This window comes from Puntigrus tetrazona, chromosome 5, assembly GCF_018831695.1.
Source record: "Puntigrus tetrazona isolate hp1 chromosome 5, ASM1883169v1, whole genome shotgun sequence".
Taxonomy (NCBI): domain Eukaryota; kingdom Metazoa; phylum Chordata; class Actinopteri; order Cypriniformes; family Cyprinidae; genus Puntigrus; species Puntigrus tetrazona.
In genome coordinates, this window is record NC_056703.1 from 27,852,005 (window position 1) to 27,923,118 (window position 71,114).

Genomic DNA, 71,114 nt, shown 5'->3' on the forward strand with positions numbered 1-71,114 from the left:
AAATATGTATAAAAAGAAGTGTGCAAAGTAAGATATAAAAAATAAAATAAAGTATAGAATATAAATATAAAGTATAAGATAAGATATAAAGTGTAAAGTGTAAAGTGGCTGTGCAAATGTCCAGTGCAAAGTGACTAGTGCAATTGACCAAATGTAAGTGGCGAGTATCTGGGGAAAGAGAGGGTGAACATGGGAATCCCGGTAATTAGGTGCTGGGTGTTCTCTGGTTCAGACTCCGAATGGCCTGCGGGAAGAAGCTCCTCCTCATTCTCTCTGTGTTTGCCTTCAGGGAACGAAAGCGCTTTCCTGAACGCAGCAGAGAAAAGAGTCCATTGTTGGGATGGCTGAGGTCTTCCACGATCTTCCTGGCTCTGGTACAGCACCGCTTGTTGTAGATGTGCTGCAGCACAGGGAGCTCAGTGCGGATGGTGCGCTCAGCTGACCGCACCACCTTCTGAAGAGCTCGCCTGTCCTGCATGGTGCTGTTTCCAAACCAGGAGGTGATGTTTCCCGTCAGGACACTCTCGATGGTGCAGGTGTAAAAGTTCCTGAGCACCTGAGATGGGAGTCTGAAGTCCCTTAAGCGCCTCAGATGGTATAGACGCTGCCGGGCCTTCTTCACCAGGGTGTTGATGTGACAGGACCAAGACAGGTCCTGCGTGATGTGAACACCCAGGTACCGGAAACTGTCCACTCTCTCCACTGGGGTCCCATCGATCATGATGGGATGGTAAGAGCGCACCTGCTTCGTGCTGAAGTCCACTATTAACTCCTTTGTTTTGCTGACGTTCAGGAGCAGATTGCTCTCCTGACACCATCTCTTCAGGTTGTTGATCTCCTGAAGGTAGGCCATCTCATCGTTGTTGGAGATCAGGCCCACAACGACAGTGTCGTCAGCAAATTTAACGATGGTGGTGGAGTTTGTAGTGGCCACACAGTCATGTGTGTATAGCGGGTACAGCAGGGGTCTCAAGACACAACCCTGAGGGGCTCCAGTGCTGAGAGTGAGGGAGGATGAGGTGTGTTTTCCCATCCGTACGGCTTGTGGTCTGTCAGTTAGGAAGTTGGTGATCCAGTGACGCAGGGATGGGCTGAGTCCCAGGACCTCCAACTTCGAGGTGAGCGTGGAGGGAACTATGGTGTTGAACGCTGAACTATAGTCCACGAACAGCATTTTCACATAGTTCCCTTTCCTAAAATCCAGGTGGCTTGTGGTTGTGTGGAGGAGGTGTGTGATGGCATCCTCCGTAGACCGGTTTTGGCGGTAGGCAAACTGTAGTGGGTCCAGTGTGTCCGGTAGTGATGCGGTGATGAAGTCTCTGACGAGTCTCTCGAAGCACTTCATCACTACAGACGCCAGAGCTACAGGGCGGTAATCATTAAGGCAAGATGGTTGAGGTTTCTTCGGCACAGGAACAATTATGGACTGTTTGAAACACGAGGGGACTGTAGACTGTTTCAGGGAGAGATTAAATATCTCAGTGAACACCAGTGCTAGCTGGTCAGCACAGGCTCTCAGAACCCGACCTGTGATGCCGTCAGGTCCTGCTGCCTTCCTGGTGTTCACTCTCCTGAATGCCCTCCTTACGTCGTGCTCCGAAATGGTGAACGCGATTTCCTCTCCGGCTCTCTCGGCGTGCATGCTGTTCATCATACCGCTAGCGGCGCTAACGTGATTAGCGTGATTAGCTGCAGCCTTGAAACGAGCATAAAAGTTATTTAGCTCGTCTGCCAGAGAAGCATCTGCGCTGTCCACTCTGGAGGTTGGTGTTTTATAGTCCGTGATGTTTCTCAGTCCCTGCCAAAGGGTCCTAGAGTCACTGTGTTGAAACTGTGACTCAAGTTTCCTCCCGTAGCGCCTCTTTGCCTCCTTTACCGCTCTGCGCACGCTGTACGACGCAGCCTTGTATTCGGTCATATCCCCGGTGACAATCCCCGTGTTATAGGCTGCGGAGTTGGATCTCAGAGAGTCGCGGATAGTTTTGTCTACCCACGGCTTCTGGTTGGGAAACGTCCTGATGACGGTTTTCTCTACCGTGTCATCCGCTAGTTTCCCGATGAATCCCACCACCGCTTCCGTGAACACAGTGACGTCCTCGGAGCTACACCTGAACATGGCCCAGTCTGCGTCATCCAAAGCGTCCTGCAGAGCGGCCACCGAATGGTCAGACCAGCGTGACACCTCCCTCTGTACCGGGGCTTCCTGTTTCAGCCTCTGTTTGTAAACAGGTACGAGGAAAATGGCAGCATGGTCCGATGTACCAAACGGTGGGCATGATTTTGCCTTGTAGCTCTCTATGAAGGGTGTGTAGCAGTGATCCAGTGTCCTTTCGCCCCTGGTTGGGCAGGTGATGTGCTAGTGAAAGTTCGGCAGTGCGCGCTTGAGGTTTGCACTGTTAAAATCCCCCAGCACAATGAGTGCGGCGTCCCGGTGCTGTGACTGGTGTGTTGTGAGGTGGTCGTGTAAGTCCCATATTGCAGTGTCCGTGTCCGCTTGAGGTGGAATGTAAATGGCACTGACTATGACCGAGCTGAATTCCCGTGGAAGATAGAAAGGGCGACATTTGATGGTCAGAAGTTCCAGGTTTGGTGTGCAGGAGCGTGAGAGAGGAACAACACTCGTGCTGTCGCACCAGCGGTTGTTCACCATCAGACACACTCCACCTCCCCGTGTCTTCCCCAACTCCATTGTTCTGTCCATGCGGTAAACAGAGAAAAACTCGGCCGGTTGTATGGCGTGGTCCGGTACCGCTGGGTTCAGCCATGTCTCGGTGAAGCAGAGGAGGTTGCAGTCCCGAATGTCTCTCTGGAACTTGATCCTTGCCCTGAGGTCATCGAGCTTGTTTTCCAGAGACTGGACGTTGGCTAACAGAACACTAGGTAGGGGAGCGCGGTGTGAGCGTGCCCTCAACCTGTTCCTGACGCCGGCTCGTTTCCCTCGTGGACGCCTGTGTGGGTCGCGTCCTTTTGTCTTCGACAGGATCTCGCTCGGCCAACTTGGGTCAACTTTTTTGGGTCAACTTTTCATGGGTCAACATTTTTGGCTTCAACTTTTGATTATTTGACAAACTTCTTGTGTGAGTAAACATACTTGCCAGTTATTTCAAAGGAGCATAAGAATCCAATCTAGTAATGTAGTCAAAACTTAAAGAAAAACTTCATGAGAGCATGATGGCAAGAATGAAATAAAAACTGAAATACTAAAGACCAATTAGCAATAACAATGTGTTACCAATGTGCAGATAAGTCAGTATGTTGAAACACAATAAGACTGCAAGACCTTTGACCTTACACAATTTTTCAGTGTTAGAGTCCTTCAAAGTAAAAACACTGGAGGCACAGCATCGACAACAAATAAGCAGATTCAGATTCAGTAGTAAATCAGTCAAAGAATACAAGTATTCCAGACTTCCCTCAGCCCCTTTTAAGTTCACTAACTGGTGTGCAATGTACCTTAGAGTCATGCTAGAGCAATCCTCATCCTCAGAAACGTGCCATATCCTGATTACAACATTAGCTGGGTCAACTCCACCAGAGGAAGTCCAAAGATAGTAAAAACAGTAGTCGAATGAAGATATGATCCCACAATGCAGCCGTAAAACAGCTCCAGTAGCTCTTTATAGTCATTAAAGTAAATGATAAAACTTTATATGAAGCCTGTCTTTATAATACATTATAAAGGATTCTTATAAAGTTCTACTCGGCCATCATACAATCCATCCTCTGCACTTCCATAACTGTCTGGTTCAGCTCAGCTACCAACTATGACCTCAGAAGACTACAGAGGGTAGTCAGGACTTCTGAGAGAATCATTGGTACAACCCTCCCCCCTCTCCAAGAACTGTACCTATCCACATTAAACAAAAGGGTTAAGAAAATCACTCTGGACCCCTCACATCCAGCACACTCCATCTTTGAACTGTTGCCGTCTGGTCGCCGCTACAGAGCACTGAGTACCAGGACAGCCAGGAACAGTTTCTTCCCCCAGGCAGTCCATGTCATGAACACTTAAGGACACTTATTTATTTAACATACAGATTTGCACACAACACTGCACAAAAATAATTCCTGTTACACTTGAATGTTTATAGTATATATTTTTATTTTTTTTTTCTATTTTTATTTTTGCTGTGTTGCACATTTTATATTTTGTATATTGTACATAATTCTCTTCATATCTGTCTTGTCTTGTTATCGTATTGCACTGTAGAGTTTTTGTCACTAAAACAAATTCCTCGTATGTGCCAACATACCTGGCAATAAAGTGATTCTGATTCTGATTCTGATTAAGGCATTATAATGAATGCATAATGCAGTATAAATATCTTTATAATATGTTGTATCATCTCATGAATATTCACAAAAACAGCTGATATAATATTTACTTATTTGTAAGAGTGTAATAATTTATAATGAACACAATTCATCCACTTAAGTATTGTCACACCCTTGGACTGTTTTCTGTGTGTTTTCATGTGCTCTGTGTGACCTAGTGTTCTGTACCTTGTTTAATTGTCATTATGTTCAGGTGTGTGCTATTACTGTCTTCATCTTTCCCTTACAAGTTTGATCCCATTGAGGGTCAGTTTGTCCGGTCTCGTCTATACTATGTCTATGTATGCTGTGCTTGATACCCTTCTGTCTGGAAATGCCTTACTGTGGATTTATTAACAGACAGTCAATTGTAAGCTGTGCTCTTCGTGTGGTCCTTCCCACACCACAACGTGACAAGAATATTTCTCATAATTATAATGCAAGTCTCATATCTTGCCGTTTTACTTATGTTACTAAAAGCATAAAATATCACTTAATAATAATGCTGCAAGAATACATTTTTGTTCTCAAACAGCCATAAGATCAGATCAGATCATATGAATGTGTAATATGATACATTTGCTTTTGTTGGATACTTTTTTTAGCTTCTTTTTAAGAAGAGACCAGGAGATTCTTGGTAAAGCAGGAGTTCGTTTTTATTTCGTTGCTGTAGTCATCTGCAAGAAGTCTTCAAAAAATCTCCAAGAAAATCTTCAAGAAATCTCCAAGAAAAACAATCTAACTAAAACATGCTAGTTTGAAGTTTATATGTCTCAAGGGGGAGGAGTACATAGAGTTGAAGACCAGTAAAACAAAAGTATGCAAATGTAGAACAGGAACTTAGCCCAGAACAGGAACTTTCCCGATCCTTGATCTATTTAGCATCCAAGTGTCATTCAAATGCATAGGTGTTATAGAGCCTGAAACAAAAGTCACAGTTGTACCTTAGCATTAGCATTCACACTTGACTTGGGACACCTACCAGATGTTCAAGAACTGAAAGACAAAAGATAACAGTCTCAGGGCTTGGGCTTCCTGCTCTTAGAATGTAAATTCCAATACATATTCAGCTTATACTATTACATTGGAATCTGTGTTTAAGCTTTTATGAATTTGTAATACAACACTTTGAACATTTTTATATATAATATCAGTTTTATTATTTTGGTGGTACTCTTTAGACAGCTTTTCAGCATCATGTCAACTAGCCTTCATTAGTGCATTAGTAGTATATCTGCTAACACTTTTATTTTGATAGTTCTTCAACAAACATACTGAGTATAGGATACTTTGCAAGTATATGAACATTCCACCTACTACAATCTACTAATACTCTCAGCTTTATATTCAGCTTAAAGTATTAGTTAGCTCATAGTAGCCTCACAAGAAACACTCAAATAACACTCAGCAACTAAACACTCACAAGATGTTGGAAGTGTAATGAGGATGCTGATGGTGGCTGTGAATCTATGTGCGGAGGTTTATTGGGACAATCCAAAAGAGAATAGTCAAATACAACAAGCAGAGGTTAGTTAACAGTCAGGCAGTCAGATTCGGCAAACAAGTTCAAGGGATTTCCAAATGGCAAAGAAAGTAAAGCAGGCAATGGGTCGTGACACAAACGTCAATCCAAACAGGTTACCAGAACGCAGGGATGATTCGAAGAGACAATGGTCAGAGTAAACAGGCAAGGTCATACACACGTTAGAAGTCAGAATAATCATGAGAGCCGCTTTATAAGGCAGTGAAACTGGCAATACTTCACAATGACTGAAACAGGTGCTCTGTCTTTATGCTGGGCAAACAGGAAATGAGCACAGAGGGAGTGGAGACGAGTCAGTAGTCAGGTGAGGGCTCCCTCTACTGGCATGGCATTACAGGAAGCTACTGTGCAGATATTAAATAAACAATATCATGATATTATATAGTCTATTCAATTAAATTGAAACTTCTGGTGTCTGTTGTCCCATGATTTCCAGTTCAGCTGCTGATTCTGAAAGTTAAAGCAAGAGACACTGTTGTTTGCTCAGCCAACAAGAGGATAATAAGAGACACTCTACACCAATCAGCATCCAGAGTTTGGACCTAAGAAACAATATCAGAAACTTCAACACAACTCCGACTGAAGCGGAGTGAACCCAAGCAAACAGGTAAGAGAGGCTCCTTCATTCAGATCATTAGAACTGTGTTTTACAGTCAGCATCAGCAAACGTTTGATCATAAGTCTCGTTCAGATTTTATCCTGCTTGTTCTGTCTGTCTCTGTGTGTGTGTGTGTGTGTGTGTGTGTGTGTGTGTGAGGGAGAGAGAAAGAGAGAGAGAGACTTGTCTTGATTGATGTTCTAGAAGTGTTTAGAGCTTCAAAGGAGGACTTTGTTTTTGTGACATGATTAACTTGTGTAGAAACCAGCATGAACTGAACCCCGTCTGAAACCAATCTGTGCGTCTTACTCTTTCTGGCTGTGTAGTGTGTCGTGAACGTGTGTTATCCAGGCAGTATTTGACACACAGTATTTCTCCTGAACAGAAAGAGGAAGTGCTGCTGGTGTCCTGTGTTTCTCAGTGCAGCTGAATAAAGGAAGTGTAACGTGTGTCTCCAGTGGCCATGGACAAACCGGTGTGTTTGATTGACACTGCGTCTGACGGGAAGCTGTGTGTGCAGCAGTCAGCGTTGCAGGTTCTGGAGCAGATCCAGCAGCCCGTGGTGGTGGTGGCCGTGGTGGGTCTCTACCGCACCGGGAAGTCCTACCTGATGAACCGACTGGCCGGGAAACAAACAGGTGAGCGGCACGGACGCTCCTGCGCTTCAGATGAGTGTGTGTGAGTCACTGTGGACTTTCTGCTGTGTGTGTTATCAGGGTTTGCTCTGGGCAGCACCATCGAGTCCAAGACCAAGGGCATCTGGATGTGGTGTGTGCCTCACCCTACTAAAGCAGAAACTACTCTGGTGCTGCTGGACACCGAGGGACTCGGGGACGTGGACAAGGTGAGGTCGCAAATTGAACAAATTACTAGTGCCGCAGGGTCTCATAACACTTTCATGTATAGCAAAGATAACCCTAATAGGTGACCTATTATGCCTCTTTTTACAAGATTTAAAATTTGTCTTTGATGTCCACAGAGTGTTTATATGAAGTGCATGGGCTTCACATATAGACCCTTGTCCAACAGCTTATCAAAATTCTTGGCCCAAGCCCTTCTTTTTCCCACTTCTCTTAAAAGAGCTTGTACTATTGTTTCAGCTATTAAAGTGCTTCAGTTTTCTATATCATGGCATTATATTTTCTATGGTTTTTCAATGCCAATGACAGAATCATGTGATGAGTGTTGTCTGAGGACCTGAAGACCACAAGCATCCAACAAAAGGTCTTCAGCCTTATCCCTATTCCACAATGTTTTGACACAGAGCCTTTTAATCTTTTTGGAGAACATTGGCTCATCTTTACACTCTGCCTCTCTAAGACATTTATTTTATAGCTAATCATTTTACAGACCTGATGTCAATAAACCGAATTAGTTGTTAGATGTTTGCCCAGCTGAATCTTTTAAAAATGTATTGCTTTTTATCCCTTTGTTGTGCCAAGTCCAACTGCAAAAAGAAAGCTGCTATTTTTCATTCTCAATTGTTGTAGCACAACAAAGCAACAGCTTGTAATTGGAGCCAAAAGAAAAGGAGCCCTAATAATCCTCAAAACCTGACTGTCAAAGAGTTAATTTGATAGTATCCTAATATGAGATTTGGATGTTTTATTTAGGTATGCAAATGAGCGGTCAAAAATATTTCATTTTGGTTGCACATTCAGCATGTTGTTGTCATTTGAGAATAGACAGATGGTTTAGGTCAAGCTTGCTAGTTTGCTATAAAATGAAAGCAGGGACATCTCAACCTGCTTGAATGAAGCACAAAATTTTATATCCTATATTTGTGTGAGTACTTTTCATTGAGTTAAATGTGAATGCAAATTCAAGACTATTTCCAGTTTACTATACTAACTTTACAAATGTATTTCTTCATCTTAGGGGGACTCAAAGCATGACACAAACATCTTCTGTCTGGCTGTGTTACTGAGCAGCACTCTGGTCTACAACAGTCGAGGGACCATTGACAATAGGGCTGTAGAGGAGCTGCAGTATCCTTCTGAACATTTATCATTTATTTGTAAAAAAAACCCCCAAAAATTTCAGATGTATACCACTTCAAACAAAGGAAAAGCATGTTCAAACGTGCTTGTTTTCTGAATGTTTTATTGCAAACATATATTTATATTGTTACATGTATTGCCACTGTAATGAATTATTTTACTGGCTATGTTCCATTATGCAGTTTTTTGGCAGGTGAACCGTCTTCTATATCTAGATAGATATCAATATGATAGATGTAATTACAATAACTTCAAAAGATAAAACGAGCAGTATCAAAGTAGTCCAATCGAAGATGAATTTCAAGTTCTGTCTCTTGATTATACAGCAGTATAAAGTAGTATTGCACAATTTTTAAGTGTGTTAATATCAAAGCTGTTGAAGGGAAAGCATTATTATAGTTCAGCTGCAAGAGACAAAGAACAGAATCACTAACCAAAATATGACAGAATCAACCAATAAATTCTGTCCAGTTGTATATTAGATAAGGATTTGTGTACATCTGTAAAGTTGTTCAATCATAAATTGTGTTTTAGATGCTGTTAAATCAAAGTTATACATTTTATTGTCTACATTTTAACGTGCATTGTGAAACCACACTTATTGTGAAATACTATTGGACGGTCACTTTGTGTTCATCCCTAAACAATCTGTCAGATACGTCACTGAACTAACAGAGTGCATCAAGGTCAAATCATCAGACGAGGATGTTGATGACTCAAATGAGTTTGTAAAGTTCTTCCCTAGTTTCATCTGGACAGTGAGGGACTTCACCCTAGAGCGAAAGATTGATGGCAAAGATGCAACAGAAAATGATTATCTTGAGTTTGCTCTGAAGCTGAAACATGGTAATTTAAATTTGGTACAAAATATTAATTTATGAATCTCACAATCACTATCACAATGATCTCTTTTAATGAGTTTTTCCAAACTTAATAGTTTATCAACCAATCATTCTTACATCATAACTGTAAGTTTCACATAGGGGTTATATGTCAAAAAAGAATCCAAGATCACCCAAATATTCAGTTCTATTTGAAACTCTAGTACAGTGTCATTAGTATTTTAAAGCATTGAGCCAGTGTTATGGAGATGGTGACGTAAGCTGAAAAGCTTAACTTCAGTCTTATCACTGTTTAGACAAAGACATTGTTAGCCATCATTATTTATTTATTTATTTATTTATTGTCACCTCCAGGAGCAAGTAATGTTCAGTGTCTTTCCCCAAAGACAACTGATCAGTGGGTCACTTGGATTTAAGCTGGGAATCTCCCAGTAAAGACTTCTACTCTGTGAAGCAGTGTTGTTCTCTCTGTTTCAACTGTAGATCAGTGATTCTTAATCCAGCTCTTGTGACACCCTGCTCTGCACATTCAGATATTTGTTCAACCAGAAATTATTTGCAAAGTGGACATAACACCATATGTCCATTTGGAAGAAATCATAAAGTTTGTGAGATGTGAAATGTGTTTATAGACACATGTGGATATTATGTAGTGCAAATCCTTGCACTAGTGATCCTAACTGAAAACGTCAATGGTTTCACCATGCTCAGAGAGTCGGCAACAGTGAACATTGTGCAGGAAAATGTCAATTAAAACACAGTTCATTTATTAAGCTTTCTTACAATGAGCAGGTTATCTGAATTAGGTGTGTTTAAGAAGAAAGACGTGTAAACTATACAGAGCAGTGGAATTAGGGGACACTAGCCCTTCAGGTCAAGAATTGGACACTTGCATAAAAGAATACATTTATAATACATTGTGGATGGAAATGGTTCACAGAGGAGGAAAAAAAATGTCCAGTGACAATGTGGTCCAGAAGAGTAGCTCAATTAGCTCTGCTCAAAAGACAGCCACTCTTTTTTTTAAACTTTACACAGAAGTGAGAAAAGATACAGCTTGTGTTCATCTCTTCTAGGAACATCAAGGAAAGTGATGGAGTACAACCTTCCCAGGGAGTGCATTAAAAAATTCTTCCCCTCCAGGACGTGCTTCACGTTCCCGTTTCCAACCGCCCCAGAGAACGTGGCTCGTCTGGAGAGACTGGATCCTGCTGACCTTTCCGCAGAGTTCCTGGAGGTTACAGGACGCTTCTGCAAGTTTGTCTTTGATAAGACTGAAGTGAAGAAGCTGAAAGATGGATACACTGTCACTGGCAGAGGTGATTCAGAAGAACAAGAGCTTGCATATGTGGTTTCAGTGGAATATGTATTGCTCAGTTTTTTTTGTTTAACTTCTTTCCTTCTTTGAAAGTTCTGGGCCATCTAGCTAAAACATACACAGACACCATCGCCAGTGGAGCTGTGCCGTGTCTGGAGAATGCTGTGATTGCCATGGCACTGATCGAGAATCAAGCTGCGCTGAAGGAAGGTCTGGAGGTGTACCACACTGGGATGGAGAAGCTGAAGAAGTCCTTCCCTCTGGAGCTGAAGGAGGTTTCATCAGAACACCAGCGTCTCAGCAGCATGGCCACACAAACCTTCATGGCTCGCTCTTTCAGGGACACTGACGGGAAGCACCTGAAATCTCTAGAGGTTAGCTCGATCTCTCTTTTGCTTACTGATACAGATATCTTCTTTCAGAGAATTGGATATTTTCACAGATTCTGTTTTCTCATATATGTCATTCTGCATGTTTTCAAGGAAAAAGTTAATAAACTCTTTGACGAATACCTGTGCCAAAATGAGCAAGCTTCAACGAAAAGATGCGAGGATATCCTGTCATCATTCTCTGCAATAATGAATGAAAAACTCAAAAAGGGCGTCTATGCTAAATCTGGTGGCTATGATCTCTTCTGCAAGGATCTAGAGGAGACTGTGAAGAAATACAACAGCCAGACCAGTAAAGAAGTCAAGGTCTTGTCTAGATTGCTCAACTTGATAATGATATTTTAAAACAGTGAAGGTCTATGATATGTTCTGAGGTTTGTGTGTCTCACCAGGCTGAAGCAGTCTTAGAGCTGTTTCTGAAACAGAAGTCTGTGGACTCTAAAGCTATCCTGCAGGCCGACAAAAATCTGACTGAGAAGGAAATACAGATTAAAGGTAAGACTTCCCTATTCTTAAATCAGATTTTTTTGTCAAAGTGCTGAAAGATTTAGGTGCTTGCTTAGGATAAGCAGCAGTTTCAAAGGTCCAGGAATAATTACATAGCATCATTCAAATGAACAACAAGTGTAGTTTACAGGAGGCTATTCATGCCAATATCATTATGAATCAAGAACAGTGTGATTCAGACCAATACCTGAAACTCTTTTAGTGGTTCAAAATCATGTGTAACTTAGTTTTCGGGCCAAACCCTGGACATTACATTCACTCAAAAAAGCCCTCCATAGAGAAAAACAAAGGTTTAATGACCTTGCAGTTTATATCTGCCTTACAATATCTGCCTTCCTCTTCTGTTTGTCAATGAGTAGAGGAAACAGAGAAAGCAATACTCCTGGAGCAGGATATAAAAGCTAAAGAGGAACAGCAGATACAGCTAGAGGAAAAGATGGAAGCAGAGAAGAGGACTAATGAAGAGAGGATGAAACGGATGAAGGAGAAGATGGATAAGGAGATGAAGCTTCAGAGAGAGGAGGGCGAGAGGGCCATGGACTGCAAACTGAAGGAGCAGGCCGCTCTGCTGGAGAAGGGCTTTCAGGACAAGGCTGACATTATGAACAAGGAGATGGAAGAGTTCCAGAGACAGAGTACTGAAGCTGAGAGTAACAAAGCTAAAGGGTTTGCAGAGCTGATAGAAAACTCCAACAAGAGACACGAGGAGTCAATGGCTACTATGATGAAGCAGCACCGAGAGCAGATGTTAGGTTCACTGAGGGAGATGAGCTCACGTCCTCCTCCTTGTTGCATCTCGTAAATTAGCAATTAGGGCATGTAACTGTATGAATTTACCTATTGTAAAATGATTCTGTACCTCTAAATATAACAACATTAAAAGCATTGTTTCCATATATAGTTAAATTACAAATAAAATGAGGGCTATCTGTATTCAGCCAAATAATTGACCCTTCACAAAGACCTGGCTCTTTTGTTGTGACGTGTCACTGTAGCGTCTCAGATCAAGCAGCATGAGAATCTTTTCATTACTTCTTACACAAAATAAACATGAATGAAAATCAGAAGGTAGTTTGTGTCTCATTTTAACTACATAGAGACAATATTCTGTTATATTAAGTTCTAGTCCCCTGAAGTTAATCTATTCTCCTTTCACATTATGCATTATGATTGGTTAGATCCCCTGTCAGTCAGACTTCTGGGGAGGGGTGAATTGAGACAGATGAGTTAATTACACATTTAGATTCTCATTGTTCATCTTTTCACTGAATCTGATGTATGTGTACTCCACTGAACCATACAAATAAAATTAATGGTGTCAAGAGAGATTGTCAAATTCTACAACAACAAGTTAGTTTTCAGCCCTTTATACGGACAACTGGGCAAGGTTTAAGAGGGGGACAATGCAAACTGTTTCTTCAAGACAGTGTTGATTCATTTACAAACATCTTTCCAAGAATGACCTTTCCTCACACGTTCCCCAGAGCATTTCATTTCGAACAGATTAAAGCTTTCAGGCTGGAAGCACGCTGCATGCTCATGGATGTGTGGATCTACTATAGGGCATCATTAGCGAACTTTCACATAGCCAGTGGCACACAAGAAAGGGACATGTAAGGGTGTGATAATCAGTGGTCTGGTGCAGTGCATAGAAAAAGCTGCGGTTTTGAAAACAACTGCATCAGTGTGGACCAGTGACTTCAAATTCATACCTAATGAGGCAACTGCATTTTAAAAAACAGGAGATACTTTTGAAGAGGTTCCCCTAAAGGACTGAAACGAATCATTTCAAAATCATAAGGTTGCGCTACACATAAGTGAATGGTACAGCTATCTGTGTTAATATAAAGCAAAGATAGTTTGCAGTATGAAGTAGTATAAGAAGCTGATAACATACAGTGGATGACATCCAAAGAACCTTCACGTTACAAAAGTAGTGCTGCTGTTAAATAAAAATGAATGTGGATAAGAGTAATAGATGTGTCCTGCACTCAAGGCCATGTGGGAGAACAAATCATAAAAAACTCATTTTTTTCATTTCTTTAAAAGGGAGCAAGACTTTCAAAATGATTTTGTTAATTAAATATAAGTAAATGAGCTGAGGACAGCAATGGCTCAAAAAAGACTACCCACCTGTAGTTTTTTGGCTACAGATCTAAAATGGATTTTCAGGATGTGAAAAATCCATTATAATAACTGCAATATTAAATGAGACTAATTAAATAATAAATTATTTGTGTGTTTTTTTTACGCAAATGACATACCTGCCCAGCATATGCTGTTTTTTTTCAGCAGGGTCACCTGACGCACACACACACTGAGAGTTGTCAGACTGTCAGGACTAAACTATGTTCTCTTTCATGTCTTATTGAGCTTAAACTGTCAAGTACACACAGGGCTATCTTTCATTCCTGCAGTGTCGCACTGTGCTAAAATGCGGAACAGAAGATAGAGGCTTTTAGTTGAAACAACCGGGGAGATGGCGGGCTAGGCTCTGGGTCTTGAATGGGGCTCGGGGCATCAATATTTTTGCCCTTCCAACATTTTGTTAATTGGATTTTTTATAGTGCAGGGTCACAGCTGATTTATTTTTCTACATGATGTTATCATCAGACCATCACATGAATGTTGACCCTAAGTCTTCTGAAGACAGCATCATGTGAGAGAATAAACCGATGATGACTTCTTGTTAACATTCATATGATGAAACATTTGGAAGAATAATCAATGGGGACTAGAGTCCAACGGTCATATGATGGTCTGATGACAAAAAACATCAATAATGTCTTATGCTACCTAATAAAACCCAACCTTACAGACAAATTAGACAAAAAAGACGAGGAGTGAGCCTTTGTTTGTCAACACTGGCTACAAAACAGCTCTCCTTTTTGGGATTTATCTTGCTGTTCCTCTCCAGTTTGGTGAAACTGATTCACATATTACAATTATATATTATACATGCTATTATATAAAAATATTACGCAATATGAGCAACAGATTGGATGATTCCTTGATTTCCTCAATTTACAACAGAAACATTATCAGCTGTGATAACTAACGCCATCTTCAGGCTCATGACCAGTAAGTCTCCTGGCCCTCAGAATGTAGTTCATACAAAACAATTTAAATCTCGAAATTAGAATACTTGATAAAAGACTGGAAAAGATTCTCCCCCAACTAATACATAACCAGACTGGGTTTATCTCTCAAAGACATATTAAACTGATTTCAACAAATCAAATATGAAGCTGTATTACTTAGTTAGATGTGGTTAGTTAGATAAATATATGCATATGCACATGCCTGAACTACTTTAACCTTGTGATTTTCCTTAGAATATTTACTTTTTAGTAAATGATTGCTGGTATAACTATCATCTTTATCTGATTGGTTTTACCTCAACCAGCTAATCAATGTTACACCGTTTATGAGTGAAGGAGTTCCCTGGACTCTTGTATTATTAGTGTCCCGAAGCACTCATGGAGTCATGAGCACACAAAAAAAAACTTTCCATAGTGTCTGATACACTGGAGGGGGAAGTTCAGGGGAATTTCCATTAAATTTGATCAGAAACAAGGTTATCTCAAGTTACAAATGACTTTTCACCTCTTATTTCTGGAATATTGCTGGTCAGCCTGTGTTATTCATAACTCATATATGCAAGATATCTTTCCAATCTGGATGATATGGAATTCAATTTAATTCAAACTTCTTGTGTCTGCTGTCACATGATTTCCAGTTCAGCTGCTGATTCAGAAAGTGAAAGGAAAAGACACTGTTGTTTGCTCAGCCAACAGGAGGAGAATAAGAGTCACTCTACACCAATCAGCATCCAGAGTTTGGACCTAGAGGTGTGTCTAAGAAACAATATCAGGAAACTACTTGAACACAACTCAGACTGAAGCGGAGTGAACCCAAACAAACAGGTAAGAGAGGCTCCTTCATTCAGATCATTAGAACTGTGTTTTACAGTCAGCATCAGCAAACGTTTGATCATGTGTCTCGTTCAGATTTCATCCTGCTCGTTCTGTGTGTGTGTGTGTGAGGGAGAGAGAGAGAGACTTGATTGATGTTCTAGAAGTGTTTAGAGCTTCAAAGGAGGACTTTGTTTTTGTGACATGATTACCTTGTGTAGAAACCAGCATGAACTGAACCCCGTCTGAAACCAATCTGTGTGTCTTACTCTTTCTGGCTGTGTAGTGTGTCGTGAACGTGTGTTATCCAGGCAGTATTTGACACACAGTATTTCTCCTGAACAGAAAGAGGAAGTGCTGCTGGTGTCCTGTGTTTCTCAGTGCAGCTGAATAAAGGAAGTGTAACGTGTGTCTCCAGTGGCCATGGACAAACCGGTGTGTTTGATTGACACTGCGTCTGACGGGAAGCTGTGTGTGCAGCAGTCAGCGTTGCAGGTTCTGGAGCAGATCCAGCAGCCCGTGGTGGTGGTGGCCGTGGTGGGTCTCTACCGCACCGGGAAGTCCTACCTGATGAACCGACTGGCCGGGAAACAAACAGGTGAGCGGCACGGACGCTCCTGCGCTTCAGATGAGTGTGTGTGAGTCACTGTGGACTTTCTGCTGTGTGTGTTATCAGGGTTTGCTCTGGGCAGCACCATCGAGTCCAAGACCAAGGGCATCTGGATGTGGTGTGTGCCTCACCCTACTAAAGCAGAAACTACTCTGGTGCTGCTGGACACCGAGGGACTCGGGGACGTGGACAAGGTGAGGTCGCAAATTGAACAAATTACTAGTGCCGCAGGGTCTCATAACACTTTCATGTATAGCAAAGATAACCCTAATAGGTGACCTATTATGCCTCTTTTTACAAGATTTAAAATTTGTCTTTGATGTCCACAGAGTGTTTATATGAAGTGCATGGGCTTCACATATAGACCCTTGTCCAACAGCTTATCAAAATTCTTGGCCCAAGCCCTTCTTTTTCCCACTTCTCTTAAAAGAGCTTGTACTATTGTTTCAGCTATTAAAGTGCTTCAGTTTTCTATATCATGGCATTATATTTTCTATGGTTTTTCAATGCCAATGACAGAATCATGTGATGAGTGTTGTCTGAGGACCTGAAGACCACAAGCATCCAACAAAAGGTCTTCAGCCTTATCCCTATTCCACAATGTTTTGACACAGAGCCTTTTAATCTTTTTGGAGAACATTGGCTCATCTTTACACTCTGCCTCTCTAAGACATTTATTTTATAGCTAATCATTTTACAGACCTGATGTCAATAAACCGAATTAGTTGTTAGATGTTTGCCCAGCTGAATCTTTTAAAAATGTATTGCTTTTTATCCCTTTGTTGTGCCAAGTCCAACTGCAAAAAGAAAGCTGCTATTTTTCATTCTCAATTGTTGTAGCACAACAAAGCAACAGCTTGTAATTGGAGCCAAAAGAAAAGGAGCCCTAATAATCCTCAAAACCTGACTGTGAAAGAGTTAATTTGATAGTTTCCTAATATGAGATTTGGATGTTTTATTTAGGTATGCAAATGAGCGGTCAAAAATATTTCATTTTGGTTGCACATTCAGCATGTTGTTGTCATTTGAGAATAGACAGATGGTTTTTAGGTCAAGCTTGCTAGTTTGCTATAAAATGAAAGCAGGGACATCTCAACCTGCTTGAATGAAGCACAAAATTTTATATCCTATATTTGTGTGAGTACTTTTCATTGAGTTAAATGTGAATGCAAATTCAAGACTATTTCCAGTTTACTATACTAACTTTACAAATGTATTTCTTCATCTTAGGGGGACTCAAAGCATGACACAAACATCTTCTGTCTGGCTGTGTTACTGAGCAGCACTCTGGTCTACAACAGTCGAGGGACCATTGACAATAGGGCTGTAGAGGAGCTGCAGTATCCTTCTGAACATTTATCATTTATTTGTAAAAAAAACCCCCAAAAATTTCAGATGTATACCACTTCAAACAAAGGAAAAGCATGTTCAAACGTGCTTGTTTTCTGAATGTTTTATTGCAAACATATATTTATATTGTTACATGTATTGCCACTGTACTGTAATGAATTATTTTACTGGCTATGTTCCATTATGCAGTTTTTGGCAGGTGAACCGTCTTCTATATCTAGATAGATATCAATATGATAGATGTAATTACAATAACTTCAAAAGATAAAACGAGCAGTATCAAAGTAGTCCAATCGAAGATGAATTTCAAGTTCTGTCTCTTGATTATACAGCAGTATAAAGTAGTATTGCACAATTTTTAAGTGTGTTAATATCAAAGCTGTTGAAGGAAAGCATTATTATAGTTCAGCTGCAAGAGACAAAGAACAGAATCACTAACCAAAATATGACAGAATCAACCAATAAATTCTGTCCAGTTGTATATTAGATAAGGATTTGTGTACATCTGTAAAGTTGTTCAATCATAAATTGTGTTTTAGATGCTGTTAAATCAAAGTTATACATTTTATTGTCTACATTTTAACGTGCATTGTGAAACCACACTTATTGTGAAATACTATTGGACGGTCACTTTGTGTTCATCCTAAACAATCTGTCAGATACGTCACTGAACTAACAGAGTGCATCAAGGTCAAATCATCAGACGAGGATGTTGATGACTCAAATGAGTTTGTAAAGTTCTTCCCTAGTTTCATCTGGACAGTGAGGACTTCACCCTAGAGCGAAAGATTGATGGCAAAGATGCAACAGAAAATGATTATCTTGAGTTTGCTCTGAAGCTGAAACATGGTAATTTAAATTTGGTACAAAATATTAATTTATGAATCTCACAATCACTATCACAATGATCTCTTTTAATGAGTTTTTCCAAACTTAATAGTTTATCAACCAATCATTCTTACATCATAACTGTAAGTTTCACATAGGGGTTATATGTCAAAAAAGAATCCAAGATCACCCAAATATTCAGTTCTATTTGAAACTCTAGTACAGTGTCATTAGTATTTTAAAGCATTGAGCCAGTGTTATGGAGATGGTGACGTAAGCTGAAAAGCTTAACTTCAGTCTTATCACTGTTTAGACAAAGACATTGTTAGCCATCATTATTTATTTATTTATTTATTTATTGTCACCTCCAGGAGCAAGTAATGTTCAGTGTCTTTCCCCAAAGACAACTGATCAGTGGGTCACTTGGATTTAAGCTGGGAATCTCCCAGTAAAGACTTCTACTCTGTGAAGCAGTGTTGTTCTCTCTGTTTCAACTGTAGATCAGTGATTCTTAATCCAGCTCTTGTGACACCCTGCTCTGCACATTCAGATATTTGTTCAACCAGAAATTATTTGCAAAGTGGACATAACAGGATATTTCACCATAATTCCATTTGGAAGAAATCATAAAGTTTGTGAGATGTGAAATGTGTTTATAGACACATGTGGATATTATGTAGTGCAAATCCTTGCACTAGTGATCCTAACTGAAAACGTCAATGGTTTCACCATGCTCAGAGAGTCGGCAACAGTGAACATTGTGCAGGAAAATGTCAATTAAAACACAGTTCATTTATTAAGCTTTCTTACAATGAGCAGGTTATCTGAATTAGGTGTGTTTAAGAAGAAAGACGTGTAAACTATACAGAGCAGTGGAATTAGGGGACACTAGCCCTTCAGGTCAAGAATTGGACACTTGCATAAAAGAATACATTTATAATACATTGTGGATGGAAATGGTTCACAGAGGAGGAAAAAAAATGTCCAGTGACAATGTGGTCCAGAAGAGTAGCTCAATTAGCTCTGCTCAAAAGACAGCCACTCTTTTTTTTAAACTTTACACAGAAGTGAGAAAAGATACAGCTTGTGCTCATCTCTTCTAGGAACAGCAAGAAAAGTGATGGAGTACAACTTTCCCAGGGAGTGCATTAAAAAATTCTTCCCCTCCAGGACGTGCTTCACGTTCCCGTTTCCAACCGCCCCAGAGAACGTGGCTCGTCTGGAGAGACTGGATCCTGCTGACCTTTCCGCAGAGTTCCTGGAGGTTACAGGACGCTTCTGCAAGTTTGTCTTTGATAAGACTGAAGTGAAGAAGCTGAAAGATGGATACACTGTCACTGGCAGAGGTGATTCAGAAGAACAAGAGCTTGCATATGTGGTTTCAGTGGAATATGTATTGCTCAGTTTTTTTTGTTTAACTTCTTTCCTTCTTTGAAAGTTCTGGGCCATCTAGCTAAAACATACACAGACACCATCGCCAGTGGAGCTGTGCCGTGTCTGGAGAATGCTGTGATTGCCATGGCACTGATCGAGAATCAAGCTGCGCTGAAGGAAGGTCTGGAGGTGTACCACACTGGGATGGAGAAGCTGAAGAAGTCCTTCCCTCTGGAGCTGAAGGAGGTTTCATCAGAACACCAGCGTCTCAGCAGCATGGCCACACAAACCTTCATGGCTCGCTCTTTCAGGGACACTGACGGGAAGCACCTGAAATCTCTAGAGGTTAGCTCGATCTCTCTTTTGCTTACTGATACAGATATCTTCTTTCAGAGAATCGGACATTTTCACAGATTCTGTTTTCTCATATATGTCATTCTGCATGTTTTCAAGGAAAAAGTTAATAAACTCTTTGACGAATACCTGTGCCAAAATGAGCAAGCTTCAACGAAAAGATGCGAGGATATCCTGTCATCATTCTCTGCAATAATGAATGAAAAACTCAAAAAGGGCGTCTATGCTAAATCTGGTGGCTATGATCTCTTCTGCAAGGATCTAGAGGAGACTGTGAAGAAATACAACAGCCAGACCAGTAAAGAAGTCAAGGTCTTGTCTAGATTGCTCAACTTGATAATGATAGTTTAAAACAGTGAAGGTCTATGATATGTTCTGAGGTTTGTGTGTCTCACCAGGCTGAAGCAGTCTTAGAGCTGTTTCTGAAACAGAAGTCTGTGGACTCTAAAGCTATCCTGCAGGCCGACAAAAAACTGACTGAGAAGGAAAAAAAGATTAAAGGTAAGACTTCCCTATTCTTAAATCAGATTTTTTGTCAAAGTGCTGAAAGATTTAGGTACTTGCTTAGGATAAGCAGCTGTTTCAAAGGTCCGAGAATAATTACATAGCATCATTCAACTGAACAACAAGTGTAGTTTACAGGAGGCTATTCATGCCAATATCATTATGAATCAAGAACAGTGTGATTCAGACCAATACCTGAAACTCTTTTAGTGTTTCTAAATCATGTGTAACTTAGTTTTCGGGCCAGAACCTGGACATTACATTCACTCAAAAAAGCTCTCCATAGAGAAAAACAAAGGTTTAATGACCTTTAATGATCTGCCTTCCTCTTCTGTTTGTCAATGAGTAGAGGAAACAGAGAAAGCCATACTCCTGGAGCAGGAAATCAAAGTGAAAGAGGAACAGCAGCGACAGCTAGAGGAGAAGATGGAAACAGAGAAGAGGAGTAATGAAGAGAGGATGAGACAGATGAAGGAGAAGATGGATGAGGAGATGAAGCTTCAGAGAGAGGAGGCCGAGAGGGCCATGGACTGCAAACTGAAGGAGCAGGCCGCTCTGCTGGAGAAGGGCTTTCAGGACAAGGCTGACAGGATGAAAGAGGAGATGGAAGAGTTCAAGAGACAGAGTACTGAAGCTGAGAGTAACAGAGCTCGAGAGTTTGCAGAGCTGATAGAAAACTCCAACAAGAGACACGAGGAGTCTATGGCTACTATGATGAAGCAGCACCGAGAGCAGATGTCAGCTTTACAGAGGCAGATGAGCTCACGTCCTCCTCCTTGTTGCATCTTGTGAAATGCATTGAAGCATGTAACTGTATGAATTTACCTATTGTAAAATGATTCTGTACCTCTAAATATAACGACATTAAAAGCATTGTTTCCATATATAGTTAAATTACAAATAAAATGAGGGCTATCTGTATTCAGCCAAATAATTGACCCTTCACAAAGACCTGGCTCTTTTGTTGTGACCTGTCACTGTAGCGTCTCAGATCAAGCAGCATGAGAATCTTTTCATTACTTCTTACACAAAATAAACATGAATGAAAATCAGAAGGTAGTTTGTGTCTCATTTTAACTACATAGAGACAATATTCTGTTATATTAAGTTCTAGTCCCCTGAAGTTAATCTATTCTCCTTTCACATTATGCATTATGATTGGTTAGATCCCCTGTCAGTCAGACTTCTGGGGAGGGGTGAATTGAGACAGATGAGTTAATTACACATTTAGATTCTCATTGTTCATCTTTTCACTGAATCTGATGTATGTGTACTCCACTGAACCATACAAATAAAATTAATGGTGTCAAGAGAGATTGTCAAATTCTACAACAACAAGTTAGTTTTCAGCCCTTTATACGGACAACTGGGCAAGGTTTAAGAGGGGGACAATGCAAACTGTTTCTTCAAGACAGTGTTGATTCATTTACAAACATCTTTCCAAGAATGACCTTTCCTCACACGTTCCCCAGAGCATTTTATTTCGAACAGATTAAAGCTTAAAGCACAGATTAAAGCACATCCTGCTCATGGATGTGTGGATCTACTATAGGGCATCATCAGCGAACTTTCACATAGCCAGTGGCACACAAGAAAGGGACATGTAAGGGTGTGATAATCAGTGGTCTGGTGCAGTGCATAGAAAAAGCTGCGGTTTTGAAAACAACTGCATCAGTGTGGACCAGTGACTTCAAATTCATACCTAATGAGGCAACTGCATTTTAAAAAACAGGAGATACTTTTGAAGAGGTTCCCCTAAAGGACTGAAACGAATCATTTCAAAATCATAAGGTTGCACTACACATAAGTGAATGGTACAGCTATCTGTGTTAATATAAAGCAAAGATAGTTTGCAGTATGAAGTAGTATAAGAAGCTGATAACATACAGTGGATGACATCCAAAGAACCTTCACGTTACAAAAGTAGTGCTGCTGTTAAATAAAAATGAATGTGGATAAGAGTAATAGATGTGTCCTGCACTCAAGGCCATGTGGGAGAACAAATCATAAAAAACTCATTTTTTTCATTTCTTTAAAAGGGAGCAAGACTTTCAAAATGATTTTGTTAATTAAATATAAGTAAATGAGCTGAGGACAGCAATGGCTCAAAAAAGACTACCCACCTGTAGTTTTTTGGCTACAGATCTAAAATGGATTTTCAGGATGTGAAAAATCCATTATAATAACTGCAATATTAAATGAGACTAATTAAATAATAAATTATTTGTGTGTTTTTTTTACGCAAATGACATACCTGCCCAGCATATGCTGTTTTTTTTCAGCAGGGTCACCTGACACACACACACTGAGAGTTGTCAGACTGTCAGGACTAAACTATGTTCTCTTTCATGTCTTATTGAGCTTAAACTGTCAAGTACACACAGGGCTATCTTTCATTCCTGCAGTGTCGCACTGTGCTAAAATGCGGAACAGAAGATAGAGGCTTTTAGTTGAAACAACCGGGGAGATGGCGGGCTAGGCTCTGGGTCTTGAATGGGGCTCGGGGCATCAATATTTTTGCCCTTCCAACATTTTGTTAATTGGATTTTTTATAGTGCAGGGTCACAGCTGATTTATTTTTCTACATGATGTTATCATCAGACCATCACATGAATGTTGACCCTAAGTCTTCTGAAGACAGCATCATGTGAGAGAATAAACCGATGATGACTTCTTGTTAACATTCATATGATGAAACATTTGGAAGAATAATCAATGGGGACTAGAGTCCAACGGTCATATGATGGTCTGATGACAAAAAACATCAATAATGTCTTATGCTACCTAATAAAACCCAACCTTACAGACAAATTAGACAAAAAAGACGAGGAGTGAGCCTTTGTTTGTCAACACTGGCTACAAAACAGCTCTCCTTTTTGGGATTTATCTTGCTGTTCCTCTCCAGTTTGGTGAAACTGATTCACATATTACAATTATATATTATACATGCTATTATATAAAAATATTACACATTACTATAACCACAACTCGTAGAAAATGAGCAACAGATTGGATGATTCCTTGATTTCCTCAATTTACAACAGAAACATTATCAGCTGTGATAACTAACGCCATCTTCAGGCTCATGACCAGTAAGTCTCCTGGCCCTCAGAATGTAGTTCATACAAAACAATTTAAATCTCGAAATTAGAATACTTGATAAAAGACTGGAAAAGATTCTCCCCCAACTAATACATAACCAGACTGGGTTTATCTCTCAAAGACATATTAAACTGATTTCAACAAATCAAATATGAAGCTGTATTACTTAGTTAGATGTGGTTAGTTAGATAAATATATGCATATGCACATGCCTGAACTACTTTAACCTTGTGATTTTCCTTAGAATATTTACTCTTTAGTAAATGATTGCTGGTATAACTATCATCTTTATCTGATTGGTTTTACCTCAACCAGCTAATCAATGTTACACCGTTTATGAGTGAAGGAGTTCCCTGGACTCTTGTATTATTAGTGTCCCGAAGCACTCATGGAGTCATGAGCACACAAAAAAAAACTTTCCATAGTGTCTGATACACTGGAGGGGGAAGTTCAGGGGAATTTCCATTAAATTTGATCAGAAACAAGGTTATCTCAAGTTACAAATGACTTTTCACCTCTTATTTCTGGAATATTGCTGGTCAGCCTGTGTTATTCATAACTCATATATGCAAGATATCTTTCCAATCTGGATGATATAGAATTCAATTTAATTCAAACTTCTTGTGTCTGCTGTCACATGATTTCCAGTTCAGCTGCTAATTCAGAAAGTGAAAGGAAAAGATACTGTTGTTTGCTCAGCCAACAGGAGGAGAATAAGAGTCACTCTACACCAATCAGCATCCAGAGTTTGGACCTAGAGGTGTGTCTAAGAAACAATATCAGGAAACTACTTGAACACAACTCAGACTGAAGCGGAGTGAACCCAAACAAACAGGTAAGAGAGGCTCCTTCATTCAGATCATTAGAACTGTGTTTTACAGTCAGCATCAGCAAACGTTTGATCATGTGTCTCGTTCAGATTTCATCCTGCTCGTTCTGTGTGTGTGTGTGTGAGGGAGAGAGAAAGAGAGAGAGAGACTTGTCTTGATTGATGTTCTAGAAGTGTTTAGAGCTTCAAAGGAGGACTTTGTTTTTGTGACATGATTAACTTGTGTAGAAACCAGCATGAACTGAACCCCGTCTGAAACCAATCTGTGTGTCTTACTCTTTCTGGCTGTGTAGTGTGTCGTGAACGTGTGTTATCCAGGCAGTATTTGACACACAGTATTTCTCCTGAACAGAAAGAGGAAGTGCTGCTGGTGTCCTGTGTTTCTCAGTGCAGCTGAATAAAGGAAGTGTAACGTGTGTCTCCAGTGGCCATGGACAAACCGGTGTGTTTGATTGACACTGCGTCTGACGGGAAGCTGTGTGTGCAGCAGTCAGCGTTGCAGGTTCTGGAGCAGATCCTGCAGCCTGTGGTGGTGGTGGCCGTGGTGGGTCTCTACCGCACCGGGAAGTCCTACCTGATGAACCGACTGGCCGGGAAACAAACAGGTGAGCGGCACGGACGCTCCTGCGCTTCAGATGAGTGTGTGTGAGTCACTGTGGACTTTCTGCTGTGTGTGTTATCAGGGTTTGCTCTGGGCAGCACCATCGAGTCCAAGACCAAGGGCATCTGGATGTGGTGTGTGCCTCACCCCACTAAAGCAGAAACTACTCTGGTGCTGCTGGACACCGAGGGACTCGGGGACGTGGACAAGGTGAGGTCACAGCCTCTGCTTCTGAAAAAATCTTTTAGAACATTCAGTGATGAGAAAATGTGCAGGTGCGTGTCAGACAGGGTAGGTGCCGGTATTTGATTGTTGGACTCAATGCAGTACACAGTGCTTTCAAATGTTGCTGTGTTTGTGTTCTAATTTATGACTAAGACTTGGGTAGTTTATGTAAAAAACCACTAACTATGATGCTGTCTGTGTTATATTGTTTGTGTCCTGTCTTCTTGCCTACTGTAAAAGTTGAATGTACAAACATATAGATTGCTGATTATTTCAGAGTTTTCCTTTCCATGTTTCCTAGTGTATCTGTGTTTTGATCCTTGGACTGTTACTTGTTTCTTGATTGATTTCTGCTTGCCCTGACTCTTGCCAGTTTGAACTATCCAATGTACCAAAGAAAAACATGATAAATGACAAAGATATTAGAATGTGACAGATTATTTTGTTCTCCTGGTCTAACACAGTCCCCACAGTGACTTACTGAGTTACTGTTCGAGGGAAGTAGATGTCAGTCATGGTTTCTAGGCTGTCAGGAGCGTATGCTGTCATTCATGCAGTGTCAATTTTTGTCAATGATTGTCTCAGGGGGACTCGAAGCATGATACCAAGATCTTTTCTCTGTCTGTCCTTCTGAGTAGCACTCTAGTGCTGAACAGCCAAGGGACGATCGACAACAGAGCTATCGAGGAACTGCAGTATCTTTCCAGTTCTACATTATACAGTACTGTTAAAAGCTTAGATTGTTATTCTGAATTTCCTGTCCATGTGTGGTTTGGACTGACACTGTTCTGTGTGAAATGATCAGCTGAAAGGGCATTATTACACCTGCAGTAGAAAGCCCAAATGTCTATGGTTTTATTCCTGGGTTTGCTCAGTAAGAATTTAAACAATAAATGAAATTCAGATTAAAATATTCCCAGTTTGTGTAGTATCCAATCCTCAACCGGATCCAGATATGTCACAGAGTTAACCGAGTACATCAAGATCAAATCGTCTGATGAGGAGGACTCAGAGTTTGTCAAGTTCTTCCCCAGTTTCATCTGGGCTGTGAGGGACTTCACCCTAGAACAAAAAATAAACGACAAATACGTGACTGAGGACCAGTACTTGGAGTATGCCTTGAAGCTGAAACCAGGTGATCATCAAATAGAGTTTTTAACTTTACATAGAGTATATTTAGCCAGTCAATTAATATTGTTATTAATAATAAAATTATTTCTGAAAGAAAAACATGCCAGCATTTGAAAACAACTGAGAATGTCAGTTTAGCAGCAACACTGTATTTTGCTAATCTCTTTGACAAATGTGTTTTTTAAAGGCTTTTTGAGAACAATCAGCGAGTTCAACCTACCACGGCAGTGTATCCGGAATTATTTCCCGTCCCGGAAGTGTTTCACTTTCCCTTTCCCGACCGTCCCAGAGAAAGTGTCTCACCTGCAGAGGCTGGATCCTGCTGAGCTGTCCCCAGACTTCCAGGAGGTCACGCAACGCTTCTGCAAGTTCATCTTTGACCGGAGTGAAGTGAAGAAACTGAAGGACGGACACACGGTCACTGGAAGAGGTGATCCAGTCATGTGACATACCTTTACAATTTCTCAGTACAACTGAAAAGTACATTAATAATATTATATAAAGAATTAGAAAAGAATCAACCATAAATCATTACAGATTTTACAGCACAGCACAGGTGTAGGCAGTTATGAAGCATGTTTTCTTTTGTAGTTGTTGCTAACCATGTTTTGGGTTCAGATACCTAAAACCAGGGGAAAAAAGGTTTTCGTCATATACCCATCCTGGCCAAATGTTAACATGTCTTTTTGGCATATTATATGCTTACGGCCATTTTTTTAAACCCAAACTGGTACAATGTGTAGCTTTTCATTTCTTATATAACCATGCCATATTCCAGAATGACAATGTCATGAGGAATTATTTTCATGTTCAAGTCCTGATCTTGACCAAAAATGAATGCCACAACAAAAGCGCAATATGATCAAAGGTAAAGGCAGTCCTACAAAAACATTAAAGTGTGCATCTTATTTTGGACACACAGTGTAAAGTCGACTTTCAATAGTGATTCAAGTCTATCTAAACCCAGACTGGTTTCAGAATTTAAAAGAATTTTAATTAATATCTTTGTGGTTTAACAGCGTTACACTGAGAGATAAAATGTACATCAACATTAAATATCCCTGCTGAAATAAAGTGCATGAATTGACCATTATTTTCTGAACTGCATATTACTAAGATACAAACAACAAGTTAACGTTCTTCTGTCTGACCCTTCTCCTTCCCTGAAGTCCTGGGTCAGTTTGCCAAGACATACGTAGACTCGATTTCCAGCGGTCAAGTGCCCTTTCTGGAGAACGCAGTGCTAGCCATGGCCCAGATCGAGAACGAGGCTGCGCTGAAGGAGGGTCTGGAGGTGTACCACACTGGGATGGAGACGCTGAAGAGGTCCTTTCCTCTGGAGCTGAAGGAGGTTTCATCAGAACACCAGCGTCTCAGCAGCACCGCCACACAGGTCCTAATGAAACGCTCCTTTAAAGACAGCCAGGGGACCTACCTCAAATCTCTAGAGGTGATGACCTTTACAGACCTTTACAGCATTACAGTTGAACACTGTTCAGTTCAGGAAAAAGAGTTCATCATCTGGTGTTTGAGGATACACTGAGACAAGATCATTCTGGGAATATCTGCCAGAAGGCCTTTATTGGCTGTAATGATATGTCTCTGACATTTTACCCATTCAAAGAAATCTGAAAGGCTCCATAACATTCAGCTTTTGATTGAAAGTTATTATTAGTCATTCATCGTCAGAACACAAATGAATGCACTACTGAAATGATCCAGATCCAGAAACACAGAAATAACAAAATAACGATTTACGACAACTATTCTTCTGCACTGAGTTACATCTTCTGCTATTTTAGTATCAGCATGCGCATGCAAGCTTCTAATGAATTTAACGTAATCAGCGGCTGAATGCATGAACATGATCTGCGTTTATTTACACATAGAGGAAAGTGAGCGTATGTGTTCTGATACTCTCTAAAATAGCAGAGGATGTAACTCAATGGACAAGAATGGTGGAGTAAATGTTTTTGCGCACAAAAAATATTCTTGAAGAGTTGCAGAACTTGATCCACAGACTGATCATTTCAGTTGCGTTGCTGTCTATGGAGTGTCAGATAGCTCTCTGATTTCATCATAACTATCTTCACTTGTTTCTGAAGGTCTTGTTTGGAATGACACGAGGGCAATTTTTTTTTTTTTTTTTACAGAATTTTAATTTCGGAGTGAACTAAGTTGACTGCTTCTGATGTGTTGTGTGGTGTTGCAGGAAGGCATTAATAATCTCTTTCATGGTTACTTGCATCAAAATGAGGAAGCTTCAAAGAAAAGATGTGAAAATATTCTGTCATCCCTCTCTGGAACAATGACAGAGAAGCTGAAGAAAGGATCCTATGCCATACCTGGTGGTTATCATCTCTTTTCCCAGGACCTTGAAGACATTGTGAAGAAATATAAAATACAAGCCAATAAAGGAGTCAAGGTGATTATCAGTGTTTGATGATTAAATCTGGCCTTTTACATAACAAGAGGCCTGTCAGTGTTTACCTAGATTATGTTCAGTCTAAAATCAGCTGGGTTCAAATCCTTCTGGCCAAAGCATAATTGACCGGAGCATTAGACCAGAGTGGTAGTAGTAATTAGTCACAGATATTTGGTCATGGTGGTTGACGTTATCATGTATGTGGTGTCCACAGGCAGAAGACACACTGGAAGAGTTTCTGAAGCAGAAGTCTACGGCATCTAATGCAGTTCTTCGGGCTGACAATAAACTGACGGAGAAGGAGAAAAAAATAATGGGTGAGAGTTTTTAAACAACAGCTCCTTCTAGAGGAGAAAACCAGTTCACCAGAGAGATTATCAAATGCAGAGCAGTTCCTTACATTTACTGCATGCCAAACATTTTTAGTTATGAAGAAAAAGGTACAGTGGCCTTAATATCTTTACATTTGCAATGACAATTACTTAAGACTAACATTTAGGCTACATTGAGACTGCAAAAATCAGACTTATATGCATATCCTGGTTTTATCCAGCAGTTTTTTTAAGTCTGGAGAGCACAACATTTTTTTAAATTATTTTCAAATCTGATCTAAGGCACATTCGGAGGTGTTTGCCTCGTGTCAGAGCACAGCAAACACAATGTTCTGCATAAGTATACATTTAATTAAAATTGTATAAAAAGTATATATACAAATATAAGGGATATAATGATTTACTCAACTCCCAATGTCATACGATTCACAGTACTGCTTTCATGATATAAAGAAAAATAAAAAAATAAAAAATGTAAATAAAAAAATTAAGAGGTTTAAGTAAAGGTTAAGCAATGGTTTGCCATTGCCATTAAAGAATATTACTTCATGCTTGCATTTACGTAAGAGAATAGTTTATCCAAAAATGAAAAACCAGTCATCATTTACTCAAACTGGAGTAGTTCCAGACCTGTCTAAATTTCTTTGTTCTGCTGAAAGAAAGATATTTTCAAGAAAGTTTTAGTCATTATTAACTTCCATAGTATTTTAGTCAATGGTGACCAAAACAGCCTACTTACGAACTTTCTTCAAAATATCTGCTGTAGAAACAAAATCACCTACATCTTGGATGCCCTGGGGTTAAGCAGATAAACATCACAATTTAATTTCTGGGTGAACTAACCCTTTAAATGAAATAAATGTGTTTCAAAGACATTTCAGTATACTTTTTTCACATGTTACACTTTGCACTAAACTTTATTACTTTATTGTCTTCTTGCAGAGGAAAGAGAGAAGACAATTCTACTAGCTCAAGAAATAAACACCAAGGAACAGCAGCAGCGACAGCTAGAAGAGAAGATGGAAGCAGAGAAGAGGAGTAATGATGAGAGGATGAGACAGATGAAGGAGAAGATGGATGAGGAGATGAAGCTTCAGAGAGAAGAGGCTGAGAGGGCCATGGACTGCAAACTGAAGGAGCAGGCCGCTCTGCTGGAGAAGGGCTTTCAGGACAAGGCTGACATTATGAACGAGGAGATCAAGGACTTCAGGACGAAGAGTGAAAACAGAGAGAAGGAAAATGACAAACTGCTTAAACAGATGACTGCAAACATGAAAAAGAGACACGCTGACACTATGAACATGATGAAGAAGCAACACCTCGAGCAGATGGAGGCCATCAGGAACATGCCGAGGCCTTCGTCTGATTCTGGCGATCTCTTCTTACGTCTGCTGCTCTTCGGCCTCAGCAGCTTCGCCAGCGGCTCTAGTCGCTGCTGAATTGATCCCGAGCAAACGCTCTCAGCTAAACAGTGTACTGCTGACGGAGGCAGCATCTCCGTCATCGGGAGCGGGTGGATTCAGGGTTTTCCTGATTCAAACTCTGAAACCTTTGTTTCGGGGTGTGTTGAGGGAAACAGGAAGTTTTTCTGATTTTGTAAGTTTGCCTTGTTTGAGTGATACCTTGCATTGTGAACACATTGTGATGTGTTACTGATTTATCAAGACGAAGAGACCACACAGAATATTGTATTCTTTTATTTGATAAGTATTTATACACATGTTATTGTATTCACTTTATTGAATAGTAGAAAGAAATACCACCATAGCATCATATTTAAAAGTAGTTTATTGAGAAAAGATCTTGATATATGATATATGTAGCATTTAGTTAAAGTATAGCCAGTGATAAAATATGTATTAGTAAGAACACTGAAGAATAGGAATGTTACCGTTAAGTGCTGAGTTCCCGACGCGGAGAGGAGGACATCTTAGAAAGATCTTTGCAGAAGAGCAGAAGTGAGCCAGAAGATAAAGCTGCACCTCGGCGACACGCTCAATACATCCTCAATCCTTAAAAGCATATTTCAGATGCTTTTAATGTGTCATTATCATGAGTTTATTGTGATGCACACTAGGGTCAGCAAGGGGGGTGTGGTCGTATAGCGATCCTCTGCGTCTTCTTCGTGGACTCAAACATAACTGCAGAGAATTGTGAGCACTCGCCACGCTGTTGCCCTGTCTCCTGATTATTGTCCTGTATTTCAGGAACTTTATCTGCTGACGTGGTTCTGCCGCTGCAGTACCTGTTTCATAGAGTATTTTATAACACTTAGTTTAGTCACAAATATTAATTTGTGGAAACATTGTGGCCACAAGATCCTGTATTGAGGAAACAACATCCTTTTCTTGTTGCCACAAATTGAATCCGTAAATAAACCTGTGTGACAATAGCAACCCAAATACTTCTTAACATTGCTTTACATTCAACAGACGCTTTAAAAGAGACTTACAAATGAATATATAGAATATAAAACTAGTGTTTGTTTTTCATGGGCTACATACTACTGTTTCAGTTATTGAAATATTTGAGTGTTATAGCAAAATGATTATATACCGTTACATTGTTTTTATTAATTGTTTTTATTAAGAAAAATGTTGAGCATTTTTTGTTGGTTGAATATAAGTCATCTTTTTAATGATCAAGTGGCCAGCGGTAGACAATGAACTGATCATAAAATAAGACTGATCAATTTAGCCTTCTAAAATCAAAATAAATATGTTACACCTGCGCTATAAGAATAAATATGTGATAAATCTCTGCTGGACGGATTACTATTAGTTTATAGCCTTCACGGTCATTTTCTCTGATATATACACAAGAGTATTATATCCGTCTGAAATGTAAAGGGTCTACTTTTATTTGTGCACTGACAACAAAATGAATTTGAACACTTGGATGTTTCTACGAAATTGACAGGCAAAGATTACACAATTTTTATCATCACGAACTCAATACAAAATTAAAGTGTACTAATAATAAGGTGACTAAACAAAATGAGGCCGAGACTGAGCCTAAAACACCTCTGGAACAAGTGGCTGCAGCCATAGTGAATGTAAACCAGGATGACAGTGATAAAACTGATCAGCAGGAATGAGATTCATTGTCAAAAAATGATGAAAATCTGAAAGAGTACGTTGCGGGCAGTCATGCTGATGTGGCAGAAGGGTATAGTTTTTAACAGCAACACTTAACTTTCACGAAGGAAAACTGACTACGCCACCCTAGGAATTATTCCCAGGGAACAAACTTATAATTGGACACATGTTCGGATCCATCATAAAGTTAGGCAGGACACTTGGGTAGCGTATAAGTATAAATTAATACATACATTTTAAAATGCTTTCGCAAAAAGAAAAAAGCACCACTTCAAAACATGAATACAAACACTGAAATAATTCAACATTGGGTTCCTACAATAAATCACATACATCCGGCAGGGCTGAGGCTTCCAGCGGCAAGAGGAGTTCAGTTTTTACGATGGCACACTTCCACACACACACACACACACACACACACACCCCTGTGCACTCAGATCACACTAAACACTCAGTGTTACACAGCACACCAAGAAGAACCACCACCAGGAGAGAAATCCAACCAACCCCAGGTCCTGCAATGAAGCAAACAAAAAATAAATACAAAATTACATTAGCCACAAAATATAACAAACAATACATTAAAGCTACCCACACCAACAGGGGTACAAACAAAAAAAAAAAACAAGGATTTAGGTCACAAAAAGACAACACAACTCATGGGCACAGTTGTCAATCATGCCCTCCGATCACACAGTGGGGTACAGGAAGTCATGCCTGTTGAGACTATTTCACTCAAACGGCTCTTTACCAGGAAGGATCAACTCAAGGCGAAATAAAACACAAGACAAGTTTTTGGATTTTTAGCTTGCAAGGATTGCGCTGTTGGTTGCAAGCGGGGGAAAAGCAGGTTTCTCCTTTACCTCCCTTTGCCTCCCTTTGCCTCCAGACAGATCTCAGTCCGCCTGAGGCCGGGGGCCGGGCAGGCCTTTGCCTCCTCCTGCCTCCTTTTGCCTCCCTTTCCCTGCTTTTGCCTCCGAAGCTCAGATCGCAAGTCACTTTATTTATAGGCGAAAGGATAGATCAAGATAAGTAAAAGCAACAGGCAAAACAAAGACTTCAGACATGTTCGTCACATAAGTTATCACTAGTCACATATCTTTTTGTGCGTCAGAACCTTCATTCCTTCAGATTCCCCCGGCGCCCATACCAGTCTAAGATACTATATAGAGGCCATGTCATATCATGACCTAGAACAAGACGTGTTATACCAGATGGAAGCTGAAACTGAAGGGTCAAAGTTGCATAATGTCAATACACAACTCTAACAATGCCTATTTGGCGCGTAACCACATTACCTCCACATAAATATTTTAACAGTTTAAAAACACCAGCTCGGGAGAATGTACGTTACCTGAAAAGCGAAGAGTCATCAGCTCCACTAACGCCACATCAGCGCAACAATGCAAATAGTACACTATAATGAGCAGGAAGACGTTAAAAACCACATGCACTCAACAGGTCTTAAGGTATCTACCTGTTAAAAACAGTGCGTGCTTACCTGCAGCTAGTCCGCACAGACAATGAACTCAGGCGGGAAAATTGGACGTGACGCACCCCGAGTGACAACCAATCCACCCTTAAATTGACTGTACAAGTCAGAAGAAGAAGGTGAGGCTCTTGAATTCTGATGTTGTGGATTATTTCACTGATGTCAGTTCCCACCTTATTATACAGTGAAGCAAATGAACGATTTTCTTGACGAAATGTTTAATCAGCAAAGACCAAAACTAGACAAGTATTTCTCTGATTAACAGCTGTTTGTTGATTATTTGATTATCTACAGGCAGATGTGATTTTGTTGGAAGAAACACATTCAGATCAGCAGAATCAAGCACACTGGTACGGTGAATATAAAGGTGGTGATTTATTAAGTCACGGTACAAACCTTAAGTGCAGGAGTTGCCATTCTTTTTTTCTCCATTTGTTAGTATACAAATAACACCTGGCTGGATTTTGAGCGCTGATATTGCTGTTGGTGATGCTTATTTTTCTTTTATTAATGTGTTTGCAACAAATGATGGTCAAGATTGGCTCTTCTTTGATAAAATACTTTCTGATGCCTTATTATAGTGTCCTCAGGAAAATGTTGTCCTCGGTGGAGATTTTAATTGTACTGTTAATTCATATTGGGACAGGAATCATGATGAACCTCACCATCCTTCTGCTGAGAGTTTAAAGAAATGAATCAATAAACATAGTTTAGTGGATGTGTGGAGGGAGTTTCCCAGAGTCAAGCAGTACACATGGTTAAAAACTAATTCTAATAATTTGACAGGAGCTAGGCTCTGTTGGTTTTATGTTGAAAAGGGCAATGGGTAGATTTTATTCAATTGCGCCATCACTTTTTCTTTGTAAATCCTCTAAATCACATTGGCATGAATGCAAAAACATGCAAAGACAAAATAAAAAGCCAATACATAGAAAAAACAAAGAATGCAAAAGTTATGAAAGTAGACAATCAGCTTTGAGCCACTTCAGTGTGAATTTCACCTATTTTCACATATTTTCTGGTGCCATTAAAACAAACATCCCCAGTCACGTCATTTCTTTACATTTGCTTGGTATTAACAACATTTAATCTGTTCAAAGTCTATTTATGATCCATTTCCTCTTCCCGTGTGAATCAAGGGTCACGTCTGAAACTCTTTCCACACCGATCGTTTCTCTCCGGTGTGAATCCTCATGTGGGACTTCAGATTTCCGTTTTGTAAGAAGCTATCTCCACACAGCTGGCAGGTGAAAGCCTTCTCTGTAGTATGAAGTCTCACATGAGTGTAGAGGCTTACTTTACAGCTGAAGCTCTCTCCACACCGATCACACTGATGAAAACCACCCTCTCCGTGTCCAGACTGATCACGAACGAAGGACTTCTCTCCGGTGTGAACCCTCATGTGGGACTTCAGGCTCTCTTCGTATTTGTAACTCCTTCCACACTGATCACAAGTGAATGGTTTCCCAGAGTGAATGCTTGTGTGTTGATTCAGGGTTCTTCTTGTGAGGAAACTCTTCCCACAGTGCAGGCAGATGAATGTCTTCTCTCCGGAGTGAATCTTCAGGTGTTGTTTAAGGTTTGCTTTCAGTGTGAAACTCCTTCCACAGTGCTGGCAGGTGAAGGGTTTCTCTCCGGAGTGAACTCTCATGTGGGTGTTTAAAGTGCCTTGAGATCTGAAACTCTTTCTACACCAATCACAAGTGAACAACAGAGTTCCTCTAGTGTGAATGGTCACGTGTTCATCCAGGCTTCCTTTTAGTTTGAAAGTCTTCCCACAGTATAGACACGGGAATGGCGTCTCTCTAATGTGAGTTTTCATGTGTTCATTAAGGTTTCCTTTTATTGTGAAACACTTTCCACATTCGTGACAAGTTAAGTAACTGGGAGGTTTGGTCTTCTGAACGGAATTTCTTTCAGTCGGTATGGATTTTTCTACAGCCAAGAAATCACGCCTCTTATATTGATATTTCTCTTCTATTTCTTTCGCTTCTTGACGCTCTTCTTTTATTGTCATCAAGTCTAAAGTGAAAAAAGACAAAGGTAATGGCAGTTTAATGACTCAATGCAACAGAGAGCAAAACCAAGATAAAAGTATTAAAACATCAAAAAGCCAATCATGAATCTGCTATTCAGAGTCTCCTTCATTTTTCAAAGATCCTGGTGAACACTTCCAGCCAGGATTTAAACACCATTGTTAATGACCAGAAGAAATAATTAATGAAGAAAAACAGTACATAGTTTGCTGTTTCAACAGAAGTCGTCACTCATAGGTTTTACCGAACTTCCTACACTTCTAGAGCTAGGATCATTTCAGTTGTGTTGCTGTCTACGGAGGGCTAGAGATCTTTCGGATTCAATCTGAAGATGAATGAAAGTCTTACAGGTTCGAAACAACATGAGTAATTAATAACAAACGTTTAATTTAAACGAAGCCTTTAAAGGGACAGTACAAAACATGCTGCGGCTCTCAGGCTGTTCTGCTGAGAGATTTATTTTTTAAGCTCTGTGTAGCTTCGCATTTCTTTTCTGTATGAACAAATTTTCTCCATATTTCTGATATTATCTATTAAACTAATTCTATGCAGATAACGTCCAAATCAAATTAAACACAACAATTTAATTGACGTTCAACAAATAAAAACTATTTATAATACAGAGAAGCAAATGATAAAACTTGGCTTTCTGAATATTAGATCCCTTTCCGCAAAAGCACTTTATATAAATGATTTGCTCTGTTTGACAGAAACCTGGCAGAAACCAGATGAATACATTAATTTTAAATGAGTGTAAACATTACCAATACTCGAACAGAGCCAGTGGTTTATCTGTATATCAGACGTGTTCAGATTTTGTTAATTAAAACGATCGACCCGAAATAACCTACTCATGAAGACGAATGGCGCCTTTCAAAAGAAAGACTTCATCCTAAGATTCAGATGAGCTATAAAAATAAAAATGGAGATGAAAGGTGCCTTTTATTTGAGAGGCATCTATAGATAAGTTTTGTTGAAGTGAAAAAAGCTCTGAATTGCTCTCGATTCCCAATGTCTTGGAATCTATTCTTGTTTAAAAGTACTATAAAAATAAACTATAAAACTATAAAAAACCTATAATAAAATTATAAATGTTATGCAACTTGTTTTTGATATATAAATATAAATGCTACTGAAGATTATTGATCGTCTCTACGATCTGCTCGTAGTCTGGGTTGTGCTACTGTTGTGTTTGTATGCGATCATATTTATATAGCGTGATACAAAACAAAACAAAAGAAAGAGCAGTTTTCATAAATATGTGAACAATTAGCAAATGTTATATTTATACAAGCGTTCAAAAAACAAGAAGTAATATTCACAACATCAGGAGTGTGAAGCACACAGAAACACACACAAAGATATTGTGACAGGGTGAAGAAAACACACGGCAAGGAGAGCTCAAAATAAATACCCCGGAGGGTAGATTTATTAAATAAACAAAAGAATGATACGGGTGCAAAAGTGTCCAAAGGCATGACAGGTGCTGCGGTGCTCTCTTCCCCTGGTGAGTCTCTGTGCCTGGCGTGTGGGCTGATCGGATCACACGCTGCAGTCTAGGAGAAAATGGAGAGAACACGTTAGTGACAGCACCAACTCTCTGGCATGCCTCGCCGTTCCAGCTTGGTGACGATGGTTCAATCACCCCTAACTTGAGAATTTGTTGTACTTCCTCCTCAATACCCTGCTGACGAGCCTCTGGGACCTGGTAAGGCAGTTGCCGGACGATAACTCCTGGGGCCGTTCGGATCTTGTACTTGATGACGTTCGTCTGCCCGGGGCATGATGAGAACACATGCGAGAACTGACCAATCTGATGCTGGAGCTCCCCCTTCTGGGCAGCCGAGAGATGGGGGTTGACGTCTACAACCACGGGATCAGAGGATGCAATCTGGTCCTCGTTCCCTCTCCATCTTTTGAGTAGGTTAATGTGGTATAACTGTTCAGTACGCCTTTGGCCAGGCTGGTGCAGACGATAAGTGGGCCAATTTGTTACATCACCGTGTATGGTTCCTGCCAAATCGCAAGGAATTTGCAGGCGGAGGTGGGAACAAGGACCATTGCCTTGTCTCCAGGCTGGAACTCCCATGGTTGTGCTGCCCGATTGTAATGCCGCTGCTGAGCTTGTTGGGCTTTGCTCAAATGTTCCCGGACTAATGGCAATGATGCAATCTTTTCTCGCTCTCATTTCCCTTACGTGTTCAATTACGGTGCGGTGGGGTGCTGGGTGTTGTTCCCATTCCTCCTTGGTGACATCCAGGAGGCCAAGGGGCTGCCGGCCAAAGAGGAGCTTGAGCTAGTTGAGGCCTGGGGGGCTTCCCGGATTTCAAAGAGCGCATACAGGAGTATCAGGTCCCAGTCCCGTCGGCCTTTGGACACCATGTGCCGTAGCATTTGTTTTAGGGTTTGATTGAATCGCTCCACGAGACCATCTGTTTGGGGATGGTAGATTGTGGTCCTCAACTGCTTCACCTTCAACAGCCAGCAGAGGTCAGCTATTAGCCGGGACATGAAGGGGGTACCCTGGTCAGTCAGGATCTTGTTGGGAATGCCAACCCTACTAAAGAGAAGGAAGAGTTCCTTCGCGATGGCCTTGGTGGTGGCTTTTCGTAGGGGGAACCACTTCCAAGTATAAGGTGGCATAATCCACGATGACCAATATGTGTTCGTGTCCCTGGGTAGGCCTCGGCAACAGTCCTACCAAGTCCATCCCGATGCGCTCGAAGGGCAGGCTTGACAAAAGCTCCTCACCTCGGCCTCCAGGCCAGTGAAATCGATCACAGATACGCTGGCATGTGTTGGCGACGCCTAAGTGTTGGGCCATTGGGTACGTAAGGGCGAGTTCCAGGATCGTCTCTGTCTTGGATTGAGGAACCACCGAATAATTTCTCCTCCCCCCTCTGCTGGGCAACACAATACAACAGGCCGTTGGGGACAATGAAATGTGGGACAGGATGGGGCCATGGTTGCACTTCCTTACCATTTAATGACGCTGACCTGGGGCCAACAGTGCTTCAGGTGGTCATCCTCCTTCTGGGCCTTAGCGAACGAGACCCTTCCGTAACCTGCTGAAAGACATCAAGGAAAAGGTTAGAATTTTGGAAGGGGGACTCACCATCTCTTCTGCTGTCGGAAGCCAGCAGCGTTGGCTGGTGTTGGGTCCTTCTGGTTGGCCTCCATTGTCTGCGGTTCCCTCTGTGGCTGACAGGCTGGGAGGCAGAAGCTAGCAGGCGGTCAAAACCGGGCCAGTCTCGTCCCAATAGCAGCGGGATGGGAAGGTCCTTCACGTTACCGACTTCAAAGGGCCAGGTGGACGACAGGGTCAACAGGTTAATCCTTCTCGAGGGTACTTGCCATGTTTCACTGTGCACACAAGTTATAGGGATGAAGACCTTTGTTTCCGGCCGTGGAGCCAGGATGCTTGCCCGAACAAGTGTGACTGCACTGCCAGAATCGATGAGGGCTCGGTAGGGTTTCCTGTTTATTTTTACGCTCGGCTTCTGAAGGACGATGGTTCTTGGTGTACGATGCAGCCTGCCAGCCAGGTCTAGGGGGCAATCGGTTCGTCTGGTGCAGAGGGAACCATTGGCCTGTGTACGGGTCGTCAGGTGCCCTCGGGTTCACTCCCCAGGCTCCCAAGGTTGGGCCGCATCCGCACAGCCTGACAATAGGACCGCGGCAGGGCTCGCAGGAAGCGGTCTACAACGATCTGCTCCGCTACCTGACTGGCTGACGAAGACCCCTCTAACAGCCAATGCTGGGCGAGTCGAGTGAGTTTGGCCGCTTGTGTTCGAAATGGGGGACAGTCCTACGTGCGCCAATATCGCTCTCCGCAGCTCCGGGTTGGCTTCGCCAGTCAAGAGGGGTAATGCAAGGCTGTGATGACATGAAAATGAATGTAAATGATCGCGTATTTGAATGCTTTACTGTTACTGGTATAGCTCATGAGCTTCTCTATCTGTCTGAGCAGAGTGAAGAAGAGAGAGAGACGTGTGTCCAACAAATTAATGTGTGCTCTGTTTCTGCAGGTATGGTGTATGTTTACTGTTATATACTGAGACAAGTTTGAAGTGTTTAAAATCAGCGCTATATTTTAGAATTAGATTCGCCGCTGACGGGGTCAGATGCATTCTCTCTCGCTCTGTTAATGAGAGCCTGAGTGAAGAAGAGAGAGAGACGTGTGTCCAACAAATTTATGTGTGCTCTGTTTCTGCAGAATAAAAAAAACTGAGACCCCCAACTTCAGCATCGTCATTATTGAAGAAATTCACAACCAGAGTAAAACCGCTACACCCGCATCAAATTCAAATCCCTGATGCTGGCCTACAGGACAATCACAGACTCCCTTGTACTTACACTCACTAATTAAATCATATGTTCCCTCCAGGTGCCTACGCTCTGCAAACGAAAGGCGTTTTGCAGTGTGTGACGGACCGAGCTGTCAAAATCAGGAATGCAGGATTTCCAGCCAGAGAAATTATTTATTAAAGTCAAACAAAATCATGAACTAAATATTACATTGAAATAAAGGAAATAATGTCTGGGCCCATTAAAAAAAAAAGGTCAAATAAACAGAACTAAACTTTAACACTAAGCCAAACCAAAGTAACAAACAGACATTACCCACCCCCCCAGTAACACCTGGGGCGGGGGCTTTTATACACAAAGGACTAATCCATTACACACACACACGAATGAAAAATTACCCCAACATCATTAAACAAAACCCACATAATTAACTTAGAATAAAGAAGAAACCAAACCCACAAAATATACACTAATAAACAAGAAATCAAAATAGATAACTAAACAAACACACACACCCTACACACCCCCAGCTAATTTACAGAATGGATTGGTCCAGCGGAACATAACAACGGCAATTGACACCAGCCGGTCCTTTAGCAGCATGGACCACCACTGGAAGACAACATGGCACCTGGACAGCGCCCAAACTTCACCTTGTCCCCGTTGGTAACTTAAACTCAAAAGAAAGAAATATTAACAAAATATATCACCAATAACTAGAACGTGTGCACCCAAACTAGTCACTCATGGTATATAATTAATGCAAATCAAAAATAAAGTCAAAATAAACCAAATCTGTATCTGTCATTATTATGAAACCCGAATGTGAGCTGTAACCAATGTTAAATTAAAGGCTAAGGAATAAACTAACATGTACAAAAAAAAAATATACATGTGTGAGAGTGCGTCAGCTACCGTATTTACTGTGTGGCCCGGTCACTGGCCATCACACTGTGCCATCGCAAAAAGGTGCAAAATCACTCTTGCGCACCTTCACCTGGTCTGTTCCTCGCTGGTGGAACGATCTGCCCGTTGCCACTAGGGCAGCAGAGTCACTAGCAATCTTTAAAAACCAACTCAAAACTCATCTTTTTTGTTTACACTTGACCCAGTATCGCTAGCACTTTCTTCTTCTTCTTCTCCTGCTCTTTCCTATCTTGTTCTTTCCTATCCTTTCCTTTAAAAAAAAAAAAAAAAAAAAGCCTTGTGTCTGCGTTAGGTAAGCCAAGACCCCACTCAGAGCAGTTATGCACTGCTGCCCTTTTGTTGATATAAATTGCTTCTATTGCCTACCTCATTTGTACATCACTTGCTAAATGACTCTCTGCTAAATGACTAAATGTAAATGTATATATATATATATATATATATATATATATATATATATATATACACACACACACAGATGCCTCGTTAAGGATCTGTGTATGGAGTATATATCTATGTGTGGGAGTATGTTACACATCGTGGATGTTGTGAAGGAGTCAGACATTGTGGAGTTTCAGAAGTACAAAGTCATATAAACACTGTTTCTCACACAAAACAGGTTTCGTGTCTGAAGGCATCAATATAATGTCACAAGCCGATGTCCAATGACTGTCATTAAAAGTCTTGGGTTGTGTTCTACTGAACACGTCCTGAAAATAAGCAGATGAGTTTGTCTAAACAAACCTGTTTGTTCCTCAGTCTCTTCATGTTTCAGGCTGAATACTTCTACGATCCTCAGGTCTTCACTCTCCTGTTTGATAAGAGCCATCTCTCTTCACCGGGAAGACTCCTGTGTTCAGAGGAAATAGACCTAAACTGAACATTTCAAGTCAGTCAAAGTGAGAGTTATTGCATTCAGTCTATGCCAGCAGGAGGTGCTTCCTGACCAGTCTCTGCTCACAGAACAAACACAAAACAGGCACTGCTTCTACTCAAAAACAAGCTTCAGCAATAACCGTAAAACACAGTATGCCCAAAACAATAATGCACATCTATATGACCAAAGTGAATCGAGTGCATCAACCGAATCATTTGGTGAATCGATGAATCGCTCACATTGCTATTTTTGTGGTGAAAACTTCACCTGTGCAAATCAATCCAACAAAAAAGTTGCTTTACGTAAACTTTAATCCCAATCTAATGTAGACTTAGTCATTTTAATCCTCCTAATCATTTTAATGTGCGTGTCTTTAAATGTTCATTCACTGTTTTAAGTATCCTGTCAAAATCTAAACACACTATTTATTCCTCATCCTTCTAAAACACTTTCTTTTTTACGTTACAGTTTCATCTGACTTTAAACAAATGTGATTTGACTGATAAGTATAGCATAATCACAGTATAATCATGGTTCATTTTCATATATTTTCAGAAGGTTTTATATATATATTTTATAGCGTGTATTAGTGAAAACAGGCGATTAGCGCACATCACATGATTATCATTTCAAGACCTTTAATGCTACCTGTTTTGTCGATGTTAAAATTCGTTTCAATATATCAATAAAAAGTTTGACAGCCTTTTACTCTAGTTATCATCACTTCATGATATATTTTGTTTTGGTCAAACAGCAGAGTTTCCAAGAGATAAAAGGACTGTTTTCCCACACGGCCATGTCGTGACTAGGTTTGCAGTGATCTAAATCACATTTTACAAACACCACAGACATTAAATAACATACACGACAAAAGTGCTTTTGAACAATTACTAATATAATAATGTTTCTAAAACCTATCCTCATTCAACTGAATGAGAGCTGCTGGTCCAAAGTTGTTTTTATCCGCAGGGCTCTATAATACAGGATCACAAATCTGAAGTATCAGCTGAAACAGGGACGGGCTCATCTGAATAACCACGCCCCCGCGCTTCTGAGTGAAACGCCCACTTTACTGCACAGCCACGCCCTCCGGTCCCTTGTTCACTCGCATCCGCCCTAAATACTACTAGGATGGGTAGTGTGCTCACAGGGACGCACACAATATTGTTCGGGTTCACGCGGATTTTATATACGCTTTATATCTGTTAGGCGGGTCGTTTTTGCTGTGACAGTGAAAAACTGAAAGCGAGAATAGTAAAATTAACTATATTTAGCATTTTAGCGTCGTATACTGTCCACGGTGTCTATTCAGCACAACATCAAACACCGATTATCTCAAACAGCAAACCAGAACAAACGCTCGTGTTCACGGCGCAGGTCAGCACGAGCGGGAGATTATTTGGTTTTATTGACTGCCAGAAATGAAGAGCTTTAGACGCACCTCTCAATAATAACGTTCATTATTGTTGGACAAAGCGTTGGTCACGCTACACACAACAACACATCGTTCGTTTACGGTTCTTGTAAAGACATAGTAACGTCTGGACAGTTCTCATCAATTTGATCACTTTAAACGAACACAAACAAACCTTACTTCCGCCGGACCACAGGAGAGCAGCGGTGTCGTGGATCTATGACGTCACACCGCAAGGCTGCCAAAATAAAAGTTCCCCGCAGTTTCTCAAAAACAAGAGCATACGAAACAGCACAAAATACAAAATAGTGACTAAATGTGTGACATTTCAACAGACAACAACTATAATACAATATAATAGATATACAAATACAAAAATAGATGGACAGTGGTAATTAATAATAAGAAAAATAGCAAATGCAAAAATGGGCTATTGGGCTATTTTACAATAACAGAAAAACTTAACCCCCTCCAAGGATCGCCACTTTAACGTGGTGGAGGGGTTTGAGTGTCTGAATGACCCTAGGAGCTAGGTTGTCCAGGGCTATATGCTCCTGGTAGGGTCTCCCAAGGCAAACAGGTCCTAGATGACAAGCCCACCACCTGCAGCAGGGACCGAAAGGGGCCGGTGCCTTGTGGTTTGCGCGGCAGGCGAAGGCGGGGACCTCGGCAACCCAGCCCCTGGACTCAGAATCTAGTTTTAGGGACATGGAACGTCACCTCTCTGGGGGGGAAGGAGCCTGAGTTGTTGCGGGAGGTCGAGAGATACCGGCTAGAGATAGTCGGGCTCACCTCCACGCACTGCTTGGGCTCTGGAACATCTCCTCAAAAGGGGCTGGACTCTTCACTACTCTGGTGTTGCTCGCAGTGAGAAGCGGCGGGCAGGTGTGGGCTTGCTCATAGCCCCCCAGCTTAGCCGCCATGTGTTTAACCCGGTGGACAAGAGGGTCGCGCCTCCCTGCGACTTCGGGTTGGGGGGAGGACTCTCACTGTCACTTGTGCCTACGGGCCGAATAGCAGTGTAGAGTACCCGGCCTTCTTGGAGTCCTTGGGAGGGGTGCTGATTAGATCTCTACCGCTTCAGCCAATTCATCTGAGATGTGATGTTAATAGAGTTTGAATGACAGATTTTCTTATTAAGACATTGTGAATTATTTTGTCCACAGAGAGACTGAGCTTCTCAGGAGGCAGGATTCTTCTTGTTTGACATAAAAAACTTTTGACCTGTATGTATAAATAGTACAGTTACAGAAATACATAGCATTTCTGCTTCATCATCATGTTGTAAAAGGCCGTGTTTCTGTGCTCATTTGTGTGTGATCTGATCTGATTCTTTTGTGCTAACCCTTTTGTGTCACTTCTTTGTTGTAAAGGGACTTTATGCCATTTTGTTGTATTAATATAATTTTTATTCAATAAACTGGGGAAATCAAATCAAATTCAAATTTTATTTGTCACATACACATACATACATGGTACGACATGCAGTGAAATGTTCTTTACAACCGTCCAGCATCAAAATAGAAACAAAATTTAAATGTATATATAAATATAAAATATAAGAAATATATATAAAAAAAGAAGTGTGCAAAGTAGAATATAAAAATAAAATAAAATAGAATATAAATATAAAGTATAAGATATAAAGTGTAAAGTGTAAGTGTAAAGTGGCTGTGCAATGTCCAGTGCAAAGTGGCTAGTGCAATTGTCCAAATGTAAGTGGCGAGTATCTGGGAAAGAGGGGTGAACATGGGAATTCCGGTATTTAGGTGCTGGGTGTTCTCTGGTTCAGACTCCGAATGGCCTGCGGGAAGAAGCTCCTCCTCATTCTCTCTGTGTTTGCCTTCAGGGAACGAAAGCGCTTTCCTGAACGCAGAGAAAAAGAGTCCATTGTTGGGATGGCTGAGGTCTTCCACGATCTTCCTGGCCCTGGTACAGCACCGCTTGTTGTAGATGTGCTGCAGCACAGGGAGCTCAGTGCGGATGGTGCGCTCAGCTGACCGCACCACCCTCTGAAGGGCTCGCCTGTCCTGCATGGTGCTGTTTCCAAACCAGGAGGTGATGTTTCCCGTCAGGACACTCTCGATGGTGCAGGTGTAAAAGTTCCTGAGCACCTGAGATGGGAGTCTGAAGTCCCTTAAGCGCCTCAGATGGTATAGACGCTGCCGGGCCTTCTTCACCAGGGTGTTGATGTGACAGGACCAAGACAGGTCCTGCGTGATGTGAACACCCAGGTACCGAAACTGTCCACTCTCTCCACTGGGGTCCCGTCGATCTTGATGGGATGGTAAGAGCGCACCTGCTTCGTGCTGAAGTCCACTATTAACTCCTTTGTTTTGCTGACGTTCAGGAGAAGATTGTTCTCCTGACACCATCTCTCCAGGTTGTTGATCTCCTGAAGGTAGGCCATCTCATCGTTGTTGGAGATCAGGCCCACCACGACAGTGTCGTCAGCAAATTTAATGATGGTGGTGGAGTTTGTAGTGGCCACACAGTCATGTGTGTACAGCGAGTACAGCAGGGGCTCAGAACACAACCCTGAGGGGCTCCAGTGCTGAGAGTGAGGGAGGATGAGGTGTGTTTTCCCATCCGTGCACGGCTTGTGGTCTGTCGGTCAGGAAGTTGGTGATCCAGTGACGCAGGGATGGGCTGAGTCCCAGGACCTCCAACTTCGAGGTGAGCGTGGAGGGAACTATGGTGTTGAACGCTGAACTATAGTCCCACGAACAGCATTTTCACATAGTTCCCTTTCCTAAAATCCAGGTGGCTTGTGGTTGTGTGGAGAAGGTGTGTGATGGCATCCTCCGTAGACCGGTTTTGGCGGTAAGCAAACTGAAGTGGGTCGAGTGTGTCCGGTAGTGATGCGGTGATGAAGTCTCTGACGAGTCTCTCGAAGCACTTCATCACTACAGACGTCAGAGCTACAGGGCGGTAATCATTAAGGCAAGATGGTTGAGGTTTCTTCGGCACAGGAACAATGATGGACTCTTTGAAACACGAGGGGACTACAGACTGTTTCAGGGAAAGATTAAATATCTCAGTGAACACCGGTGCTAGCTGGTCAGCACAGGCTCTCAGAACCCGACCTGTGATGCCGTCAGGTCCTGCTGCCTTCCTGGTGTTCACTGGAATAAATTGGAATACTTTACATACTGGACGAATACATGTAGCTTGTAGAAAACTGCTTTTAATGAAAAACGAACTAGGTTTTGCTGTGTCGAATACAAAAAGAAGAAATACCGGATGAGAAACACCGCTCTCTTATCGGCCAAGGATGGGATCTTCAAGAACAATCCTACACTTAATATGATGAATATTACAATCTCATAAGAGAATGAGGAGTGTGTGTGCTGCTTTACTGTCACACACATCTTAAACCTCGACAGACGTTCTTTGTGTTGGGTTTAATCAGCAAAGAAGCATGTGACTAAGAAATACAGGAAAGCATATCAAATATTAGAATGTCTGTTACACCATTTTGTAGTCAGTAGCAGTTTTAAAAATCAAATGTTTCCTGAAACACTGAGAATGATTCAGCAGTTAGGTTACGGGCGGATCAAGAGATAGTGAAAGTGAAACAGGATGTGATCTTAACCAACTCTCTGAATACTAATATAGACATTTTATTAACAAACTCCTGCAAACACGTCTCTTAAAACCAAGCGGGAAACACACTTACCCATCCCAGAAGTATCAATGTGTGAGTATTCAGAGCCGGCACATGCATGCTAACAAACGACTAGCCTGCTCTTTATAACCTTTTAATGCTTGCTTCTTTTCAGGGCTTTGTGGAGATTTTTTGACTCTGCTGATTGTCAGTGGAATTGCTGATTCGATGTCAGGTAATTATTATTTAGTGAAATAATACCACAGAACAGAAACTGCAGACAGGGCCGCTTCCAGACGTTAGAAGACTCCAAAGATTCCTAAGTCTTCTGTTTATACAACCATTAACTTCAAATGTTGTAAAACTACAAATTAAAAATAATATTTTAAGTGTTTCTTATGCTCATTAAGCCTGGATTCAACCTATTTTATTAAAAATACAGCAAAAACTATAATTTTGTGAAATATTATATATTAAATATTTAAATGAATTATTTTGAATTTTATTATAAAATATTTCTGTTGCTCAACTGATTTTTCATCAGCCTCCAGTCTTCAGTGTCTACATCAATCATTCTAACAAGCTGAGTTATTACCAATGTTTCAAGATGTTTAAATATAAAAAGAGATATATTCAACTTCACATGACTAGTAATACTTTTAGTGCACATCCTTGCTTTACTGTTTGCTGTTGTTTTTTCTGTATTTTTGATTAAATAAATGCAGGTTTGATGAGCAGAAGAAATTTCTTTTAAAAACATAAAGTAACTCTAAAGTAGGTCAAAGGCTTTGACCAGTACTGTATGTGGGTATTAATCAAACTTTATCTGAGGTAATCTCTTGCTTGTTTGATGAAAATGTTGTTGCCATTGCTGTTTTTAATCACATTTCCACAATACCACTTCAGTAAGTGTTAATAATTCTTCCCTACCTGGGTATCGGGCTTTCCCCCTACCATTTAATCAATATTCACTACAGATATTGTCAGTATTATGACATTATGTATAGCATTGTTACCCTGAATATAACATGTATATGTGAAACTGGGCCTGTCCTTATGTGATATTGATTAATAGGCTATATGAAGTAAACAAGAGACAAAAACTCAAACTGGGGAAGTTTTGCCACATGTCTTGAATTTTAGGGACATTCCCGCCATGTTCTCTAGTCCCATCGTGCAATGATAGAGCTCATATTTGCTTGTCTTTTTTATAGTTCTCATAATTGCTCACATTTTTCATCATTCAGTTGTATGAAATGTCACCCTGAAGGAGCTAAAGGTCAGAGCCAGAGGTGCAACCTTGTGCTGGATTCAGAACACATCTTACAAGTCTTGCATGTTTTTTTAAACTTCATTGATTGCACCAGTAAGAGCAGAGTGTGAAGGTTTAATTAATAACAGCACAGTTTTGCTTCAAATATTGCAATGCACACAACATTATGAGTGTCAGCATACCACCAAGAAGAATGAACCACATCCAACAGGTGGTAACTGTGGACACAAGAGGAAGCGGTCTGAAGGGGATGTCCGAACACAGATTGTATCCAAAAAGAAATAAAACCATAGCTGTCAAACTCACTGCAGAATGAAATGTGCACTCCTGTTTCCAACTCTCCTGTTTCCCCCAAAACTGTCCGTTGGGAGCCCCACAGGGTCAATAGACATGGCCGGGCTGCTATAGCCCAACTTTTGGTTTCAATGACGGTTCTCCGAGCCGTCTGCAGCCGTCTGGTGTAGAAGAGCCGTTGTGTCCTGTGGAGCGAGACTCATTTACAATGGACTGCTTCAGAAAAGTGTTCTGTGGTCGTTCTTGTTGAAAATCACAGACGCCGTGTCCTTGGAGCTAAAGAGGAGGAGATCTTCAGTGTGTTATCAGCGTTCAGTTCAGAAGCAGCATTTCTGATGGTAAGGAGGTGTGTAAGTGTACCCATGTAAAAAACAAGTACACTTCTATAGTGTAATTAAAGTGCTCTATTTCCGCACAATAATTTTGTACTTAATATAGTAAAAATGATTCTTTAGTACTTCTTAAGATAAACTTAAGATCATCTAAGTGTACTCAACTGTGCTATTTGAGACAACAAGAACTAAAATGCACTTTTAACATACTATCTTTGCACTTATTACAGTTACATTATGTACCTGTTTTTTACCTGGGTATAATGTATGAGCAGCTTCATGTTTTAGAAGGTACTATGAACACTGAAAGGTATATAAAGTTTTTAGAGTAACATATGCTCCCCTCCGGATGACGTCTACTTCAGGGAAAGTTTTCAGCAGAACAATACTAAAGCACATACTGCAGATATTACCACAGCATGACTTCAAAAAAAGAAGAACTGAGCTGCTGCTGTCCAGATCTTTTACCTGTAGAGACCATTTGGAGCATCGTTGAACAAAAAATGCATCAAAGAAGACCAGCAGCTGAAAACCTATATCAGATAAGAATGGGACTAAACTCCAAGACCAGCACACCAGAAACTCATAACCTCGAGACCAGACATCTTCAAACTGTTATAAAAAGAAGAGGAGAAGCTACACCAGTTCTGTTGTGAATAAAATATTGGCTCGTGTGAAATTCTTTTATTATTTATTCAAATTTCAAATATATTCAAATTTAAAAACCATCCCAACATTTCCTGAGTTGTATTTCACATAGCCATGGACAGCTGTTATTATTCAGAAATATTGACTATGTTTAATTATGTTTAATTTATTGAATGGATCTCAGTTTAAACTGGCTTCAAATACATAAAACAAAATATTACAACAAAAACAGAACAAGCATACAAAACCTAGCCTATACACCAACTAAGGATATGCTCAGCCAGCCTCTCACACCCACGGCAGGATTTAATGAGACCAGCTTTCTCTCTTTTACAGAGCGGTATGAAGTAGTGGGACCTGCAGATCCTGTACTTGCCGTAGCTGGTGAAGACGTGATTCTTCCCTGTTCGGTCAAATCCAACATCAGTGTTGTGGACTTGAGAGTGGAGTGGTTTAGACTTGATCTGAAAGACTCACAGCTAGTGCATCTCTATGAGGATCACGAGGACAGAAACACAGATCAGATCGAGTCCTACAGAGGAAGAACACGACTTAATCATCAAGAACTACACAGAGGAGCTGCATCACTCAAACTCTCATCGGTCCGAGTCTCTGATGAAGGACTTTATAAGTGTTTTATTCAGTCCAGATCCTGGTATGATGACGCCACTGTTAAGGTCACAGTTGAAGGTCAGAAAACTAAAGCCTGGAATACACTACACAACTCAAGTCAGAATAACTAGAGAATGTTCTTGTTGTTGGTCTGTAGCTGTAGGACGTCCTCCGGTGATCACAGTACATGGGTTCGATTACTCAGGAGGATTTCGTCTAGAGTGTGAATCTAAAGACTGGTATCCTGAACCTGATCTCGAGTGGCTGGATGCTAAAGGAGTCAGACTGAGTCCAGAAACTACACAGAGACACAGAAGCACTGACAGATTCGGTGTGAAGTTCACGCTCATTGTACATCCCAGAGACAGCCAGATTCACTGCAGAGTCAAAACAAGACGTCACTCGCTGGAGACACTCATTATCATCCCAAGTAAGAGCATCTACACACTTTTTACCGTACCGTTCAGAACTGAACATAGTATATTTTTATCACCTGCTGTTTTGTTTTACAGGTAAAATGTTTCATTCTTGGAGGACATCGGTCAGCCTGCTTTCATTTGTAGTTGTGCTCGGTGTGACTGATGTAATACTGATAGCTGTGTGTGTCCATAAAAACAGAGGTACAATTCTGGATTTCTTTGGTATTTACGTAAACAAAGCAGTATAGGGATCATTTTCAAGGCAGGCCAAGTTTATTTATTTAGCACATTTGATACACAATGGCAATTCAAAATGCTTTAGGAATAAAATAATCATACAAAGAATCACAGCAATAAAAACAAAGAATTAAAGATGTTAAAAAGGAGCTGATTTAAAATAAGAATAATAAAAAATATACACCTGAGTGCAGAGCGCTCACTGAATAAAAGCACAGCTAAACAGAGGAACTGATCCCAGTGATCCGAGGGGTCTGTTTATATTCAGTGAGGATACCTGTCATACATTTAGGTCCGAGGCCATTCAGCGGCTTCCAGTTCACGTCAGGTCTGCGTTTGTCTTTGATCAGGTCATTTGTATTGTTTCTAAATTAAAAATGATATTTGTATGAGTTGTCTGAATTCAGTTTTTTTATTTTGTTCAGCACACAATCGAATGGAGAAGGAGAAAAGAAGACTACAACAGGGTGAATCTGTCTTTATTAAATATGTTATTAAATGTCTGTTTTGATGAACAAATTATTTAATGAACAGACAATGTGTATTTATATACTTTTCTGTATATCTCAGATCCTGCAATTTGTTGTTCCTGAAACAAAAATTATATTTTTCTATTTGTTGTCTGAATTGATTTCTCACTTCTTTATTCTGATTTATTTTCTCCAGCACACAATATACTACATCATGAAAAAAGTCATCTACACTACGAGAAGACAAGACTACAATACGGTGAATCTGTCTTTATGATGTTATTGATCCTTGTTCATTGAAAGTCTGTTTTCAGCAGTAAGATACCGTGTGCATTCATTTGTTTTTATCTTCAGTCTGGTCACCAGTTGTTTATATAATGTATATGTACTCAGGTAAAAAACACAATATAGAGCTGGATCTCAAGGCTGGGACACATCGGTCAGTCTAGTGTGTGTTTGGTGTGTTCCTCACATCGGCAGAAGAACTCTGATTGGATGTTCAGTTTAGCAAACGAGTCAAAGCACAGACAGAAGACTTACGAAGATGTTACGTGATCTTACCAAAACATTCCAGTATGTGAAGAATAACACTTAACAACATAACTGATATTGAAAATGCTAAGCAAGTGCTGCTTTGTTTACGATTTGTGTATCTGTATATATTGTGTATATCCTTGTTTCGATTTCTTCTTTTGAAGAACGAATATATGCTAATGTTAGCTGCCAACCAAGTCCATGAAAAACCACCTGTGTGCTGCCCCTATCAACTACAGGACGCTTTCATATTAAAGATCTGATTTCGTACATAACTTAGAAATGTTGTGACATTGTGTTGGACCAGTCTTACGTCTTTTTATGATGAACACAACACTGTCATCAATTTTAAGCCCGCTAGAAGGTGTTTGTTGGAGGACAGTCTGCGACTGTCAGCTGCAGAACACACAGGTTAGTTTACAGTCGCTGTATTCAGGTGCAGCTTTTTGTCCAGATGCCGGCGACACAAGGCTCCAACGCCATCGGCTTTTATCACCACTAGTCCTTTGACGTGAGCTTGTTGTGTCTCAGCCTTAAGTGTCACACTAACAAAAATCCATTAGACATTAGAAGAACACAGTCATTAATACAGGTGAAAAAACTAGAACCAACGTAGAACACAAAGCAGAAGCAAACGCTGAAAAGAGCTGGCCGTGAAAGAGGAAAATGAAAATGACAGAAATTGTGTTCTTTATCATTTAGAAAGTGATCAACTTTTACGAAGTCTGCAAGCAGTTACACCAACAGGTCATTTGTTTAATTAAATAAAGCTTAATTTGAATACAAATATATTGACTGGATAAAAATAACTTGATCTAAAGAGGAATTCTGCCTTTGTAACATTTTCTTTCTGTTTTCAGCTCTCACACAGTTAAAGACACACTCGAGTGAGTAAAAGGACTTCATTAGAAAGAAGCCCATATTTTATGGCATGATTATTTTAACATTATTATTATTCTTATCATTTAATCAAAAATCTAAATGTGAAAATGATATACAATGTTTTAAATGCTAGATTTATTTAGCTTTAATGCTGTATCTTTATTTTGTTTATCTTTTAAAGAACTTCCTATAAAACATTTGACAGATATTGTGGTTATTTCATTAGTCTCCTCTTAAAAGCAGATTTCTCAATATTTCCGACAGTGGACGTGATTCTGGATGCTGATACGGCTCACCCACGTCTCATCGTGTCCGATGATGGGAAACAAGCGAGGGAAGGAAAGAAGCGACCGGAAGCAGCGGTTGGAGAAAAAGAGCGATTTAAAGATTTCCGTGCTGTTCTTGGGAAGGAAGGCTTCTCCTCGGGGAGCTTTTACTTCCAGGTGCAGGTGAAGGATCAAACTAAGTGGTATGTAGGAGTCTCTGGAGAATCTGTTATCAGCAAGGGCTCGACCCGGCTCTGTTCTCTGAACGGATTCTGGACCGTGAGTCTGTATGATGGCACGTATCGGGCTCGTGAATCTTCATATGTGCTTCTTTCTCTGAGAGGACATCCTCCGAGGATCGGTGTGTTTGTGGATTATGAAGAGGGTCTCATCTCTTTTTATGATGTGGAGTCCTCGTCTCATATCTACTCTTTCACTGATCAGTGTTTTAATGAGAAACTCTATCCGTTTGTTTGTTTGGGGCGTTACAGGAATGAAAACTCTACACCGTTGATCATCTGTGATGATTACTAATCAGATCAGTGATGAAAGGTCAATAAAATGCACAAAATGTTTTTTTGTTTGCCATATTCTTTAGGAACTTATTTCAAGTCTTACAAATGACTAAAATTTAGTGATTTTAGATTTAAGTAGCACCAATAGCGTAATGAATTTGTGGTAAAATATTAATATTTAGTATTGTTCATCATTTTGTACGGAAATAGTGCTGCTGATTTTGTCGCTGTAAACTGTGTTTATAATTATTTTTCTTTCTTTCTGTCTGTCAGTTGAAAAACAGTATTTTTGTAAGAAGAACATGAATATCAGAAAGTGATGTGACAATCTATATCAAATTATTTTTGTGTTCAACATTGTGCTACAAACGTAAGTAGTTGAATATCTGCTGAACCCAGAGATACGATTAACAATTAACTTGAACTAGTTTTTTATCTGAATCATTGTAAATCAAGTACAGAAGACTATAAACAGGACACTATAAAAAGAGCATGAGGGTCTGTGGGGATGACGGAGCAAGAGCTGGACATCGGTGAAGAATGAAGGTTTGGTTGTGTATCCTGCTGTGTGTTTGTGCTTCGGGTAGATGGAGGACTCACTGAGAACGAGATCAGCTCCGAGGACAGAAGACCGAATCCACCTCAAACAGACCCTCGGAGAGTTGAAGCTTCAGCAAACGGCCAACAATACTGTCCTGTGAGCTTCCCTGACATCCACGCAGCGCTGAGAGAGCTGACCGCCACCGTTACAGAGCAGAAAGACAGCATCAGAGCCTTAGAGACGCGACTGAGGGAAGAGATGAAGAAGAAAACAGATGGTATCTCATTAAAACATTCACTCTTTTTTTAATCCTGCATTTTAAATGACCTATTGTTGTTTTTGGGTTACAGCAGATAACAGCAAGTAAAAAGTACTTGTACCTTCAATTATTATTATCAAATTAAACAATTCCAAATACCAGCTAACTTAACTCATGTGATGTGTGTACTGCTATGCATCTTCAGTTTACTCATTATGTGCAATTTTTATTTAAATTTGTAAACACATCTGTGCACGTGTTTACATTAGCCATCACCAGCATTATTTAAATTAACGATGGTTGTTTCTGGCAAAACAAAGAATTGTGGGTTATCTCAAGAAGGGACGAATACACATAATGAATCCTTTGAAGGGGCAGGTCCATACCATGGTGGTAATTCAGGTTCATTGGGCAGCGGCAGACAGTGGAAATATGGGGACGGTCACGTGTTTGGACTGTTTGTTGTTGTTTTTTCCATGTCCCATGTGCTCTGTGTGCCCTACTTTCTGTTTTCCGTAAATTGTCTTATTGTGTTCAGTTAATTATGTCATTTACTTCATGCTTTTATAAGTTTCTGTTTGTTCCATGTTAAATCTTCCGTCTGTCTACCTGCTTGCCTTTTCCGTATTATTTATTCTTGTAGAAGATTAAACACTGTTAAGAGTTATATTCTTGTTGAGTGCTCCTTGCCGCAACCACACCGTGAAACCAAGGCGGAGCCTGCAGAGCAGGGAGATCAACCTCTTTGAAGTTCAGTTGTGAATGTCACCATCTCTGGAAGTTCTACAGCCAAAACCAACACCTGGAGGCACTTTATCTGCAATCCTGAACAGAAGATGCTTCTGTACCCGACTCGTGGGCAGGAGAGGCCACTGGAGCGCAGCACGCTGCCCACATGCTCCACATAGGAATGCTGTTATAGGAAGGGTAGACCTATAGGATGTCAGGGCTTGAGAGAGCGGATGTCACCAGTGTTCCTGTAGCTCTCTCTTCATTTTGTTGTTTTCGGTTAAAAGGCAATGGCAAGAACTAACCCCACAGCTGACACACAAAAGAGCACTACAACTTTGCTATCGTCCAATTAAAATATTGTGCTCCAAATAGCATGCATTTTGTCTTTGATTAGCCTTGAAGTAAAATAAAATGATATTTAGAGCACTCACCCTCAAGTAGTTCCAAATCTGTATGCATTTGTAGCCAGGCTGTTTTGGGACACCACTGATTTCCATAGAAGGGAGAAAAAAAATACTCCTGTGTACGTTCAGAGGCCATTTAGGGGACTTGCTGGGGACCTTTTTTTGGGTATTTAATGACTCAGTGGACCAAAGCCATAAAAAAATCTGATTGGTACATCCCTTATAGTAAGGATTTTAAACATCATTATTTAACACAATCTGTATACTTTGGCAGAAATTTCAAATCTTACTGAGAGCCAAATGGAGAAGCTGAAAAAGGAGAGTAGAGGTGAAACATTTTAATTCTATTAAATTCTGTTTTATATCGGTGTGAAACAGTAATGTATAACAGTATTATTTTTCAATCACAGACGGAAAGATCGCATTTTCAGCTGGACTGATGGAATCTGGAAACAGTGGACAAGTTGGTCCTTTCACCACAGAAATAACACTAACTTACAGGAACGTCTTCACAAATATAGGGAACGCCTACAACCCAATTACAGTTGATTATTAATGACAACTCTGCAGCTGTTTAATGTGAATAAGAGAATCAAATAATCTGCCATGTTTCAAAACTATTACGCTGTACATCTGATTCTCTTCTTTATCTTGTTATTTGCTTCAGGTGTTTTCACAGCCCCACCGAAAGGAGCGTACATGTTCATCTTCTCTGTCTTTGGTCACAGTAATCCCTTAAATCCATCAGCTGCCTCTATTATGAAGAATGGAGAGAAGGTGGTTATGGCACATGGTTATCAGGATCAGTATGATGTAAACTCCTCGAAAGGAGTGGTGTTGATCCTGGAGGTGGGAGATGTTGTATATGTGAGACTTTGGTCTGAAAAGTGGATATATGATGACGAGAATAACCACAACACTTTTAGTGGTTACCTACTGTTTCCCTTAAGAGAACAGGAGCTTTGCAGAAAGTGATTGCAAAGTTTAGTAAATTATTTAATGCTGAAAATCTTGAGGAATCATTATCATATGAACCTTTTATTAATGATAGTTGACTCTATGAGAGTCAGTATAATACTAATTTGAGCTAAAACAAATGGTCTAGAATGACAAATTGTATAAAGAGTTTAATCTCAGAGACATATGGGACCCCCATGAGAAAATCTAGACTGCTAATAAAAGTGTCACTTGTCCCTGTCCTGTATCTCCTCTTCATTAACAAGAGAATCAAGAGACATCATGGTTTCATTTCATTTTATTTGTTTGTCATGTTCTCATATATTTCCCCTACAAACCAGTAGTACAGTTTGTAGTTGTAAACTTGACTGATCCAGTCCATACCAGTAAGCCAAACCACTGCTATATATCCTGTCTGCTGAGAGGTTCATGTGTTTGTAGCTACATGTAGCTACACTCTTCTGTTTATCACTGTCTGTTGTTTAAAGTGAACAAATATAACGTAATTCTTTCCATATTCTTTATACTCTTGGTTGTACACTTTTATTCTAAAATGTGCAGTGACGCACCCACTGAGAAACCTGATAAAAGTACAGCAAATCTATTGTACGGAACGTGACGATAGAGACACCAGCTACCAAAGTCCAATGTTTACCGGGAGCCTGATATCTTGTCAAATTTAAAAGTGCTGGCTAATGCTCAATGTAAATTCTGTAAGATTATGCACGTTCAGCTTCGCCAGTCTCAATGTCTAATTGGTGCGTGCAGAACAACATAGGTTTTATAGACAATTGGAAGAAATAGACAAATTGAGAAAATAACAGAATGCATAGTCGATATATAAAAACTGGATGATGAATAACTTAAAATGCTATGCTAAATTTTGAAAAAAAAAGGTGGTGCTAATTATTGAACCTAAAACCCCCACATGTTAGAGTCTAGAACATCATCAGTTAGGAACCTAGGTGTGCTGCTTGATACCAATCTTTCCTTTGAAAACCATGTTCCTAGCATCTGCAAATTGTTTTTTTTCCATCTCAAAAATAACAGCATATATAACATGCTCTCAACGTCAATTGCAGAAAAGTTAATACATGCATTTATGACCTTGAGGTTAGATTACAACAAACTTCAGCTGGTCCAAAACCTCAATACTTGAGCGAGCTCTTATCACATTATAGTCCTGCATGATCAATTTCCTATCTAGCACCTAAACTCTAGAACAATCTCCCTAACACTGTTCGGGAAGCAGACACACTCTGTCAGTTTAAATCTAGATTAAAGACACATCTTTTAACTTAAAAGATGTAAAACAATGTATTTAACTAATGGCAAATTTTGGTAATTCTGTATAGTTGCCTGAGGGTTAGCATTTTCTGAGGGGTTGTGACATCTCTTCTCAGGTGTTTAGGAACAGCATTTAGGACTAATTGTAGATTGTATATTGAAGATGCAGGACATCGAGCTAGCAGTGCATTACAATAATCCAGTCTAGAGGTCATGAATGGATGAATTAACTTTTTTGCATCAGAAACAGGTAATTTGTTTCGTAGCTTGGCAATGTTTCTAAGATGGAAGAATGTTGTTTTGCTAATATTTATTCTGGTCTTGTTCAGATATATAGTTGAGTATTATCCACATAGCAATGGAAATTAATCCTGTGTTTTCTAATAATATTACAAATGGTCAACATGTATACTGAAAATATCAGAGGACCTAGGACAGATCCTTGTGGCACTCCATATTTTACCGGTGATAAATGAGATGACTCGCATTTAAATAAACAAAATGATAGCGATCACATAGGTAGGATCTAAACCATCTGAAATCCTGTCCTTGAATACCTGTATTTTGAGTATGTGATGATCTCAAATTCAAATTTTATTTGTCACATACACATACATCTATAGTGTGGAACGCAGCACTACGATGAAGTAAAACTAGCAATAAGATGCAACCTTGGTCTGACGCAAGAAGCAAGCCATTTGTAATTTTATTATTAATTATAAAGATATAATTACATATAGATATTTTTGAAAATACAAGCACAATGTAAAAACATGTACACAATAAGTGCATTGTACCAAATGATTAAATTAAAGGTAAATACATAAAATAGTTAAGGTCACCTAATATAAAGTGGGACCCGAAGTTCATTCAACTTCAGTGTGAAAGTCCCCTTCATTTCACAGAAATGTGTATTTTTTGTTGCCATTAAAACTAACAAAAAGACATCCCCAGTCATGTCACTTCTTTACATTTGCTTGGTATTAACAACATTTAATCTGTTCAAAGTCTATTTATGATCCATTTCCTCTTCCCGTGTGAATCAAGGGTCACGTCTGAAACTCTTTCCACACCGATCGTTTCTCTCCGGTGTGAATCCTCATGTGGGACTTCAGATTTCCGTTTTGTAAGAAGCTATCTCCACACAGCTGGCAGGTGAAAGCCTTCTCTGTAGTATGAAGTCTCACATGAGTGTAGAGGCTTACTTTACAGCTGAAGCTCTCTCCACACCGATCACACTGATGAAAACCACTCTCTCCTGAGTGTTCACTCTTCATGTGGGACTTGAGGCTTTCTTCATATTTGTAAATCTTTCCACACTGATCACAAGTGAACGGCTTCTCTGAATGAATGGTAAGGTGTTGATTAAGGGTGCCTTTTTTAATGAAACTCTTCCCACAGTGCAGGCAGATGAACGGCTTCACTCCAGAGTGAATCTTCAGGTGTTCTTTAAGGTTTCCTTTTTTAGCGAAGCTCACTCCACAGTGTTGGCAGGAGAACGGCTTCACTCCGGAGTGAATCTTCATGTGTTCATTAAGGTTTCCTTTTAGCGTGAAACTCTTTCCACAATGTTGGCACGTGAACAGCTTCTCTCCAGTGTGAAGTTTCGTGTGGGAATTAAGTGTCTCTTTATATCTGAAACTCTTTCCACACTGATCACAAGTGAACGGCTTCACTCCGGTGTGAATGGTCACATGTTTATTAAGGTTTCCTTTTTTACTGAAACTTTTTCCACAATGATCACAAGCGAATGGCTTCCCTCTAGTGTGAATGGTCACGTGTTCATCCAGGCTTCCTTTTAGTTTGAAAGTCTTCCCACAGTATAGACACGGGAATGGCGTCTCTCTAATGTGAGTTTTCATGTGTTCATTAAGGTTTCCTTTTATTGTGAAACACTTTCCACATTCGTGACAAGTTAAGTAACTGGGAGGTTTGGTCTTCTGAACGGAATTTCTTTCAGTCGGTATGGATTTTTCTACAGCCAAGAAATCACGCCTCTTATATTGATATTTCTCTTCTATTTCTTTCGCTTCTTGACGCTCTTTTTTTATTGTCATCAGGTCTAAAGTGAAAAAAGAAAAATAATCCTGGTTACAAACTTTATTTTAAGGTCAACCCTTCCTTTAAGAGAACCCATCAATGTGCAATAGTACTTGTGAAAAGTTTCAACCCCATCGCTACTGAAGTTTACAGTTAGGAGCTCAAGTCAAGACATGCAATTAACTGAAGAAAGATGTAATGAAGAAAAACGTTCATCTTTGAAAGAAATGGCGAGAAGTTCTTAACTGAAAAATTGTCACAAGCTGCAGTGATTTCTGGAGACATGCAAGTCTATATTTCATCATTGGAGGCCATGCAAAATTAGCATTTCAAAGACTTGTGAAAACATTTAACAGCATTCCCGGACACATTAGAGATAGACGACACCTTAAAATCCCAAAATATGTCTAGACAGGACTGGATCAAAGCACACACACCGCTGCATTGAAGACAGCCATTGAAGCATGTAGTCTAATGAGTGCAGCTTCTCCCAAACATCCAGTGCCTTTTCAAACATGATGGAAAGTTTTTGGGTTACCTGAATTTAGCATAGTAAGTCTGCTGGAGAACTGTACAATAACAGCATTTAGGTTATTTTCATGACCGACAACTGAAGTAAGATCAGAACGCCTTTTTTTTCATGGCTTTAACTTCATATGTGCGAGTACCATCATAAACAAGCTGATCATGAATCAAGGAAATAATATAACATACCAAATACAAACGTTATAGTGTTCGTTTTAAAAGGTCTGCTGTGAAATCAGCGTGCAGCACCCAAACAAACACTTTTAGGCCGATACTGTGCTGAATTCACACCGTGTCTTAATTACCGTAATCTGAAGATGACAACACACGACGTTGAGCTCGGGATCACCCGTCTCCATAGCGACTGTCAACAGACTGAGGCCCCGTCGAACATAAGACACGTGTGTGCTACTGTCATCAAACATAGAGCGCGTCAGGTAAATACACTTACTGTTTGTTTCTTATTAATGACTGCGACAAATGTTATTGCTAACCTAAACAAACAAGAAGAAAATAACATGCGTAATCTGTTGTTATATTATAGCATGTATTTTCTATGGTTCTGCGTGAAGTACAGTCATGGTGAAGCTTCTCAGAAAACTCATAACTTAAGGATGTGAACACTTTTTACAAGTTGGTATCTCATAATTACAGTAATTAGGACATGGCAAGTGTTAGTGTTAGTCCGGTCGAACCCACTCCATGCCAAATAAAACCACGCTAATTAAGACACTGTAGAGCTGCACAAAAAATGAGTAAGTTCCTCTTTGAGAAAGAAACGAACCCGTTTGTTCCTCAGTCTCTTCATGTTTCAGGCTGAATACTTCTACGATCCTCAGGTCTTCACTCTCCTGTTTGATAAGAGCCATCTCTCTTCACCGGGAAGACTCCTGTGCTCAAAGGAAATAAAAACGAATTACATTAAATCTCTCAAGTCAGAGTTAAGGGTCACAAATGGCCTGAACTCACTCCAAAGCTAAGCGCTAGAAATGACAGAAACAAAAATGCAGGAATTGTTACAACAATAGACATAAAACACTGCATGCCCAAAACAATAATGCATTTCTACATGAGCATCTCGAAACATTTGGTAAATGAATTGGTTGAAGCTTTGTTTTCATATCATCGCTACTTGCTTCCCGTTGATGACAAGCTGAGTGTATTTAAGTCTCGTTCACTAGGAGGTAGATGAAGCGCAGCAGTGTTGTGGTCTATGGCACTGACTGAAGTGTACGTATCAGGCAGACTCGTTCTCAAATCCACCCGACCAAGTGAAACGCATCTCAAAAAAGCAGTCGAGGATTTCCTCTCCAGCGGAGCCCCACAAAACTAGACCATCTCATTAATGGAGAAATTAAAAGTCTTTACGCAGAAGTCAAACCAAAATGATCTGAATTTAGACGTTTGTGGTGGATTGGTTTATGAGGAGATTTTTTAGCGAGAACAATGATGGATGACTGCATTTACTTCAATATCATAATAATAAATAGCGGCACAGTAACGAACAATATACAAGAGAAATTTTAAGAAGTAACATTAGTACAAAACATAAATATGATACTTATTTAGAGCTTCTTAAACCTCTTCAGCATCCATAAATCTCATTTTGTTTTATTTATTACACTGAGAATCATAGTTCATATGAGATTATTAAACATGATTTCGGGAGGATCTGACACGGTGTGTTTTATTTTGTTTATGAACACATTTTTCTAACATTCTAGAGACAAGAAAGAAAACTTTCCTGGCCAAAATCTACCCATAAAAACAACGTTATGGGAACCAAAAGATTTGTTTACAAGGGTATAAATGCTGTGTTTGATCTGGTTTTATCTAAACAATTTGTAAATTTTATTAAATTGTAAGTTTTATTAAAAGTCACTGACTGGAAGACTTGAGTTTATAAAAATGTCTTACATTTGAACTACAGCAACAGATCAAATATTTACCCGTGGAGGATAAAGCATACATTTGATTTAAACAAACTACATAAAATACAAACACAGCTTATAGTATTTAATATTAAACGTACACACTTCATCACATTTACCTATTTTATCTCATAACTAGGACTTTTTTCTCGCAAACGCAAGTTTGTGTGTCCTGTTTCCGTTAACTCTGAGGAGAATAAAGAAGGCCGCAGTCAGGCTATAAACTCATTATTCTGAGCACAAGACCAAAATAACACGCTAGATGTCTCACAGCAAACCAGAACAGACGGTTTTTGATCGAGGCTGAAAGCAGCACAAAACAGTGTCATAGTTTTGGAGATCATTGTTCCGTTTTGGCCGGTTAAAGCGTTCCTCTGGTTCTGCAGTTCTCGTTCTCATTCTACATAAACACCTGAACCTTTCCGTCGATTTCAACACTTTTAATGAACACAAACAAACCTGTCTTCATCGAGTCACAGGAGAGCGGTAGCGCGACGCGGGCTTATGACGCCACGCCGGCAGGCCAAAATAAAAGTCCCGCCCAGAGCCGCTGTGCTGGATTCATTCCAGCTGATCCGCTTCAACTTGAAGATTGTGTTTTGTGAGGTCTGTATGTTGTATCTATTGTCCAGAATTACATGTCAGATGACAGGGAAGAGTCACAAACCACCAAAGTTTCACTTCACTACACACTTCAACTGTAGGTTATTGTACTCAGTTCACCACACACACACACACACACACACACACACACACACACACACACACACACACTCTCTCTCACTCTCTCTCTCTCTCTCTCTCTCTCTCTCTCTCTCTCTCTCTCTCTCTCTCTCTCTCTCTCAATTCTTCATCAGTCTATGCTACTTACTATTCAAACAAGAGTTGTAAATGTTGTTTCGATCACGAATGCAGACGTAGTGTTGTTGACGAGGTGAGTAAAGTATGTGAGAAATAATGTTTCAAACATAAACCACATAAAACCACCTTACATTACACCAAATACACAAAATAATGTTCATACGAGCCCTTTGTGCCTTGTGTCAAACTTTGTGCACACAGTTGTACATCTGTGTTTTATATTTGTAAAACCTATATACTTTTATTTTGTGCATGTGTTTAGTTTTTTCCCCGTGCTCATAAATTGGGTTTCACACATGTGTCTTTTGTGTGAATTATTAATGGGACTAATCTGCTCGCATAGTCTTTCCACTAAAAAAAGTTCCTGACATTAACGGAAAGCATTTATTTTTAACACCATGTACACACATACATCTCTCAGCATTAAAAAAACGTTTAGTTGTAAAGCAGACCGTGAGATTGACAGCGTTATTACTGTGTAAACTGATGGATATATATAAAATCATACCTGAAGCAGAAAGTAATAGATACAGCATAATTCACAAAGACACCCACACAGATCTCCACATGAGAAGAGTTTATTAGACAGGGAAGGGCATGGTCTCAAAGATAACACAACATCAGCGGGGGTCACACTTGCTTCATTAAATAAATAACAGACATTTCATGTTGCATAAACGCAGAACACACAGAAGAGTTTTATGCTGTATTATTGATTGTTTATGTTGCTCAGTGCTACACAGAAACTGATACACACTGTTGGGTGAAGCTTTCACAGATGTGCTGTATCGGGAATAAAACACAGCTGCTGACCAATCAGAACTAACCGTTTTATAATAGTTTGTCTGAGAATGAAAGCTTTATTGTGGTGACTGTTTTGTGGAAAAAAAAGAAAATTCTTATGAAATTCTTATTCTCATTCTTTGCAACAATTAAGTAGAAATTTGTACCATGTCATACCAAATCATACCATGTAAGCAAGGCTTTTAAAATGAAGTGTAATCAATTTTAAAGTGGTTTTAGACTCATACTCGGGTCTGCAGTTATGAACACACAATGTCAAAAATTTAAATAATAATAATAATACTTGACAAAAATGAGAGCCCAATAAAAGGCAACATTAGACACATATTTAGCATATCAATAGTAGACAACTTTATATACACATTCACTTTTTATACATTACAACACACCTTAAGTAATGTCAAAAAAAACTTAACACAGTCCCCTTCAGTCTTACTACAAAAAGTGTGTGTGTGGGGAACTTGTTTCCTGGATACACAGACTCATGGGGATTCATGTCACGGTGCGAACCTAAATTGAAGTCTCTATAAACATTTTTTGAGAACTGGCTGTGATTTTCAAACTACCCCATAAGGGGGGGTAGGTTTAGGTGTAGGACAATAGCACATACAATCTGCACAGTATAAAAACCATTACACCTATGGAGAGTCCTCACAAGCATATAGCTGACAAAACGTGTGTGTGTGTGTGTGTGTGTGTGGGCACGCACATTTAATTGCACAGAGATACTGAGAAGTTTTGTAAATTAATCATAAATCCAGCATGGAGGGTTCAGTGAATGTGGTGTTGAATGTGTTTAAGTGAATGAGTGTGTGTCAGAGACACTGTAGAAGGACAGAGTGCCGGCTTCCCAGTCCAGATAAACTCCAACTTGTTTAGATAAAGATGATGGAGCAGGTATGATCTTGATTTTATTTTTATGCCAAACGTTAAAACCATTGGCATTACAGAAAATGCTCCAGGATTTGTCATCAAGCCCAAACATACTATTATTGCCTTCTTTCCTACTGGTTCCTTTGTAGCTCATTGCTATACGGGCCCACACTTCCCACTGAGCCTCCCAGTAACAGCGTCCAGTCAGACTCTCTCTACTCAGAACCTGAGGAACACCTTCAAATCTCTCTCTGGATGATCAGGATATGGCTGAGGAGCTTTCACATATGTGGCTTTTTGTTCTCTTCTGACAGTATGAGTTCAGTGTTTGCTGTGTTTGGTGAGATCACAGAAATCTGAAAAAAAAAAAAATCACATTAAGACCTCCATAGAGACATAAGAACATTTAAAAGTTCTAAATATGTGTAAATAAAAACCTACATTTCTGCAGTCCTGCTTTGAACCTGCATAGTCCTCCATAGTCTAAACTAAAAACAGGCACACATTAAGAAAACATATTGGCAGATATACAGTTTACTTTTCTTTCAAACTCATACTGATTTTACACACCACATATGTTCTACTTCAGGAAGTTGTAATGGCCCTAGTACTGAGCCTGGAGGTACTTCATATTTCACTTGTGAAATACATGATACCTAATGCCCTGCACGGGCCTCGATTTCAAGCCCTAGCCTGGCCCATGTCCGACAGCTTATAAGAATTACCGGACCTTAAAAAAACATTTCAGCTATTAAAATAGTTTTGAATTCAGTTTTATTAGGTTAATTTAGAAACAATTTTAGTGCATTTTCCATAAAGTATGATTGATCAATTTAGCCTTCTCAAATCATCACAACTTGCCTAAAATAAAATCTATACATATACTAAACCTGTTCAAGCATATAACAATGTTTAAATGTTTAACATTCGCTATAAGAATAAATGTTCTATATGATGGTTTGTGCCCTGCAGGACATAGAGGCATCAACACAATCACTTGCATTTTATAGTCTTCACCATCATTTTTATGATAAACTGTAAAGGGTCTACTTTTATTTGTGTATACTGACAATATCAATAAAAAGTGATCTTATAAAATAAAAAAAAATCACTCTTTCTTATATTGCAGCCATTTGCTAAAATCATGTAAGTATTTTTTTTTCTTATTAATGTACACCCAGCCGCCCATATTGACAGAAAAACACAGAATTGTTGACATTTTTACAGAATTATTAAAAAAGAAAAACTGAAATATCACACGGTCCCAAGTGTTCAGACCCTTTGCTCAGTAGAAGCACCCTTTTGATCTAATACAGCCATGAGTCTTTTGGGAAAGCTTTTGAAACATGGATTTGGGGATCCTTTCCAGTTTTTCAGGTTTGATGATAAACCTTTTTAAAGCCATTTTCAGGTCTCTCCAGAGATGCTTAATTGGGTTTAAGTCAAGGCTCTGGCTGGGCCATTCAAGAACAGTCAGAGTTGTTGTAAAGCCACTCCATTATTTTAGCTGTTTGCTTAGGGTCATTGTCTTGTTGGAAGGTGAACCTTCGGCCCAGTCTGATGTGACAGTCTCTGGAGAGAGTTCCCCTCGATGGCAACCAGTCATCTTGCCTCTGCAGCTGAAAAACACCCCCACAGCATGATGCTGCAACCATCATGCAACCACCTGTCCAATACATGGTGGTTGATGAACAGTGCCTGGTTTTCTCCACACATACCACTTAGAATTAAGGCCAAAAAGTTCTATCTTCGTCTTCTGAGACCAGAAAATCTTACTTCTCACTATCTCAAAGTCCTTCAGGGTGTTTTTTTAGCCAACTGCAGGCTTTCATGTGTCTTGCACTGAGGAGAGACTTCAGTTGGACCATAAAGCCCCGACTGGTGGAGGGCTGCAGTGATGGTTGACTTTCTACAACTTTCTCCCATCACCCGACTGCATCTCTGGAGCTCAGCCACAGTAATCTTTGGGTTCCTCTTTACCTCTTCTCCCCCAAGGAGCTTCTCCCCCGATAGTTTGGCTGAACGGCCAGCTCTAGGAAGAGTTATGGTCATCCCAAATGTCTTCCATTTAAGGATTATGGAGGCCACTGTGCTCTTAGGAACCTTAAGTGCAGCAGATTTTTTTTGTAACCCTGGCCAGAACTCTGTCTCTGAGCTCATCAGGCAGTTCCTTTGACCTCATGATTCCAATTTGCTCTGACATGCACTGTGAGCTGTAAGGTCTTTTACAGACAGGTGTGTGGCTTTCTTAATCAAGTCCAATTAGTATAATCAAACACAGCTGGACTCAAATGGTGTAGAACCATCTCAAGGATGATCAGAAAAAATGTACAGCACCTGAGTTAAATATATCAGTGTCATACAAAGGGTCTGAATACATAGGACCATGTGATATTTCAGTTTTTCTTTTTTAATTAATCTGCAAAAATGTCAACAATTCTGTGTTTTTGGAGTTTGGAGTGCTGTGTGTACATTAATAAGGAAAAAAATTAACTTAAATGATTTTAACAAATGGCTGCAATATAACAAAGAGTGAAAAATTTAAGGGGGTTCTGAATACTCTCCGTACCCACCATAAATATGTTTATAGAAAGCTTTGAATTACCACCTGCTTATGAGTAAAAGTCTTTATATATTTTCCCCAGACACATTTATGTAAATTACTTTTGCTGGGGCTTTGCGGCGAGACTACTGCATGCATCTGAGCGCAGAACTCTTGACGGCACATGTGGGCAGCTTTGTGCTGATGGACACTGGACACAACTCGTTGAGTCACTCTCAGTTGCAGAGCGTGGTCTCCTTTGCTAATTTTTAATCACTAATTAATAAATGCCTAAAATATAAAACTAAGGAGAAGACTCAAACAGCCCTGAGGCCCAGTCCGCATCTGAACTATGACGTGAAATTTGGCCCAAAGCCCAGACTGCAGGGCATAAAAGTTAGGGCCCATGCTTAAATGCAGGGCTCTAATGATACATCCTCATTTTTGCTAGAACCTGATGGAAGCCAAATAAGTACTAATTGAACCCTTCTAAGGCACTTCCACTAATTCCAACATAGTTTTCTAGTTTATTCAAGAGAATGTTGTGGCGATAGTGTTGAACAGTGCGCTAAGATCTAATAGCACTAATATCGAGATAAAACCACAATCAGATGATAGAAGCAGGTCATTAGTAACTCTAATGAGAGCAGTCTCAGTACTATGATACGGTCTAAATCCTGATTGGAAATAATAAAGTAAATTATGTACATTATAATTTTAGAACTTAAAATATTTTTGTAACAAAAACTTAAGGATCTGCTACAGTGGACATGTGATAATCCCTGAAGGTATATTGGTTGGTTTTACACTGCAGTACTTGCGGATATATCCGATTTACGGAGCTTTAAAGTAATGGTTACTATACACCAAAGTTACCAAGCTTGGATGAGCCAGGATAATTGTTTTTAAAACTTTTTTTTAAAGAAGAAAGTCATATACACCTAGAATGGCTTTGGAGTGAGTAGGTTATGGTATAATTTTCAATTTTGGGTGAACTATTTCTTTAAGAGACTGAAGACACTCGCGTATACCTAGTATTTATTTTCGTTCCTATTTGAGCTTTCCCTATTTCCTCTTCCAAATTCTTCCACTGTTGTGTCTCTGTTCCACCCTACTAATACAATGTCTTTAAAACATTCTCTGCTCTTCTCTGCCCACCTGTCCCCCCACTATCGTCATCCTTAACCTCTGATGATTTTGTTCGTTTCTTCATTAACAAAACCACTAAGATCAGCAATCAATTTCCTGCTGCTACTCGCCTTACACACACCAAACCACAGCACCCCAACACATTCTCCACTTTCTCCCTCCTCTCTGAAACAGAGGTATCAAAAATCATCCTTGCCACGAATGCCACAACCTGCCCTTTAGATCCCACCCTACTAACATCTTTCAGGCTATCGCTCCTCCGTCCTCCTGCACTCACCCACATTATCAACAACTCTATCTCCACTGGTACATTTCCCACAGCTTATAAGGAGGCTTGTGTTGCCCCTCTCCTTAAAAAACCCACACTTGACCCTGACCTCATTGAAAATTACAGACCTTTATCTCTCCTCCCATTCATGGCTAAGACACTAGAGCGTGTTGTCTTTAACCAACTCTCCTCCCATCTCTCACAAAACAATCCCCTGGACAGCAACCAATCAGGTTTCAAAAGCGGCCACTCCACAGAAACTGCACTTCTATCGGTCATTGAGGCACTGAGACGGTCAAGAGCACAATCAAAATCTTCAGTGCTTATCCTGTTGGACCTGTCTGCTGCTTTCGACACTGTAAACCATAACATTCTCCTATCAACCCTCAGGCAGATGGGGGTCTCTGGAACAGCCCTTCGGTGGTTTGAGTCCTACCTCTCTGGTAGGTCATTCAGGGTATCATGGAGGGGCAAGGTCTCAGAGTCTCATCACCTCACTACTGGAGTGCGTCAGGGCTCAGTACTTGGGCCACTGCTTTTTTCCATCTACATGACATCACTGGGTTCTGTCATTCTGAAGCATGGCTTCTCTTATCACTGCTATGCTGACGACACTCAACTCCATCTCTCCTTTCAACCAGACGATCCCACTGTTTCTGCACGTATTTCTGCGTGCCTAAACAACATCTCAGTCTGGATGTAGGAACATCACCTGCAGTTAAACCTCACAAAAACAGAGCTCCTCGTTTTTTTCGGCCGATCCCAACATACAGCACAACCTATCATTTCAGCTAGGCTCGGCTATTGTATCCTCGTCTAGGTCAGCTAGGAACCTTGGAGTGATCATTGACGACCAGCTAACTTTCACTGAGCACATTTCAAAAAGTGCTCGATCTTGTAGGTTTGTGCTGTACAACATCAGGAAAATCAGACCGTACTTATCAGAACACGCTACACAGATCCTTGTCCAGGCACTAGTCCTGAGTAGACTTGATTACTGCAACGCCCTCCTTGCTGGCCTCCCAGCCTCTACAACCAGACCTCTTCAGATGGTCCAGAATGCAGCGGCAAGGGTGGTCTTTAACGAACCAAGGAGGGCCCACGTCACACCCCTCTTCATTAGTTTACACTGGCTTCCTATAGATGCCCGCATCAAATTCAGATCCCTGATGCTGGCCTACAGGTCAATCACAGGCTCTGCTCCCTCATACTTACACTCATTAATTGAATCATATGTTCCCTCCAGGTGCCTACGCTCTGCAAACGAAAGGCGTCTTGCAGTGCCTTCACAAAAAGGTGCAAAATCACTCTTGCGCACCTTCACCTGGTCTGTTCCTCGCTGGTGGAACGATCTGCCCGTGGCCACTAGGGCAGCAGAGTCACTAGCAATCTTCAAAAACCAACTCAAAACTCACCTTTTTCGTCTACACTTGACCCAACATCAATAGCACTTTCTTCTTCTCCTGCTCCTTCCTATCCTTTTCTTGATTTAAAAAAAAAAAAAAAAAGCCTCGTGTCTGCGTTAGGTAAGACAAGACCCCACTCAGAGCACTTATGCACTACTGCCCTTTTGCTGATATTAATTTGCTTTTATATGCCTACCTCATTTTATGCATCGCTTTGGATAAAGGCGTCTGCTAAATGACTAAATGTAAATGTAAATGTAAGATGAACAGATTCTATGTAATTTTTTAATATCCAATCTGTACCACAATTTAGGAAAAAAATTTTTGGGCCACTTGATTTCATACTTGAGGATCTTCAGTGCATAAGATGGATTATTTAGATAAGAATGCAGTTGAAGTGCTGAGTGTTCTGGGTGATTGTAGCTCAGGTCCAGTTCTCTCAGATGTGATGGATTTGAACTCAGAGCTGAAGCCAAATAACAACATCCCTCATCCGTCACCATACAACCTGATAACCTAAAAAAAACAAGACATCCTGTTGAAGATTTTAAGTAATTAGTAAATCTTTTAAAAGTAAAACACTTTTACACCCACACACCTCAGTATTTGTAGTTGACAGTTTGGGTTCTTGAGAGCATCAGAGCTTCACTCCTGAATCCTGCAGATCATTGTTACTCAAATCAAGCTCTCTTATAGGAGCTAAAGACACAGTTTTACAGAACTCAGCCGTAAGATTACAGTCAGCAAGTCTGAAAGAGAATAAAAACATTTTCAGGAAAACTTTTAGTCTGTTCCTGTAATACATGAATTTAATACTCACAGAGCCTTTCTACAGTTGCTGGTAAGAGTGTTCTTCTACCCTCCTGTGTTGTATTGTATTTCTTCTGATCAAAGTCTTCCATCACATCCTCTGACATCTGAAGCATGTAGGCTATTGCTGAACAGTGAGAGCAGAGAGTTTCTTCTCTGAGTGTTTGTTTGATTTCATAAACTCTTCAATCTCTCTGTACAGAGTCTGATCTTTCAATTCAAGAAGACACAGGAACAGATTGATGGACCTTTCAGTTGAGAGATCATTCTTTTTGTATAACATCTTTTTATTGACTTTTTCAGAGTTTAACCCCGGGCAGGAAATACAATTAAACAAAAACACAACAAACAAACTAACAACAACAAAAAATAAATAAATAAAAATAAAAATAAA

General features: G+C 40.2%; 5 protein-coding genes across 27 annotated transcripts; 3 read left to right on the forward strand and 2 right to left on the reverse strand.

Annotated features, from left to right (window-relative positions):
* Positions 1-6,760: 6,760 nt before the first annotated feature.
* LOC122344865 (guanylate-binding protein 6-like) lies at positions 6,761-30,807 on the forward strand. 6 transcript variants are annotated; one of them, XM_043238452.1, is made up of 10 exons: positions 6,761-7,093; positions 7,172-7,299; positions 8,334-8,443; positions 9,111-9,301; positions 10,374-10,616; positions 10,709-10,989; positions 11,098-11,310; positions 11,397-11,499; positions 11,871-12,109; positions 30,272-30,807. In XM_043238452.1, exons 1-10 carry the CDS (start codon positions 6,919-6,921, stop codon positions 30,527-30,529), a joined length of 1,941 nt encoding a protein of 646 aa, XP_043094387.1. In that variant the 5' UTR covers positions 6,761-6,918; the 3' UTR covers positions 30,530-30,807. The 6 variants fall into 6 exon arrangements, 5 of the variants coding, with proteins under 5 accessions (XP_043094387.1, XP_043094389.1, XP_043094388.1 ...); XM_043238454.1 differs by lacking the exons at positions 6,761-7,093; positions 7,172-7,299; positions 8,334-8,443; ... (4 more) ...; positions 11,397-11,499; positions 11,871-12,109 and adding exons at positions 24,251-24,382; positions 24,670-24,981; positions 25,060-25,187; ... (4 more) ...; positions 28,546-28,758; positions 28,973-29,075 and having other exon boundaries at positions 30,033-30,807; XM_043238453.1 differs by lacking the exons at positions 6,761-7,093; positions 7,172-7,299; positions 8,334-8,443; ... (4 more) ...; positions 11,397-11,499; positions 11,871-12,109 and adding exons at positions 24,251-24,382; positions 24,729-24,981; positions 25,060-25,187; ... (4 more) ...; positions 28,546-28,758; positions 28,973-29,075 and having other exon boundaries at positions 30,033-30,807.
* LOC122344867 (guanylate-binding protein 1-like) lies at positions 15,298-21,497 on the forward strand. The gene is given in 11 exon segments (XM_043238457.1): positions 15,298-15,437; positions 15,771-16,023; positions 16,102-16,229; positions 17,266-17,375; positions 18,045-18,148; positions 18,151-18,234; positions 19,317-19,559; positions 19,652-19,932; positions 20,041-20,253; positions 20,340-20,442; positions 20,795-21,497. Coding segments are annotated over 10 exon segments (1,884 nt in total). The 5' UTR covers positions 15,298-15,437; positions 15,771-15,848; the 3' UTR covers positions 21,238-21,497.
* Positions 30,808-34,036: 3,229 nt separating the features above from the next.
* LOC122344874 (gastrula zinc finger protein XlCGF8.2DB-like) lies at positions 34,037-39,336 on the reverse strand. Its single transcript, XM_043238492.1, has 2 exons — positions 38,832-39,336; positions 34,037-35,702 (listed from the first exon to the last, which is right to left on the reverse strand). Exon 2 carries the CDS (start codon positions 35,695-35,697, stop codon positions 34,822-34,824), a length of 876 nt encoding a protein of 291 aa, XP_043094427.1. The 5' UTR covers positions 35,698-35,702; positions 38,832-39,336; the 3' UTR covers positions 34,037-34,821.
* A 7,463-nt stretch (positions 39,337-46,799) lies between these two features.
* On the forward strand, positions 46,800-53,530 carry LOC122344869 (butyrophilin subfamily 2 member A1-like). Its single transcript, XM_043238463.1, has 10 exons — positions 46,800-46,942; positions 47,025-47,084; positions 49,733-50,086; positions 50,166-50,438; positions 50,521-50,628; positions 51,090-51,131; positions 51,331-51,393; positions 52,371-52,415; positions 52,529-52,555; positions 52,815-53,530. The coding sequence occupies exons 1-10, from the start codon at positions 46,939-46,941 to the stop codon at positions 53,348-53,350; spliced, it is 1,512 nt and encodes a 503-aa protein (XP_043094398.1). The 5' UTR covers positions 46,800-46,938; the 3' UTR covers positions 53,351-53,530.
* Positions 53,531-58,222: 4,692 nt separating this feature from the next.
* Positions 58,223-62,585, reverse strand: LOC122344872 (gastrula zinc finger protein XlCGF8.2DB-like). Of its 18 annotated transcripts, none has more exons than XM_043238482.1 (5): positions 62,467-62,585; positions 60,861-60,966; positions 60,382-60,484; positions 60,090-60,120; positions 58,223-59,573 (listed from the first exon to the last, which is right to left on the reverse strand). In XM_043238482.1, exons 3-5 carry the CDS (start codon positions 60,433-60,435, stop codon positions 58,561-58,563), a joined length of 1,098 nt encoding a protein of 365 aa, XP_043094417.1. In that variant the 5' UTR covers positions 60,436-60,484; positions 60,861-60,966; positions 62,467-62,585; the 3' UTR covers positions 58,223-58,560. The 18 variants fall into 18 exon arrangements, with proteins under 18 accessions (XP_043094417.1, XP_043094416.1, XP_043094410.1 ...); XM_043238481.1 differs by having other exon boundaries at positions 60,382-60,487; XM_043238475.1 differs by lacking the exon at positions 62,467-62,585 and adding exons at positions 62,127-62,194; positions 62,279-62,460 and having other exon boundaries at positions 60,382-60,966.
* Positions 62,586-71,114: the final 8,529 nt, after the last annotated feature.

Bases quoted from the DNA above. Each gene is read 5' to 3' on its own strand.
- LOC122344865 (XM_043238452.1), top strand. From the start codon at position 6,919: ATGGACAAACCGGTGTGTTTGATTGACACTGCGTCTGACGGGAAGCTG. The intron at 7,094-7,171 runs GTGAGCGGCACG...GTGTGTTATCAG, and splicing joins ACTGGCCGGGAAACAAACAG to GGTTTGCTCTGGGCAGCACC. The intron at 10,617-10,708 runs GTGATTCAGAAG...CTTCTTTGAAAG, and splicing joins ATACACTGTCACTGGCAGAG to TTCTGGGCCATCTAGCTAAA.
- LOC122344874 (XM_043238492.1), bottom strand. From the start codon at position 35,697: ATGACAATAAAAGAAGAGCGTCAAGAAGCGAAAGAAATAGAAGAGAAA.
- LOC122344869 (XM_043238463.1), top strand. The intron at 47,085-49,732 runs GTAATTATTATT...TCTCTTTTACAG, and splicing joins AATTGCTGATTCGATGTCAG to AGCGGTATGAAGTAGTGGGA. The intron at 50,087-50,165 runs GTCAGAAAACTA...GTTGGTCTGTAG, and splicing joins TGTTAAGGTCACAGTTGAAG to CTGTAGGACGTCCTCCGGTG.
- LOC122344872 (XM_043238474.1), bottom strand. From the start codon at position 60,501: ATGTTTGATGACAGTAGCACACACGTGTCTTATGTTCGACGGGGCCTC. The intron at 60,121-60,381 runs GTAATTAAGACA...GTTATTGTACAG, and splicing joins GTTGTCATCTTCAGATTACG to TTCTCCAGCAGACTTACTAT. The intron at 59,574-60,089 runs GTAACCCAAAAA...TTTTCACTTTAG, and splicing joins ACTTACTATGCTAAATTCAG to ACCTGATGACAATAAAAAAA.